This window comes from Silene latifolia, chromosome 3 (assembly GCF_048544455.1).
Source record: "Silene latifolia isolate original U9 population chromosome 3, ASM4854445v1, whole genome shotgun sequence".
Lineage (NCBI taxonomy): Eukaryota > Viridiplantae > Streptophyta > Magnoliopsida > Caryophyllales > Caryophyllaceae > Silene > Silene latifolia.
The window spans coordinates 50,635,230-50,707,318 of NC_133528.1; the positions used below are offsets into that span (position 1 = coordinate 50,635,230).

The window sequence follows — 72,089 nt, forward strand, 5'->3', positions numbered from 1 at the left end:
ATTAAATATGTTATTATTTGTAGCAGGTACAACGTAATACGTTCATTAGGGATTATGAGAATGTTAATGCATGATAAACGCGGTCTGTGTTTTTGTCTTCTGTACATGAGATATGTATGTTCTAGACATTTATTAATGTCTTATTCTTCTGTCATTATATATTGCTATTTTGTTCAGCATCAGATAAAAGTCCGAGTAATAATTAACATCAAACATCGTCGATATTTTTGACTTCGGTGATTTGACATATGTACTTTTCACGGTTGTAGTATAATTATATTATCTTACTTCACTATATTTTTCCATTTTATCATTGTGTTTTTGTTCACATAATAACACGAGCAAGATCGGCATTTGTGCCGTAGATCGAACTTGCTACTGTTGATGGATAATATATTCGTTAGGTGGAATTGTGGGATGAGTGAAGGGTAAGATTCGGACCTCAACTATGGTATTTTTCGAATCAAGTTAAGGACTTCAATCAATACTTTATAACTCTATTAAATACTCCGTGTATGACCAATCAGTTATGCCATTACCTTATCAGACACATGAAAACAAGCCGGCTGATTTCTTACCTCCATCATCAAAGAGAATCGTTCAGATATGTACGAACTAGTGTCTTCTATTAGTTAAAAGTCAAATCCCAAGTTATATTTTCTCCCTGATCCTCCACACCGCCATTTTTTTTACAGCGGTATGGCATCAAATTAAAGCAAAAGAGCAAAGTTCAAAACATATTAGCACATAGGCGCAAGACGACTATTCCGAGACCATAATCATAACCACCTAATTAAAGAAAACCTATACTATAACACCCCAAAACCAATATTGAATGTAAACCAATAAATAGAAACCAAAAAACCAACCTTTAATCAAATAAAGACTTATCACGGAGACAAACCCATATGATTCGTAAAATGTATCCCATCTTTTTTCTAAATAAGTGGAACATGAAAAGAGAAGTGCCTGCACGCTAAATTGCAATAAGTTCTAATTTGCTGCCACCTTGAAAATTTCTCTATGGCATCAAGATGGTGAAGCTTCACCGCTGCCAGTTGGATGTTTGAAGTATTTGCAGAGTAATAAATAAAGGTTGGAGTTCTGGGTTGTAATAGATAGAGAGGGGAAATGAAATTTGTCATGAAGTAAAATGAAATAGGTAAAACTAGGGTTGGCTTTTCATAAAAATAAAGAGGTTAAACCAAAACTATTGCAGTACTGATGGAAAGGCATTTTAAATCCTTAACTAGAAAGTTTAATAGTTTGGGTCCTTAAATGTAAAAACACTCGAAGTTTAGTCCCTTTTCTTGCCCCTAATTCTAGGGGGGATTTTGTGAGGTCTTTCTTTGTAGATTGTGTTCATACTGTTTGCAATGGGCTGCTCATTCTACTACTTCTACGTAGTGTAAGTAGAGGCCTGATCCTTCTGTGGTAGCTGTCCTGGGGGACTCACTGTTATTGTTGTCATGGGCTTGCTTAAAGGAATGTTCAGCCTTTATTCTCCTAATTCATACCAAGTGATCTGCTGTCCTTTTATTAAAAAAAATTCTATTTCTGAATTTATGGCCTATAATTTCTTTTAATGTTTAACATGTGATGGATAATCAGGATTTCCATCATTTGAATGTAATTGGGGATTTTCTTTTGGCGTCATAATTGTTTATATTTTAGATACTATTCTATTTATATAGAAGCTGTAGCAAATTATATTAATTTGCAGTACTAAACCAACTTCAATGATCTTGCAGGCAGTGAAAAAGGGGGATATGATCTTCATGGGTAAATACTTGTTCACCGGAAGTGAAACCACATCTGTTTGGCTAGAGGTATGTATATGTTCCTATGTGGCAATGCTACTCATAACTTTGTGGATGCTCTGGTTTCAACAGCTGAAGGTGTTGCTTTGGGATTCTGAGGAAATTAAGTGTGCTAGTATGCTAGAATCGCTTGTATTGCTCTTTTTTAAGCTACTTATGCCTTTCCTGTGCATGTATGGATTAGGTGTCTGAGTCGAAAGGGGACGATGTTGTTTGCGTGATCAAGAATTCCGCATCATTGGATGGAACACTGTTTACTTTGCACGCTTCTCAAGTTCATATCGATATGCCAACTCTCTCAGAGAAAGATAAGGAGGTAGGCGTACCAGTTAGTATTGGTTTTTGAACTTTCCTATTTAGCCAGTGTTGAATGGTCTTGCCCTTAACATTTTTTCGCAATTATTTATTGTGGTTGTCCAGGTCATAAGCTCCTGGGGGGTTCAAAATAAAATTGACTTCCTTTCACTATCATATACTCGTCACGCAGAGGATGTTCGTCAGGTTGATAATGTTCTATATTCTTTTGAAGTTAGGTTCTTGTTAATGTTGGTAAGTAGTAATTTCTGACTTTTAAACCTTCTTCATTTGCGCAGGCTCGGGAGCTTCTGTCAAGTTTAGGTGACCTAGGTCAGACACAAATATATGCAAAGATTGAAAATGTGGAGGTGAGGGCCCATTCCAAATGTTCTTCACCTACTATAAATTGCTTCAAGTAATTACGATGCATAGAAACATGTAAAGACGTGAGTTATTTAATCGTGTATTCTTATCCTACTGTTTTTGTAGGGTTTGACCCACTTTGAAGAGATACTTCAAGAGGCAGATGGCATCATTCTTTCTCGTGGAAATCTGGGCATTGATCTCGCACCTGAGAAGGTTGGTCTGCCATCTTATTCTTTATCATTACCCCTCTTTATTTTTTTATTTTTTATTTATTTTTGCAAACATAATCATTCCCTGCTTTTTAGGGAGAATACATGGCGTTAGTTGATATATGACTAGTTTCATCTGTTCCTTGAAGGTATTCTTGTTTCAAAAAGCTGCTTTGCATAGATGTAATATGGTTGGCAAACCAGCTGTCGTTACTCGTGTTGTTGACAGCATGACCAACAATCTCAGGCCTACTCGTGCCGAGGCGACTGATGTTGCTAATGCTGTGTTGGATGGTTAGTGACATTGCTACTGTTGGAATTTCATTGCCGTCTTTCCTGTTTTTCAATTTTTTTTCCTTTTTTCTTCAAAATATTTGATACAAGTGTCCCCACTGTGCTTTGCTCTACGTCTATGTATTCTCACAAAGAGGAATGCGAACTTTGGCTGTGATTTACTAATGTTTATACAAATTCATGACTGATCTTCTTGATTAATCTTGAACTGCAGGGAGTGATGCGATTCTCCTTGGAGCTGAGACATTCAGAGGCCTGTACCCTATTGAAACTGTGAAAACTGTTGATAGAATCTGTTTTGAGGTAATGAGATATACAAGGGATCCTAAGAAACTGTGAATTTTTCCACCGTTTTTTGAGCTCCGCAATTTATCCTATGCAGGCTGAAAAAGTGTTTAATCAAGATGCATACTTCAAAAAAACTGTTAAGTTTGTGGGCGAACCCATGACTCACCTGGAATCTATTGCTTCATCTGCTGTAAGCTCGTCTTGAAAACTTTGCATTCTTGAGTTTATGCGAAAGTCATGGATTCTTTTTATTGTATGTGATATATTACCTTTAACGTTCTTTGTAGGTGCGTGCCGCCTTAAAGGTGAAAGCATCTGTTATTATCTGCTTTACTTCCTCTGGAAGAGCTGCAAGGTATTCTCAAATTTGTATACGGGAATTATGTATCTACTCCGGTTATTTTCCATTGTAAGCTCCAAATATCAAAGACTAGAGAAAAAGAACAACCTGCAAGTTTTCTGGCGTAAAGTCATTTGTTGAATGAGGCTAGACGAGCCGCTAAAAAGGCCGTACGGGATGCGAGGGCAAAAGTTAACCAAGAAGTGTATGCCAGGTTGGACACGAGAGAAGGAGAGAAGGATATCTATAAACTGGCTCGCATAAGAGACCGAAAGACGAGAGATATTGGGAGAGTTAGGTGTGTGAAAGATATGGACGACAAGGTTCTGGTTCAGGATAACGAGATAAAGGCTAGATGGAGTTCCTACTTTGATAATTTATTCAATGGACATCAGGAACAAGGTTTTGGGGATGTAGAGGTAACACCAAGCATGGTTAACCGGGAATTTGTGCGTAGAATACAAAAGAGTGAAGTTAGAAAGGCGTTAAGGAAGATGGGGTCAAAGAAAGCAGAGGGACCGGATGGTATACCCATAGAAGTTTGGAGGTGCTTCGGGGAGAAAGGGATTGAATGGGTAACCATGCTCTTCAACAAGATTTGGAGGAGCAACAAGATGCCATCGGCTTGGAGGAAAAGCACTCTTGTCCCTTTGTACAAGAACAAAGGTGATGTCCAAGAGTGTTCCAATTATCGGGGAATTAAACTCATGAGTCATACAATGAAGTTATGGGAGCGGGTAATCGAGCAAAGGCTTAGGAGATATGTAGACATCTCGGAAAACCAATTTGGATTTATGCCCGGGAGATCGACTATGGATGCGATTTTTATCATGAGACAGTTGATGGAATACCATCGGGACAAGAAGAAGGATTTGCATATGGTTTTTATTGACTTGGAAAAGGCATATGATAGGGTACCAAGAGAAGTACTTTGGTGGGCTTTGGCGAGAAAGGGTGTGTCGCGAAAATATATTGACCTCATAAAGGACATGTATGAGGGGGCTAGTGCAAGTGTTCGCACTAATGTTGGGAGAACGGAAGAATTTCCTATTACCATCGGGGTGCATCAAGGTTCCGCACTTAGTCCTTTTCTCTTTGCTATAGTTATGGATGAGTTGACAAGGGATATTCAGGACGACATCCCTTGGTGTATGATGTTTGCTGATGATATTGTGTTGATTGATGAGACAAAAGAGGGGTGGAGAGAAAGTTGGAATTGTGGAGGCAGACTTTAGAGACTCGTGGGTTCAGCCGAGCGGGAGTAAGACCGAGTATTTGAGGTGTCGGTTCACTAAGGTGGCGGGGTTGAGATCGACAGAGGCGGGGAGTATTATTTTCGATGGGAATGTTGTTGAGGGTTCGGATTTCTTCAGATATCTAGGATCTATTATTCAAAAAGATGGGGAGTTAGACGGAGATGTGGCTCACAGAATTAAAGCGGGATGGTTGAAATGGAAGAGTGCTTCAGGGTTTCTTTGCGATAAAGATATGCCCCAAAGATTAAAGGGAAAATTTTATCGCACGGCAATTAGGCTCGCTTCTACTTTACGACTCCGAGTGTTGGGCGTGAAACATTGTCACATTCAAAAGATGAGTGTGGCGGAGATGCGCATGTTGAGGTGGATGTGCGGACATACAAGGAAAGATCGGTTAAGGAATGAGGTGATTAGGGAAAAGGTAAAAGTGGCGCCAATAGAGGACAAGATGATGGAAAACCGACTAAGATGGTTTGGCCATGTGAGAAGGAGACCTATGGACGCACTGGTTAGGAGGGCCGGAGACTTGGAGAACAGAAAAGGTTCCTAGAGGCAGAGGAAGACCGAGACAGACATGGTTGAGAGTGATAGAGCACGATATGAGAGTTCTAGGGCTTGAGGAGAGTATGGTGACGGAGAGGGCACAATGGAGGGAAAGGATACATGTGGATTTTTAGTATTTGATGTTTTTTTTGACAGATTTAGTGTTTTTATTTATTTAATTTAAAGAAATTAATTTATTTATTTTTCTCTCCTTTATTACACACTTTTCCAACAACCACTTTCTTATGGATTTTACATGGTTCATTCCGGATCCTTAACTCTATTTCGGTTTTTAAAAATCGTTTTAACCTTTTCTCTCAATTTAAATTTTAAGATTTTATAAAAGAAAGACGGAATTCGATTTTAAAACCCCTAAGTTCACCTTGACTTTCCATTACATTTTCGTTCTCCCTTTTGTTTTTTATCTTCCCTTTTTATTCGCATTTTGAGGCGTGCGTTCACCCATAGACGGTTCGTAAGGATGATTCATGTCAGCCGACCCCAAATCATTTTGGGATTAAGGCTCTGATGTTGTTGTTGTTGTAAAGTCATTTGTTGAATAGAATATTTAGAATTTATTAATCTGGTCAATTTCTGCTTGCCAGGATATCAACTTTTGTGTGTGGAAATAAGGATTTGTGAATATTTTGCTCATTCATTGCAGGTTAATTGCTAAATATAGGCCAACAATGCCAGTTCTCTCAGTTGTGATTCCTCGCCTTAAGACGGACCAACTAAAGTGGAGTTTTACTGGTGTCTTTGAGGTATATACACTTAAATTTGATTATATTCAAGGCTTTAGATAGTAATTGAGTCGGTAATAATTTGCCCTTTGCATGCAAAATTGATTATCCTTGTTTTACTCTGGTAATTATGTCCATGTTTATGATCCAATTGCAGTGAGTGTACTCTGTATTTTCCCCTAGACGTTAGAGTTGTTAGGCGGCCACTGTGTTGTTGGCGGTTTCTTGCGGCATAGATCAATTTTGGCTGTTTGTTGTGAATCTTGATTGTTAAGTATGCTCATCTAACAGGCTTATTTTTGCTTATATCTGGTAAATGTTTACATCTTTTTCAAAGCTCGAACTTTGAAGTATGAACTATGAAGAGTCCGGTACTTTACTTCTACTTTATGTATGCATTTAAAGTTTGTGATGCCTGTCAATCTTATTCAATTTGTTGTCTAAGGTCTTATTTGGTCTTACCATAATGGTCTATAACCTTTTCATTTAAGTGGGAGGTTTCGCCACAGTTTTTCAGCAGCAAGTTCTTTTCGTATTTGAACTTCATGCTCCAATGTTCTCGCATACTTTCCCTGATTTCCTATTCTTAGTCATTCATCATAATGCATGTTTAGGTGTTTCCTCTTTGTTTAATACCTTTTCTTGTCTTGTAAAAATTACCAGGCCAGGCAGTCATTAATAGTCCGAGGACTTTTCCCTATGCTTGCTGATCCCAGACACGCCGTAAGTCTTGCATTCTCAATCAATGCACGGTTTTTAATTGCAAGTACCAGTTCATAAGTTAGGATTTAAGAAGCTAGAAGTTTGTGATGCCCATGATTGATTGAACTAAACTTTTTTTGTGCAGGCGGAGTCAACTAGTGCAACGAATGAATCAGTGTTGAAGGTTGCCCTTGATCACGGTAAGGCATTAGGTATAATCAAATCACATGATCGAGTCGTGGTTTGCCAGAAAGTTGGTGACGATTCCGTGATCAAGATCATCGAGCTGGAAGATTAGATAAGATTTAATCTAACCCTGAATATTGTGCCCTAAAACGTTGGTTCTGGGGATAGTTCTGGAACTTGTTAATTGTCTACAAAGCCATTTTGGGTATGTTGATTGTAGCCGTTAATGCAATCAATGCAGAACATATAACATAAGTGAGGACATGCATGCTTGGAACATGTTTGTCATAAATAACGTCCTCAAAATTTTGACAATGTTCGATCACGCTTTGAATATTGTTTGTGCAACACTGTATCAAGCAATTTTGGTATGGAACATAATTTTCATCTGAAACATTACTGCTTCTGAGTTGTGATGCCTATTTTTATTGGAGTTGCAAATTACTGTAATTAACCTAGGTCTCGCGGTCAAGTTATTTTTTTTCACTTGTTACTCTGGGATCAGTTTTGCTGTAAATACCACTCCTAGGTTTCAAGGTTCGACCTTTGATGATGTCCTAATGTGATGAAAACGGAGTATTAGCATCTGAAGCACAATGCTTTTTGTTAATGCTAAACATCACTGACCTTAATTTGAATCGAATGTAAATAATAAAAATTATAATCAAATGGGAGTAGGAAAACTGAATTTGCTTGTGTTTGGTTTCTATTCCTGGCAGCCTCTACTCTTGCTTAGCAAAACATAGGTTGCTATGGCTTTTCTCTCGGTGAAGAATTTTTGCGTCGACAACACGTAAAGGGTACTGATATATAGTTTCTGTGAGATTATTTTACGACGACTGCATGCACTGTTGCGTCGACAGCACGTAAAAGGTACATGTAACGTTACATATAGAAATAAGATCGATATATTATTTTTACGACTCTTTTTACTATAAAAGCGAAAATTACACCTTACATTCCTTCACTGTCATTTTGTTACATCTAAATAAGAACTAGACAATTATCTTAACCTTAATAACTCTACTAAAAAGATATAAAAATACACCTCACTTTTACATGCAAGGCTGCTTCTTACATCTTTACATCACAAGACACCATTCCCTTAAAACCATACTGAAGCATACAGATTGCTGGTTGTACACAAATTCTCATTTTAGACGGCTTATTTTGTCTGAAGGCTTCATTCAGACAGAACATTCCGTCTGAAGTGAGACGTGCTGTTGTTGCAAGCCAATTAAACACTGATGCAAGATGGGTTGACAGCAGCAGTGTTGTTGTTGACAGGAGCAGGGTTTTGTTGCTGCTCAACAATCATAAATTCAATCTCTTTTTTCCTCAACAAAAGAACCATCCTTTCATTTTCAAGCCTTTTCCTTTCATTAGCAAGCTTCATCTTTTCCATTTCCCTTTCCTTTTTACTACTAAACTTCAACCATTTCAACCTCTCCTTCTCCAATTCCAATGCTTCCCTTTGATATTTCACTCCATTCTCTTCCAATTCCATCATTTGTGCCATCATCCATTGCTTCTTCTCCCTGGTACTCTTGCTCCCATCTTGTAGCATTCCCCTCACTTCTCCACTCCACTGATTCAAACCCCCTTGCATGGTCCTACCCCTCTTCCTAGGATTCCCCCCTTCCTCATTATCATCAGCATCATCATCCTCGTCATCATCATCATCGTCCTCATCCTCGTCGTCATCATCCTCATCCTCATTCCCCAAATTGTTGTTTTGGACCATTGAAGGATGCAATTGGGTCGAATGCAAGCATGCCGACACCTGACCCTGTGGCGCCGGTGTCTGGTTCTGCTGTGGTGGCACTTGTGCTGGCATCTGACCTTCACCAGCACCAACCACCACAGCAGTTTCACCCCCACCATTAACATTAGCATTAGTAGCAGTAACATGACCACAACTATTATGATAAGCACACATTTCCCTAAAAAACAAATGCTTAGAATTCAACAATTTCCTAACTTCTTCCTTCATTTTAGAAGAAATATCCATAGTTTCAAGCAAAGTTTGATTCTCCACAACTTTGCATGCAGTCCCTTTCCCTAAAATATCATTAACTCTCTTATATCTTTTATTCAAATCATTAAATTTATCCTCACATTGTTGTGGAGACACATAAAACCCTTTCTCCATCATCGCCCTCGAAACCGACTTCCATTTCCCTTTCTTCTGCATGGCTCCACCACCACCACCACCACCACCACCAAAACCCGGTTTCTTCTTATCGGATCCTAATTCAGGTCCTACTCCCACCACCTCATCTCCTATATAATAAACAGCCATAATTAGCAGTCTCACCATGTTATCAGTCCATTTCATCCTTTGCCATGGTGAAACAATAGTTCCACTTCCACCATTGTTGCTGTTTTCAGCTTTTCTCTTCAAACTGGATGATGAACTATTTTCCTGATCATTTGGTTCATCTTCATCACTGTTGGTCACTTGGGTTGCCTGAATTTTGCCATTCTGAGACGGGTTCGGGTTTGGGTTTGGGTTTGGGTTTGAGTTTGGATTAGGATTAAATGATGGGTAGTTTGGTTGCCTCATTGAAAGTTGAGTTTGTTGTTGATCAATTTGTTGTTGAAAACCCATAATTTGAGAGTGATTTTGGAGGTTGGATTGTGGATTTTGAGTCTGTAAGGGCATTCCTGCACCCATGTTTGGGTACATTCTTCCTGATAAACCTTTTCCTTCCATTTTTCAAACAAAAAACAATTAGAAATACTATTATTTTATTAAGATTAGTCAAATAAATAAAACAAAGATGCAAACTTTAAATATATTATGAGTACTAAAAATAAAAGATTTAAACTTTTTACTGAACAAACTACTGAAAAGCTCAGAAATCTATGCTACTGATCAAATATTTTGTTTCTTTTTTTTTTTGGGTATGAAGAGAAAAGAGGGTAAAAGAGAGGAATATTGGGTGGAAATAGCAGAAAATAGAGCGGAGTATATATTAAAATGGTGAATTAGTAACTGAAGGTTAATTCCCATAGTATTTAAGATTACTGGTTTTGGAAATACAGGGGCACAGTACACAGAATTCACTTAAGATTTGCTCCCCACTGTCCACTGTTTTTGTTTGCCTTCCTTCTTTTTAGTGAGCAAATTAGCTGTGCTGGAGTGTGTTTATCGTGAACTTTGCTAAAAAAGACAATTTTTTAGGGAAAAAGGAACGTGTAGTAGCGTACCTATCTTTGTACTTTGACTTGAATCTCCTTAAAATATGGAATCAGAGTCAATTGGGTGACAATGTCACTTGGGGGTCTTACTGTGTCGAAGGGTAAAATTATTTATGTTGGGGTTAATGAGGTAATTAGGAGTATGTAGATGGTGTAATCCGGGCTATTAGTGTCATTTATAGTAAAAAAAAATTATAAGAACGATACGAGGTGATTGTCATATCGTAATTTTCTCATGATTAGTAGAATCTAATGTATAACGAACGTATCTTTAAGAGGGTTTGTTAGTTACTAACAACGGGTTTTCGGCTGCAAAAAAAAGTAACGGGCTTTAAAATTGTCGTTATATTAGTTCCCTTCTTGATTTTTCATCCATTTTGTCGTATTCGCAAACGGAGCATGTCATACAATTAGCGCACGCACGTGGCAGCTTTAATTGGCTTGTCGTATTCGCAAATTGTCTTTTATTACTTGTGTAATTGAAACGTCTCTCAATCATTTGATGGTATCTTACGAGTCCTTTTTATTATTGATATTTACAAGCTCCCAAATAAAAATGATATCAATACCAAAGAAGTAAATTAAATATAACTGCTTTGGCTCCTAATAGCATGTCTACGAAAAGGTTTGTAGTATGCAGTTGCTTCAAACTTAAAGCGATGTTCTTCAAACTCAAAGCAATGTTTCTCGGTGGACCTAACAAAATAAACCTGAACCCGAAAAATCGATTGAATATATTTGAATTGACATCCAATCGAAGAGTTGACATGAGTAATCTAAATACTACCCGAAACCCGATTAAATTGTAATCGAACCGAATTTGATGTATCCCGAAAGTTACCGAACGTGAATACATCTCAACCAAGATTAACTGAACTAATTGACATGAATTAATGATATTTATTTTCTCATAAAACATTGTCACTTTAGATAAGGGGGATGTGCACATTAAGAAGCTGGGATCGCTCGTTGCGATGAGCGGGGCTTAGGTGGTACGGTTGCGGTCCCCACTGGCGGTGTGGGTTACCTGTTGCGATGAGTAACCTTGCAGAACTACACATTTTAGTGTGTAGTCAGTTATTGGTAACTGTTGGAATTTGAGTATTGGTAATTGTGTTGTTTATCATTGTTTCCGCTGCGTATACTCGATCTGGTTATACAATTGACTGACCCCGTCTTATGTTTTCAAAACTGTGGTGATCCATTCGGGGATGGTGAGCAGTTGACTTAGCATGTGATGAATGTTGAGATAGCTCGCGGGATATGGATTGGCGGAGTCATCACTTGTTGCGTCGCTAGCTGTAGCTGAGTTTAGCTATTATGACTTTTGGTTTTGGTTGTACCGTTTGGAGTTTTTGGACTTGTAACCTTTTTTCATTTAAAGTTGTTTTAATAAAGTTGTTCATTATGGTTTCTATGATGCGTACTAACTCGGGTAACCTAGATGGTAGCACCCTTATATGCTAAGGTAGTCCTTGGTAAGACACTTTGGTATATGGGAGTGTTACACATACCAAGAACGGAAATAAGATATGCCTTCTCAAAATCTTTTTCCTTACTCTCGTGAAGTAAAAAGTTATGTTATACATCCATTTCATGACGGAAATAAGCTATTGATGCTACCTTCTTTGTAATTATAAACTGACCCATCTATCACCATCTTTCAAGCTTACTTTTTGGCCTTTTTGAGACCTAACAAGCTTCAACAACCCCAGTGTAACCAAACCCAAATTATAAATTATTGCAGAAAGACACGAAAGACTGAAGTCCACTGCAGCTAGAATGTTTCTGTCTGTTGCATTGTTCCAAGAACTGAACAAGTCAAGAAAATAAGAAAAACTATGTAGGTACTGGATTTATTACATTAAACCCGAACAGTCACATGCTATATGATTATCTTTTTAGGGTTATATCAAATGAGTGACATCTTTAGGAAAATTGCAATGACAAAATTGTGAATTAGTTACCTGCTGATGTTGAGGAAGAGACTAAATGGTCTCTACTTCAGGGGATTTATATGTCTTCGACAAATTAAAGCAAATGCCATATGATGGATTTGTACCTGTGATACGAAAAGGTGAAGGTCATATCATTCCATAAGCAAGACGAACTTTGTTTGTAAGCCAAGGAATAACTAAGCATCCACAATAATGACAACTAAAAATGACTTTCTCCATATTAAAAATTAGAAAGTGCTTATCTAAAATGACTTAGATACAACGAGCTAATGAAGACTAACCGACAATTTGAATGCATAATCCTGTTGTATGGCAGAATGTTGCATTACACTACTGACTTCACAACAGTGATAACACGATAAGGGCAGCGAGCGATAGAAGGGTGCATTTGATCAAATAGTTCAGTCCCTTATCTTAGGTGAATTTGAATTATACACTACAGAAAATAGAGTGCGACGTCATAGTCAATGACTATTTGAGGACTTACAACATCTATCTCTCGAGAAACTAGAGCTGCTGGAATATTTTTTTGGTTAGAGGAAACTTCTTCAGCCGATGATATATTGACGTCACTGGCAGTTTCTTTCCTCTCGGATTCTAACACCTCAATCGCACTCCTGATTTAAAAAAAAAAAAACTGAGAATCATGCCTCAGATGTCTCATGGTTGGATACTTCAGTGACTTAATTACTTTTATGAACCCTAAACCTCTCTAAACCCTTCATAAACATCTTTTGAGAAAATTAAGCTTGGATTTGGGGATTTAGCATCTTCTTCAATCTTTCTTTGTCAATTTTCTATTGTAAGTCATAATATATGCTTTTAATCTATTGAATAGTTCTCTTAACCCTAGAATTTAGGGGAAAGTGAGATTTTGTAATAGGATCTTGTAATTGGAGATTTGGGCAACTAGTTGATTGTAGTAGAGGATTTCATCCATTACATTGTTGTAGGACATTGTTGTGATAGAAATTACTTGATTAATTGTAGGAGGATTTCAAGTTTGCTTTTGCCTAAAACTGTTTCTAGCCAAATTGATAGGATTTGCAAGAACGTTTTATGGGGTATTTCTGATGGGGAAAGGATGGAGGATAGTCTTCAAAAGCTGGAAACAAATTTCTTCTCCTAGATCAGCTGGAGGGCTTAATGTTAAAGAGTTGACTTCTTGGAACTACTCACTATTATGCAAATGGATCTGACAACTTTCTAGCTCTTGTACCAGTAAATGGACAGGATGGGTAACAAAACATATACTTAAGCAAGAGGATATATGGCATGTTAAGGCAAAAGATCACTTTTCCTTCAGTATAAAAGGGATCCTAGTAGCAAGAGATCAATTGGTCAGTCTTGGAGGTACAGTTCAGAATGCTCAGGGGTTTTTGCAGGGCTGGGTTGTGGGGTCAAAGCTCAGTCTGGAAAAAGCATATGTCTATTTCAGGAATGCTCCAGCTGTGGGTAGTTGGACTGATGGACTTGAACACTATAGCATTGTACCTTGCCATAGGGTTATTTGCTCTTTGGCTGCTCAACAACAGCTAGCAACTATTGATAATTTATAGTAGAGGGGCATTCCATATGCTAATAGATGTATACTTTGCCAATTTATTCTTTAATTGCACTGTCTCAAAGGAAATATGGAGGCTATTGCTCCTTTGGATGAGGATTAAAAGGCTTGGCTTGCATCTTCTTGAGAAACTGAACTATAAAAGGGGAGGTTCAAGGCATTGGCATCAGGTTTGGTTGGGTGTTGCATTGGTTGTCACAGTTCATCAAATTTGGACTTAACGTAATCAGAGAGTGTTTCGAGGGCAGCAGCCGCATGTTCATCAGATTGTCAGAAGGACTAAATTTCTGGTTGCAGTTCGAATGTTGATGGGGGAAAACAAATCCGGATTTTAAATGGATTGAGGAGAGCATATGCTCATAACTCATAAGCTTTAGATTGTATAACTTCTAGTAGATAGAATTTTGCAAACATTGTAATTTCTTTTCTAAATGAAATGAAATGATGATTTCTTGCACACAAAAAAAAATTGTAAGAGGTGACTTCATATGAGCTAGTGCTTGCTTGTGCTTGTTGGAGATTTATTTCGAGGTAGGGTTTCTCTACTCGTTTCTTGATAGTATAGATGATTGCATATGTGAATGTGATGCCGAGATGTGATACTTTGTGATATTTGGGTGAATTGCCATATGATACTTGTGATTCTTGGAGATTTGGCATAATTGGTATAATTGTATTGTGGTATTATGATACATGTGACATATGTGTGTTCTTATGGAGTGGTGGTGTTAGGGAGGAGGTTGCGGGAGACCGACCTCACGCCCAAGATCGCTCCTTGAGGGTCCCGCCTCAAAGAGGATGTGCACATTAAGGTTCTGGGTTATTGACTTCATGTTGTGATGCAAACCTGACTGTCGTATTTCAGGTTGCGATCCGAACACATAGTACTCCATGTTGCGATGCGGGTACCTTCGAGCTGCGATCCGGCTGTTGGTGGCGGTGTTGCGATGTCATCACCGGGTTGTGGAAGATGAGGAGTATGGGTTTGGAGTTGGAGATGTGGTGTGTGTGTGTGTGTGTGTGTGTGTGTGTGTGTGTGTGTGTGTGTGTGTGTGTGTGTGTGTGTGTGTGTGTGTGTGTGTGTGTGTGTGTGTGTGTGTGTGTGTGTGTGTGTGTGTGTGTGTGTGTGTGTGTGTGATGCATTTATGTAATTGTGACCATTTGTACTATTGAGATTAACCTTTAAGCTGTTTTCTAATTTACGGTGATCCATTTGATATTGTAACACCCCCGCACACCAGGACGCCTTACCAAGGACCGTTCCAGTGTATGGCGGTGTCACCATCTCGGTTTCCCGAGGAAGTAGATCAAATCAGACAATAAAAGAACAATTATAAAATATTAATGTACCTTATACAATACGACTCAATACAAACTACTTATACCAAAATAAAGACTACAACAACTCATGACACAGCTCTTCTAGACTGGTAGCGTGATGACTCGATCCCTCCAATCCTAGCAGCCACAATCAACGGTACCTGCTAAGCCAACTGCTCACCATCCCCGAATGGATCACCGCAGATACCACAAAACAACACGGGGTCAGTACCGACTAATCAAATGTAAAACAGGTAACAATGAAACCAGCTGATCATCCTCAAACCCAGTCTCCCGACCTCACACAGTAACCGACTACACACCGAAGTGTGTAGCCCTGCCAGATTACCCATCGCAACAGGTAACCCTCGCCGCCAGTGGGTGACCGCAGCCCATCCCACCTAGTCCAGCTCATCAGTGAGCGACTAACAATCCCTGTCCCTTAATGTGCACATCCCCTCCCGTGGCAGGTTCCACGGAGGGCGAACTAGGGTGTGAAGCCACTCCCGCAAGTGACTCCACCACAATCACAACACACACACAGCACCACAACCGTCCCAATACCTCCACACCAACATCGTCAAACAACGCCCGAACACCGATGATCAACAGATAACAAAAGATGTGCAACAATAACAATCACAATCAATTAACGGTACTGAGTAGGAAAACCTACCTCATCACAATCATGAGAGACATCTATATACAGCCAAGCAGGACTCCTGTATGCATTCTACAACGATAACCATATCCTATTACACAACTATCCTCAATGAACTACCCAAAAGAACACAAGGCAGAGACTTACCTAACAACACGCATCGACGGTGAGATAGACGACAACCACGCACGCCATCCCTCCTAAGCGAATCCCGTCCTTCCCATGATGAAGGTTTAGGCTATATTTATGAGGGTGTGTAGAAATGGGTGATAAAAGAGAGAGGTAGGCTAGGGTTAGAGAAAGCGGAACTGTCGAGGAAATGGGAAAAGAAATGAATCTCGCGAACTTGCATTTTATATGACGCGTCGACAGCAACCATACTCGGTCGAGTACTGGAGTACTCGGCCGAGTAGGCTCTACTCGGTCGAGTATAGGTGATACTCGGCCGAGTAGCCTCTGCTAGGTCGAGTAAACCACCCTATAAGGTTCATGTAATAAGTCTGATCCCTCACCCATTCATCCCTACAGTCTGTCTTGGTCAACAGGGTCGGTCAACAGAGTCCTTGAATATCCCGGGTATTATAGATATTTCTGGTAAATGGCGAGCAGTGCATTCTGACAGGTCTTGATTGTTGAGCTGGCTAGATAGGTCGGAGGTGCTTGGGACAATTCTTCACCTAGTTTAAAATTTTGAGACTTGGTTATAGTTGATATAGTTTTGATACATTTTTTGTTATATAATTTTGGTTTTCAGTTTTGGATTTTGGTTGAGATGTATTAGCATTTCTTAACAGTTGTTAAATAGATTACTAAATAAAATATAAACTTGTTTCACGATGGTTGGTTTGATGCATACTATCTCGGGCAACCGAGATGATGACCCTTTCATTTGCTAAGGAAAGTCTTGCTAAAAGCTCCTTGATGAATGAGGGTGTTACAAACTAAATTTATTATTTCACCTAACTCATAAATCTATTGTTATTAATATGAAAACTTAATTGTTTGATTGTTTAACGTTTTCATCTACTTAATCTTAATGATCAACCAAAATTAATACTAATAATTATACTACCTAGCATTAAAATCTTTATAATACAACTAAAAAAATGTAATATAAAACAATATATAGAGGGATAACACAAAACATTTTAAAGTTTGTATTCATATTTCATTCGCTTTATTATGAACCCTCCTTTGAATATTTTAAGAAGTGAATTTGGTGTTTGATGACTTTAACTTTTGTTCTAATTTTATCTTTTGCACACTCAGAGAACGTATGCGAAGTCAAATGTCAAGTCCACAATTTTTCATTTTTCAAGTATAATATTATATTTTAAATTTATAATATGTTATCAAATAAACATTACATTTATTTTTATTTATATGAATGGTTAAGTTCGACTCTAATTGTAATACCCCCAGTTAGGAAACACTCGGTCGAGTAAGGAAGTGTACTCCACCGAGTACTCCACACTCGACCGAGTGTGGTGGACCGAGTGCGTTCTGGGTTTAACCCTGGTCTTGACTAGGTGACACTCGACTGAATGCTCCGGTTCAGACCCAAAAATGCGAGTTTCGGTTCCGTGTTGCTATATATATATATATATATATATATATATATATATATATATATATATCCGTGAATAGTATTTTGCCTCTTTTTACGAACCCTAAAACACTCTCTAACTCCCTCAAACCCTCTCTAAACCTTACCTATCATCTTTCAAGGAGATTTAGCTAGGGATTTGAAAATTCAACATCATCCTTATCTTTCCTTTGCCTTTTTCATATTATGAGTCTTTATTTTTTATTTTAATCTTTTTTATTGTTACCTAGACCCTAGAAATTGAGGGAAATTGAGGGTTTTGCTAATTGGGTAAATTAATTCGGGATTTGAGTAATTAGATGATTATATGTATTATATTGTTGTAAAACATGATTGTGATAGAAATTACTTGGTTAATTATAGAAGGGACTTGATGGACTTGAAATTCTTACACGTTGTGCTTTATGGAAGGTTGCTAAAAGTTAGGGTTTTCCCTACTCGATTTCAATATTATGGATTTGTACATGTGTTATGATTGTTGAAATTGCATTATAACATGATAATGGGTAATTGTTGGCAATCTCATACCTATTCAAAAATGAATATTTATAATTTTATTTTTAGATACCTAAATTTATGAACTGTATAACGTACATACTTACAACCTAGTTCGTTGAAAATCATGGATCAAGGTTAGTTTTCTAATGTCCCTTCTAATTGTATTTGGGTTAACTTAATTCAAGTCTACATTGATTCTTGGTATTGATTTCATTATCGAAATCATTAAAGTAATCTTTCCTGAACCGAAATCGACCCTACCCACAATAAGCTAACCCAAACCTGTGTTCACCCGACACAACTCAAACTCGAGATAAAACCGTCCCGCTTTGATCGGATCCATAACCTATCTGAGTGACCCGATTGCCAACATACAGCAGAAGAATTTGATACATACTCAAAAAGAGAAAACGAGGGGTGACTGGTAGGCCTGAGGAGTGACGACCCCAGGTTTGCAACAAGCGTCAGGTAAAATTAACTTCTTTTAACAATGGTGCCTACTCATTTCAGTGTCAAATACTCTGCTTGTTACGTTTATGTGCACGGTTTTTGTAGTTTCTTATTTCGTCAATTGTAATTGTTTCTTTGATGTTAATCATAGTTGTAGGATTACTTTGACCTAATTTTTATAGTTTATTGTATTGTGAGTATTATTTTGTTTCATTAATTTGTTGTTGAATTTTGATGTAATGCTGTGAGTGCAGTGTCGTGTTGCATGAGTGTGAATAAGTGTGTTAAGCGTCGTCGGCTTTTCTTTCATGGTAAACACGATTTAGAGAGAAAGGAGGAAGGGGCAAAGTTGGAAATATGATGGAAAAAATACGGAGACGAAAACGATTTTGAGTGAAAGTGAGGGAGATAGGACGAAGGAGCAAAGTTTGAAATATTATGAAAAGGGCAACAATGTAAAAGAAAAGACGAATTCATTTAATAATTGGGTTTGTAGCTATGATCAATAAGAGGAGGGAAAATGTTTGTAATAAGGCTAATCAGATGATTAGTCACGCAGTGCTTGACGAATTGCTGAATCTGTAAGTTACGAATTAGATAATACTCATAATAACTAAGCAGGAAATTAGGAGAGCAATGTAGGTGCTTAACTTGTATGATCGAGATACAAAGTTAATTGCTTCATTTTTCAGAAGCGCCCAAGTTTATGGTTGAAAGTTATTTCAATACATTTTCGTGTGTCTAGTCATGGTTACCAGATTCACTCAGTAGTGTTAGTGTAATAGTGTCTCATCTTGGTTACCATATTCAGTCCCGTAGTGTTGGTTTCAAACTTTCATCATGGTTATCATGGTAGTTAGTAACTCACTACCCTATGATTCAGGAATTGATTTGCCTTTATTTGCAAATTCAGATGCCCAAATTCATGAATTCACTCAAATTTGTGTTAATTCGCCATAATTAGCAAATTAGGAGTGTTGTAACCGGTGAAAAATAGGGAACTTTGAGGTTTAATACTTTAATTGTGACTAAAAGTCATACTTGGAATGTTTAATACACAAACAAAGTAATAAAAAATTCATTTAGATATAGTAATACTTTAATTGGGGTAATGTTGTTATTGTTGTATGAAGATACTAAGTATTTCATTTTTATTTAAGATAACTTTTTTATATCAAAATAAATTGGCTCATAATCAGTTAGTTTATCATGATTTTCCTTGTAAAGATGTTTTCCTGAGTGTAATCTCTCATTTAATTCCTTAATCAATATCAAGCGTATTAACATTAAGAATTCACATTTTATGTTTATTTTAAATACTCCCAGTGTATTGAATAGTCTATCAAGGGCCTATTGCGATATTCGCAAGTATTCATATTGGGGATGTTACGAAATTGGTAAGAATACTGTCGTACTAGTTGATACGTTTGCGTTATTTGGTTAAGTTTGGTGGTGATTACTTTGGCCATGAGGAGATTAGATGATGGCGCTGCTTTTGCACTTATTAATGAGAAAATGAGAGAGATAGAGGCGCTAAGTGCTCAGGCTGTATATCTTGAAATGTTTACTTTAATATATTGAAAACAGATTTTCTGGCTCTTTTCTTTTTGTTTCGTGCCAAAGTGCATGACTAATCTACCCAGAGGCAACTGTGCAATTCAATAACGATATGTACTGGTGCAATGCTGTAACCTAGAAAGTAGAAAGTAGCTGACCAGGAAGAGTAGAAAAAAAATGGTGGCTAGTAGGGGAACAAGAGATGAGAGGGAGAACTGGAGGCGTTGACTGTGACGTTTTCAACCAAGTTCTAATTTTTTTATTGATAGTTTTTCTTCAGTCGTTTTTGCTTGTTGAACGTTGCATTCTTTAGCTTATTGAGGATTTGAAGCTTGCATTGTTTTTTCTAAGAAGTGGAGCTTACTTCTGCACTTGGGATTTACTGTGCCAGTTTTAATGAGCAAATGGGCTTAGTGGTTTACTCTACTGTTTCGGCTTTTGTTGATTAATTTTCGATATGTAAAATGCATTAGTGAGTGGTAATAATGAATAAATTTGGGGATCACAAGGTAAAGGTAATGCTTTGAACTTTCATTCTTTTGTTGTTGGTCTATCTCATTTGTTCTAATTTGTGTTTCTCTCAGCTAGAGTCATCTCATCTTTCTGTTTTTTTCCCCTTTTCACATCCATCCATATCCTGCTTTTCTTTTTCAATTGTAAGACTTTCTAAATCTATTTCCGTGCTCATTCCTTCTTTAGATCTCTGGTATGTCATTCTTATGATTCTACTTATGACGTTTATGTTCGTTGGTCGATCAATCGGTTAATCTGTTCTGTTTCATTTGTTTAATCTAAATAATTCAGCGGTATTTGGCGTTGGAAGTGCATTCGAGTGTGCAACATTATGTATAGGCTGCAATGGATGAGATAGCAATAATAAAACAAATGCATGGAGACCATGAGAATCAGAAGTGTGCTGTGATTTGTGAAGCTTTCCACATTCTCGTCCGAATGGGTAGCATGTTTGCGCGGTCTTGGAGTATTTGGATGACAATGTTTTGACATTATCAAAATACTGATCCTAAGTGAAGGAGATATGCTATTGTATCCTACTTGGCTTGGATTATTTGCATAAGGGTTGTCAATTATACAAACTGATTTGAAGCTGCAGAGTATTCTGCTATTGTCAAGGATACAGTTGTGTACGGACTAAGGACCCAAGAAAGTCTGGTGCTTCCCGTATTATTCCTAATCGTGGACAGTATAAAATTTGAGTCAGGGAGCAAAGATGGTAACCTCTTGAATGATAATTTGACGCAATAGTGGATGGCTAAACGTGCCACCAAATAGTTTACGTGAAAGAAGCTTCTGCAAAGTCAGCACAAGATCTTAAAGGGTCAAAAAACAAAGTGTATCTTTTATCGCGGTAAAAAGTAACTCCAAGTGAATGTTTCTAACATTGTGAATAGATCATCGGATCTAATATTGTGAAGGGGACTAGTGGGGGAACTTCAGTTCATAAAAGAGGTAGTTCTTGAAAGGTGAAAATTGTTGGAGTCTCTGGACTTCAAGCGCAAGTTGGTTGAACTTGGAAATGCTTTTTTGGACATACAAAAAGCTGAGAAACACTATTCAAACTAGGCATTGTTGGTGCCCTGGAGTGATTCCTGGATCAAAATATTCTACCTCTGCTCGCCAATGGTGATGTTCTCTGTGACCCTCATGATAGGGATGAGGTATATCTTTCATGCTTCATGGATTTCTATATAGGCTTAATGTTTTGCCGTAGTTAGAAATCTTGGGTTGGAGTTTATTTAGTCTATTCTTGCTTGATTTGATTGCTAATTTTACGATAGAGTACAAGGAAGAAAATTTGCCTCAGGTTCAGGTTGTCAGTAACTCCGCCTGTGAGTATTTTCGGGCATTCGCTGCCGGTCCCAAGCCTGGATAAAGGAGGAGGGTTGCGGTAGGTCTGTGGCAGCCAGCATAAAAACTTAGTCACATTTTATGGACATGAATCTGAATTTGAACATCGTTGGGGCGTCTCCTCAGAAGCGACGCGCTGCACTTCTTAGACCCGGGTGTAGTGATAAGTATGTGAGGGTTGCTAGGTCGTCGCCCGGAAGCGACGCGCCATCTTTACAACTGGGGGTGGTGTCAAATAGGCAAGGGTGCGCTACATCTTCTAGACCCGGGTGTAGTGAAAAATATGCAAGGGTTGTTAGGTCGTCGCCCAAAAGCGGCGCGCCACCTCGAAGTATGGGCGTGGTGTCAAATAGGTTTGGATCTAGGAAGCATGGTCAAAAGCGGGTAAAGAAATCAGGACATGACTTTAGGAAGGGTAGTAGGTTACGTTTTGGTACTTGGAAGGTTGGCTCTTTGACAGGGAGATTAGCTGAGGTAGGGGAGGTTATGAAAAGGAGGAGAGTGCATATAATGTGTCTACAAGAGACAAAGTGGGTCGGAGATAAAGCAAGGGTGATAGCGCCTTGGGGTTATAAGCTTTGGTACACGGGTAAAGACAAAAGTCGTAATGGAGTGGGTATTGTCATTGATAAAGATTACATTGATGATGTGGTAGAAGTATCGAGAAAGAGTGATAGGATTATGAGCATTAAGCTTGTAGTCGGGGATGAGGTGGTGACGGTTATAAGTGCTTACGCACTGCTTACGCACCTCAAGTAGGTTTGGATGCTTCTTTTCGACGAGCCTTCTGGGAAGATTTGGAAGATGTTGTAGAACGAGTCCTTATTGGAGAGAAATTGATCATTGGTGGTGACCTCAATGGGCATGTGGGTACTAGTCGAGTTGGCTTTGAGAACATTCATGGGGGTTTTGGGTTCGGGGAGAGAAATGAAGCAGGAAGTGACATATTGGATTTTGCTTTGGCATATGACTTGGGTATAATGAACACTTGGTTCGATAAAAGACATTCTCATTTGGTGACTTATAGAAATGGAGGTAATGCTAGTCAAATTGACTTCCTTTTGGTAAGGAATGTGTGGAGGAAAGTGCCGCAACACAACATAGACTAGTGGTTCTTGATTTTCGGGGTAAGAGAGACTTGAGGAAGAGAAAGATAATCGGTGAGGCACGAATCAAGTGGTGGAAGCTATAAGGGGGAAACCAACAAGCGTTTTTGGATAAGGTTGGAAGTAGCGATATTTGGTCGGATTGCGAGGAGAAAGATATTGATGCAACGTGGGATAAATTGGAGCATGTTGTAAAGGATTTGGCGAGGGAGGTGTTAGGGGAATCTAAAGGGAATAGACCATCAAGTAAGGACACATCTTGGTGGAACGACGTGGTGAGACAAGCGATAAAGACTAAACGTGAATGCTATAAGGTTCTGGGGAAATGCATGAGTGATGAGAACTTTGAAAAGTACAAGGAGGCTAGACGAGCCGTTAAAAAGGCCGTACGGGATGCGAGGGCAAAAGTTAACCAAGAAGTGTATACCAGGTTTGGCACGAGAGAAGGAGAGAAGGATATCTATAAACTTGCTCGCATAAGAGACCGAAAGACGAGAGATATTGGGAGAGTTTGGTGTGTGAAAGATATGGACGACAAGGTTCTGGTTCAGGATAACGAAATAAAGGCTAGATGGAGTTCTTACTTTGATAATTTATTCAATGGACATCAGGAACAAGGTTTTGGGGATGTAGAGGTAACACCAAGCATGGTTAATCGGGAATTTGTGCGTAGAATACAAAAGAGTGAAGTTAGAAAGGCGTTAAGGAAGATGGGGTCAAAGAAAGCAGAGGGACCGGATGGTATACCCATAGAAGTGTGGAGGTGCTTCGGGGAGAAAGGGATCGAATGGGTAACCATGCTCTTCAACAAGATTTGGAGGAGCAACAAGATGCCATCGGCTTGGAGGAGAAGCACTCTTGTCCCTTTGTACAAGAATAAAGGTGATGTTCAAGAGTGTTCCAATTATCGGGGAATTAAATTTATGAGTCATACGATGAAGTTATGGGAGCGGGTAATCGAGCAGAGGCTTAGGAGATGTGTAGACATCTCGGAAAACTAATTTGGATTTATGCCCGGGAGATCGACTATGGATGCGATTTTTATCATGAGACAGTTGATGGAATACCATCGGGACAAGAAGAAGGACTTACATATGGTTTTTATTGACTTGGAAAAGGCATATGATAGAGTACCAAGAGAAGTACTTTGGTGGGCTTTGGCGAGAAATGGTGTGTCGCGAAAATATATTGACCTCATAAAGGACATGTATGAGGGGGCTAGTGCAAGTGTTCACACTAATGTTGGGAGAACGGAAGAATTTCCTATTACCATCGGGGTGCATCAAGGTTCCGCTCTTAGTCCTTTTCTCTTTGCTATAGTTATGGATGAGTTGACAAGGGATATTCAGGACGACATCCCTTGGTGTATGATGTTTGCTGATGATATTGTGCTGATTGATGAGACAAAAGAGGGGGTGGAGAGAAAGTTGGAATTGTGGAGGCAGACTTTAGAGACTCGTGGGTTCAGGCTCAGCAGGAGTAAGACTGAGTATTTGAGGTTTCAGTTCACTAAGGTGGCGGGGTTGAGATCGACAGAGGCAGGGGGTATTATTTTCGATGGGAATGTTGTTGAGGGTTCTGATTTCTTCAGATATCTAGGATCTATTATTCAAAAAAATGGGGAGTTAGACGGAGATGTGGCTCACATAATTAAAGCGGGATGGTTGAAATGGAAGAGTGCTTCAGGGTTTCTATGCGATAAAGATATGCCCCAAAGATTAAAGGGAAAATTTTATCGCACGGCAATTAGGCCTGCCCTACTTTACGGCTCCGAGTGTTGGGTCGTGAAGCATTGTCATATTCAAAAGATGAGCGTGGCGGAGATGCGCATGTTGAGGTGGATGTGCGGACATACAAGGAAAGATCGGTTAAGGAATGAGGTGATTAGGGAAAAGGTAAAAGTGGCGCCAATAGAGGACAAGATGATGGAAAACCGACTAAGATGGTTTGGCCATGTGAGAAGGAGACCTATGGACGCACCAGTTAGGAGGCTGGAGACTTGGAGAACAGAAAAGGTCCCTAGAGGCAGAGGAAGACCGAGACAGACATGGTTGAGAGTGATAAAGCACGATATGAGAGTTCTGGGGCTTGAGGAGAGTATGGTGACGGAGAGGGCACAATGGAGGGAAAGGATACATGTGGATTTTTAGTATTTGATGTTTTTTGACAGACTTAGTGTTTTTTTATTTAATTTAAAGAAATTAATTTATTTATTTTTCTCCTCTTTATTACACTTTTTCACCAACCACTTTCTTATAGATTTTATCTGGTTCATTCCGGATCCTTAATTATGTTTCGGTTTTTAAAAATCGTTTTAATCTTTTCTCTCGATTTAAATTTTAAGTTTTTATAAAAGAAAGACGGAATTCGATTTTAAAACCCCTAAGTTCACCTTGACTTTCCATTACATTTTCGTTCTTCCTTTTTGTTTTTCATCTTCCCTTTTTTTATTCGCATTTTGAGGCGTGCGTTCACCCATGGACGGTTCGAAAAGATGATTCATGTCAGCCGACCCCAAATCATTTTGGGACTAAGGCTTTGATGTTGTTGTTGTTGTTGTTGTTGTTCAGGTTGTCAGTAAACTCCATTGCGTCAATACAATAAGAAATGGAAGGGAGAGAGGAAATATATATTGTTACTGTATCTTACGGAGTATTACTTATGCAACTTCATGATGTGTCGTGTGGATTCCATTTCTGAGTAAAATAACTGATGGGGCATATTCTGCACCGCTGACCAAGTCAACATATTGAGCAAGGTCAAAGATATCCACAGCAAGTCAACGACTTAGATAGCCTAGCCGATGCAGCCCATCGGCCGGTCAGCCTGGGTCTCGGCATGACAACCTGCCAGCCGGGACACATACCCGCGTACTCATATCCAAGACCCCTCGGCGGTGAGTCAACAGGGCCCGCCGGCCTGCCATAGAAACCTCGGCCGAGGGGTAGATCAGTCTTTCCACCTGCTAGCCACTTGGCCACTTGGCCACTACGTGACAAAAGGTGAAAGCCTATAAATACTCCTCAAACTTCATTGAGGAAAGGATCCAACAAATACACAACTAAACCTAAATACACTATTCATCTGGTAATATCTTCCTTATCTCTCTACAATATACATTCAGCCAAGTAACAACTTATCCTTTAAGTTTACTGACTTGAGCGTCGGAGTGAGTACGCTTGGCACAAAGCCAAGCCCTCAGTTCGTTCATTGTTGCAGGAGAGGCCGAGAGGAACGATTAAGACCAAAGGAGAATCCAACTCAAGACATCATTCAACAAGCCACGGGTGGTAATTATACTTGCTCTGGAATTACACCCAGAACAATTGGCGCCGTCTGTGGGGAAAGATACTAGAAGCTAGTCACATTCATTCCAAAAAAAAAAAAAAAAAAAAAAAAAAAAAAAAAAAAAACAACAAAAACCCACCCAAAAAGCTAAGAAGATGTCAAAACAACAAGACGCAGTCGTGACCGACGAAACCGCATTCTACCACGATGATACTTTCAACAATTCTGGAGTCGTGCAGCCCTCCACCGGCGGAGTAATCCAACCGGAGTTCGGGATGCCAATAATGCCGGACACGCCGCGCCCGCCAACCAACTGTGTCACCATCATGGGACATGTGGTTGACATAGCAAAACTGAAAATGGTCCTGGACCTAATTAGTAATACGCCTGCTCACACTGTCACGCCGACAAGAGCGGCGGAAACCGCCCAGGAGACCAGAGCCCAAAACGTGACTCCGAGAAATTTGAACGGAGCACTGGGAGAAGCCGACCCGGCCAAGTCGCGGGGAGCCCAAAGTGGGCGTGGTAGACCTAAGTCCTTCCCGCACTCATGGGAGGACAGCGTCCCCGCAACACGAACGAGGCTTACCCCAAAGGAACCGGAGGAGTCCGACTCAAAGATAGTTGGAGAAGAAGTCCGAGTCGAAGAAGAAGTCCTTCCCGCTACGAGGAGAGGAGCCGGATTAGGAATGCGAGGAGCCGATCGCCGCGTGTCGTTCGACACGTGGTCAGACAGCCCCTCAACGCCTACGTCCTAGAAGTCCAGGTGCCAACTAAGCTCAAGTTGCCACCCCTATCATACAAAGGAGATAGTGATCCAGCCGACCACGCTGAGGCTTTCGAGTCTTACATGTCGGTATGGGAGCAGCCCGATGAGGTCTGGTGCCGAGTCTTCCCAACAACTTTGCATGGGATGGCTCAAAGTTGGTACAAAGGGCTTCCCGACGGCTCGGTATACTACTACGCCGACCTAAGAGACGCCTTTCTAGCCCAAAGACTCTTGCAACAAGAGAAGGGCCGTGGAGACATCGGACCTCCTAACTATCAAACGGGAAGGGGGCGAGTCTCTACGAAGCTATGTGAAGAGGTTCGATGGAAAGGTCCAGCAGATTCGAGAAATTAATCCCGAATTGGCGGCCTTCACGGCGATGAAGGGCCTCCCAAGGGGAGACTTAAAAATGAGCTCATCAAGTGCGGAGGCCTAAGCTTGGATGCCGCCAGGAGGATGGCCGACCAGGCCATCAAGGTAGAAGACTATCACAAGACATGGGTCGGCCCCCGGCGAGGCCGAGCCCTCCGAAAAAGAAGAGCCACCGGGAGGACAACCCGGATGAAAGACGCCGTGACAACAACGGGTCACGGTCCGATGAAAGACGCCGTGAGAATAATAGGTCACGGTCGGACAAGTCTGCCAGGAAACAAGACTCGACAGGCGCCGGGTGGAGTTCGGGAACGTACCACCAGAGGCGGTATAGTGATAAAACCCCTCTCGTCGTATCAGCCGCCGAGGTCTTCGCCCTGAGCAAAAACGAGGGCCAGAAGTGGGAGAGACCCCCCAAGCCAAAAAGTGACGGTGACACGAGCCAAGATCGTGAGTACCACGGCCACACCGCCATCTAACCAACGATCGCCGCATCTCGAAGAATGCCATTGAAGAGCTGATCCGGAAGGGGAGCCTCGGCAAGTACGTTGCCAAAGGCCAAAAGACTGACGCCGACAGTTCAGGTAAGAAATCCGTCTTCGAACGGATAGGAGTGATCCATGTTGTCATCGGGGGCAACGAGAACGGAGGGTCCGCTCATGGGCACAAACGGCACCTGAACGAGCTATATCAGGCCATCAACTTTGTGCCCAACACAGCGATCCCTGCTTCCAACATCCCCGATATAACCATTATAAGGAAGGACTACGAAGGAGTCATCGCTCCTCACAGGGACCCACTTGTAGTCAATTTGGACATATCCAACCACCTAGTCAAGAGGTGCCTGATTGACACAGCGCATACACGAACATCATGTTGGGAGTGCTTCCTCGGCCTCTACCGAAAGTCAAGGACTTGAGCCCCGCACCAACCCACTATACGACTTCTCCGGGGCCGGCCTGGTACCACTAGGATCAATCGACTCCGGTGACATTCGGCGAAAAGAATGCGGCTAAAAATGTCCTAGCTGAGTTCGTGGTCATTGACGGCTCGTCCGCCTATAACGTTCTCATAGGCCGAGTCACCCTGAGTGAGGCTGACGCAGTGATGTCCATCCGGGCCCTAACACTGATGTATGTCTCGGACCGGGGGGAAGCGCATAAGCTCGTCTCCAAAGACGAGAATGACGAGGTGGTCAACGTCCGGATAGCCGCCGAGGATGCAACATGCAATCCCTCAAAGTGGCAAAGAAATCGGAAAAAGGGAAAAGCCTATCCTTACAACAGAGGACGACCTCATGGATGTAACTAGCGGCCGACTAGGACGGTGTGCCTTTGATAGGCCATTAGACGCCGGTAATCTCGGGAATACTCTATGTAGCGGCGGAGGTGTCCAAAACAGTTGTGGGCACCCCGGCGCATGTTTTTACCTAATGAAAAATCGTCCAAGTCTTCCATCAAAATGTTCATTTTCCCCTAGTCACTAGGAAAAAGCAGACGCCACCACATCGTCATACCGACAAGAGCGGTAGTCTTTATCGAAGCGATGTCGGCTCACACCGTCATACCGACAAGAGCTAGCGGTCTCCATGAAGAAATAGCGCGCCGTCGCATCACCCCAAGTAGTAGACGCCACGGCAGTCACCCCAAGAGGTTTGACGCCGTCGCAGACACTCCAAGTGGTAGACGCCACGGCAGTCTCCATGAAGAAATAGGCGCCGTCGCAGATCACCCAAGTAGTAGACGCCACAGCGATCACCCCAAGAGGTTTGACGCCGTCGCAGTCACTCCAAGTGGTAGACGCCACGGCAGTCTACATGAAGAAATAGGCGCCGTCGCAGTCACCCCAAGTAGTAGACGCCACGACAGTCACCCCAAGAGGTTTGACGCCGTCGCAGTCACTCCAAGTGGTAGACGCCACGGCAGTCTCCATGAAGAAATAGGCGCCGTCGCAGTCACCCCAAGTAGTAGACGCCACGGCGATACCCAAGAGGTTTGACGCCGTCGCAGTCACTCCAAGTGGTAGACGCCACGGCAGTCTCCATGAAGAAATAGGCGCCGTCGCAGTCACTCCAAGTAGTAGACGCCACGACAGTCACCCCAAGAGGTTTGACGCCGTCGTAGTCACTCCAAGTGGTGGACGCCACGGCAGTCAATAACAAGAAGCAGATGCTGGCTCACACTGTCACACACCGACAAGAGCGGCAATCACCACCAGGAAGCAGACACCTCGATGGTAACGACCAGCGCAGGTGATACTCGCAAAGCGTTCAAAATGCCTCAGAAGCGTTAACACGATTGAGATACGCACTCTAGACCGCCTCGGCCAAGCCGAGGCGGAAACAAAAGAGACACTCAATTAATAACGTAATGAGACAACCCAGACGAAGACATAGACGCTAAAGTACAATTGAGACGCTCAAATACTAGCGCAAGAAAAAGAAATGAGGTAAAAACCTCGGCCAGGCCGGAGGCAGAAGAAACGAACTCTTATTAAAAATGTTCAACGAATTACAAGAAATTACAAGGATAAGCCAAAAGACAAAAGGCTACAGATACCATCTCCCTATGTCCGTTGTTGCTCGCCATCAGCAGCGGCAGCGGCACCTTCTTCGATGGGCAACCCAGCAGTTCCCTTAGCAGCCTCAGCTTCAGCGGCCTCAGCCTTAGCCTCGGCAGCCTCAGCTGTCCTTGCCCGATCGGCTTCCTCCTTAGCCGCTTTAGCCTTCTCAGCAAGAGCTGCCTTCTCCGCGGCCGCCTCCTTCTCTATCTTCGCCCTCACCGCCTCCTTGGCCTTCTCCGCCACGGCTTTCTCCTTGGCTTCAAGCTTGTCATCAAGCAGCTCGTCATATCTGCCCCACGGAAAGGAACCATCAAGAGGGAAGAGCTCCCCAATCACTTCCCTAGCAGCTCCTTCGGCCAAATCCCAATTCAAAGACACATGTTAGGGAGCATGACGGTTTGGAGCATCTCAATGTCCTTCTCCTTTTGCCTGGTGACGGCCTCTTTGCTCCGAATCACCTCCGCCCGGGCCTTAAATAGGTCCCCGGATTCGTTCCTCTCGCTGGAGGTAGAGGTCGGCGTGCCTCCGAACAAGTTTACACTTCTCCAAAGCCTTCGCAGCCTTCGCACTTCGTGCGCCGCGGCCTCGGCCTTGGCTCTCAAAGAAGGACCTCCTTTTCAGCGTCCCGCCTCGAGTTTTCTTTTCACCAAGAGCGCCTTCTCAAAGATCTCCCTAAGCCTCTCGCTCATTGAGAAGATCCGGCTTCGCCTTCGCGGCCACCTTCTTAGTGGCATTAAGCTCAAAAGCGGATTGAGCCACGACTTTCTCCCGCTCCGTGATACGAGCACCGGAAGATCGTTCCACCTCGCCAGCCTCCTTGATCGCTCCGTGCCTTCCTCTATAAGTCGGGAGACGGAAACCTTTCGGGATGAGGGAACAAAGTGGTGACATTTTGATCACCGGCTGTAGGCGGGAGAGGGAAGCCTTCTGGGATGAAGAGACAGTGGTGACATTTTGATCACCAGCCTGTAGCTGGGAGAGGGAAGCCTTCTGGGATGAAGAGTTCACGGTGACGTCTTGATCACCAGCCCGCACAGAATTCCCCTCCGCTTGCTGCCCAACAAGAGCGGCGGACGACTGCGGCTGATCTACAAAATTTAAAGTAAGCATCAGTATCAACATACACAGACATGCCGGAGAGCCTGTCACCGGCAGCGCTTAAGGAACCGGCTAAGTCTGAGCCACAGGATAGATCAATACCGTGCTTGGCCTTCTTGGCCGAAGGGCGCATTTCCTCGTCGTGGCGGCAACGGCAGCAGAAAGGCCGTCCTTTCTTTTTTTTACGGACAAGGGGCGACCCCTCCTCTTCATCGGAGTCATCCCCATTGGAGATATAAACGATCTCCACCGTCTCCTTCTGAACAGGGGGGATGGAAGGCGGAGCCGATGTCGACGCCATCACCGCCGAAGGCTTTGTTTTTCGCGTGCGGCGCGGCATGTTACTTACAACCCTCGCCTGGGCCTCCACCACATTCAAGCTTTTCAGCTGCTGATCCATAAGATCATTCGGCGACGTCCTGCGGTCATGGGCTAGAGCCTTGGGATGCAAGTTGGCAACAGTTTTATCTTTGTGCAGCCCCATTCTCCGGAGGATATCCTCAGACAGGTCCGGTCCAAAGTGGCCTGCGAAAGAGACAAAGCAAGAGTTAAGTAGAAGAAATAAATCAAAGTTCGAGACACAATGAGAACGGTGATGGGCCTCACACCGACCCCACTCACCCTGCGCTAGGGCCGGTATGAGGCCGACATGGCAAAGCGGCTCATCCTGAAGAATGATCTGCGTTGGGGGGATCCATCTTTTCGGCAGCCCACTCTTGTCCAACTCAAAAGCCTCATCGCGCCTTCTCGTCCTCCTTAAGAAGGACCTTGCTGGCATCCATTTTAAGCTTCTTCCGGCTGACCCATCTGTCATGCTCCGCCTTAGTCTCACACCGCAAATTCACTTGGTGCTGAAAGGAGAGGGGCAGCGGATAGTCATCCGGCACCTTAACATACACCCACCGATTTCTCCAGTCTTTGCAAGAAGTAAGTTTGTCAACAGAGACATAACCTTTCTCCGTGTGCACATTGTACCAACCGACGCGGCCAGAGATTGATTACCGGAGATAATGAAGCCGGCGGAATAAATTTACCGTCGGGGCCTCCCCCTTGAAGAGACAAAGCCACACAAAGCCGACTATCGTCCTCATGGCCAACGGATGCAGTTGGGCCACAGCGACGTTCATAGCTTTAATGATGGCCATGACGTACTCATTCAGCGGAAACCGGAGCCCGTACTCCAAATGTCGCATGTATACGCCGGTATGGCCCGGCGGAGGGCAACAGACGGCCTGGCCCTCCTCAGGGATAACAATCTTGTATCCCCTGCCAAAGAAGAAGTGACCCTCGAAAAATTTCTCACCAGAACAACTGGCAAACTTATGTGTCCAAGCTCGGTCAACGCGTATCTTGCAGACGTCACCGTGATCCATAACGTACCGCCTCACCTCTTTGGGACGAGCCTCTTCAGCATCATCACCAAAATCGTCTGCGTCATCATCGACATCAGAGTCATCCTCCCATTCCTCCAAAATTCGAGGATCGACTTCAGGAGAAGGAGACCTAGGGCCCCTGTGCCTTATCGGAGGGCGTCCAACTTCTCCTCCTCATCAAGGCGCGACGGGGAACCCCCCCGCGTCGGTTTGCTAGGCCCGGCATCAGCAGAAGACATGTTTACAATAATAATTTACAGAGTTAAGAAATTGGAAAGTTTGTTTACCTTGAAGAAAAACACCACGTGAGTAACAACTCGAAAATTAGAAGACAATGAAACCCTTGAAAGTTTAGAGAAAATTTTGGAGAATGAAATTGGTGGCCAATTTCACGGGATAACTGCCCTATTTATAGGGAAAAGCCCATAAAGAAGGACCAATAAGCGAACAACCCATGAGGCGTCAACCAATCAGCATGCAGACACGTGTCGGGCATGCAATTACGGAATGTCAATCGTCGCAACAGTTAGACGTCAATCAATGCAACAGTAACCAAGCGTCTTCAACACGCCTATTCATATCTCCTTGCCTATTCACCTTCCTCAACAAATTCCCAAGCATCTGTTCTCCGCCGGCCACATGGTCAACCAAGCTAAGTAGCGCCGACCGGGGGCAATCAAAAACAATCGGCACACTCAATCCTGGTCTCGGCCAGCGTCACTTTCTTTTCCACATCGGATGCCCTTTACACATCCATGTGGAGGGGGGATATGGTACGGCCTAAGAAAGACCAGGCCGAGGTAAAAGAAGCCGCCGCAGAAGAAGCCGATGCAGAAATTTTCCGCAAATTACTTACGCAGAATATACGCTCAAACGTACATCGGAGCCCATACCACGGCATAGACTACGCTGGGGCAAATTGATGGGGCATATTCGCACCACGACCAAGTCAACATATTGAGCAAGGTCAAAGATATCCACAAACAAGTCAACGACTTAGATAGCCTAGCCGATGCGGCCCATCGGCCGGTCACCGGGTCTCGGATGACAACCCGCCAAATGGGACACATACCCGCGTACTCATATCCAAGACCCCTCGGCGGTGAGTCAACAGGCCCGCCGACCGCCATAGAAACCTCGGCCGAGGGGTAGATCGTCTTTCCACCGCTAGCCACTTGGCCACTTGGCACCACGTGACAAAAGGTGAAAGCCTATAAATACTCCTCAAACTTCATTGAGGAAAGGATCCAACAAATACACAACTAAACCTAAATACACTATTCATCTGGTAATATCTTCCTTATCTCTCTACAATATACATTCAGCCAAGTAACAACTTATCCTTTAAGTTTACTGACTTGAGCGTCGGAGTGAGTACGCTTGGCACAAAGCCAAGCCCTCAGTTCGTTCATTGTTGCAGGAGAGGCCGAGAGGAACGATTAAGACCAAAGAAGAATCCAACTCAAGACATCATTCAACAAGCCACGGGTGGTAACTATACTTGCTCTGGAATTACACCCGGAACAATAACAAAACCTAATTATTTTGTGCTCCTCGCATAATTTTATTCAGTACATTATTGTTCTAAAATCGAGTAATTACCATGAGCGTAATTGTTCTAAATCAAATACTGAGTATTAATCACGATCCTTAATCAACTCCATAATGTTTCCTAGTTTAGTTGGCTAATACTCGTATCTTTTTCTATTAGAATAATATTGAGTTGCTGTTATTACTTGTGTACGTTTAGGGCCGTGTATTCAGGTTAAAGTGGAACGCCACTATCGATAAATTGTTGACTGGGTTGCAGCCTAACATATTTTAGCAAGTGAATATTTCTGTGGTTCGGTTGAGGAGCATACTAGTAGCCTAGTAGGAGTAGGGACCAATTCAACCTCAAAATAACAGGATAGGGGACTAATAGAGAGAAACATGCAAAAAGATGGAGATGTGTAGGTGATGTTCTGGTTCGATAATATCATCGACGTAAGCCAGTAAATAGAATAGGGCAACATTGTTAATGTCAAGTGGTGCACATCCATGGGAGACTACTTACTTATTGGTTCTAAGTTCTTACCTTAGAACATTATATAGTTTCTGACCAATAAACATTACTCAACTTAGTTTTGGGTGGCAATCTTCAGAGTCAAGATTCGCATTCTCGCTTTTAACTCTTGTATCATTCATTTTATGACTGTAATGATTGTTGGGTTCCTTATATTGATGATAACATGCCCATTTGATTTGTGTTATCTTAGTTTACCTTTTCAGGATTAATGATTAATTCAAGCATGGATTAAGAAGTGTTGAAGTTGTTAATCATCCCTTGTATTGAGTCTTAGTGTCATCTAATGTACAAGCGAGAAAGTAGAGTATCTTAGAGTAATAGAAACAGTCAAGTCGACTGTTGCTTTCATTAGTAAACAGCTGCTTGGATTGTTGCCACAATTCGTAAAACTTGAAGCCCTTTTTATCTTTCAAAAACCTTCACGTGTCTCTTGTTTTTCAAAGATAAAACTTCAGATTTTATTAGGAGTAGGTCTTCAATAAAGAGTGGTTTGAATTATTATTAATTTCAAAATATTTCCTCTTTATGCAAATTCAATCCTTTGGTCTTTTAGAAAACAAGAAATGCTTTTTGCCATATTTGTGTTAACTTGTCATCATGTGACTTGTCTTACATCCTTTGTTTTCTGAATTTGCATGAGCTTTTAAGGATATCTTTCAAACACTCTTTCTCTATTCTTGCCTTTGCAAAAGAGTCCTCTTTGGTCCAATTTTTGGGTGGTTGCAAATGCCCTTCACATGTGTGGTCTTTGACCCTTCAAAACCCTAGCAACCCCTTCACTCATCTTCTCTATATAAGACGTGCCTCTCCTTCATAAAATCGCAAGACTTTTCTGAAATAATTTTCCAACTTTGCAAATTGTTTTTAAAGCTTAAAAATCGTGTGTCTTTGCAAAAACGTTTAAAAGTTTCAAGTTGTTACAGTCGTGGCTACTGTTACTTTATAATACTAAACTCTCTTGCTTAAGAATTGTTGATCTTGTAAAAGTTGTCCATCTCTATTCTTTGCTAAGAATATGTTAGTGGAAACTTGATCCTATAACATTCTAAGTGTGTTAGTAGAGTTTAGGACGGAGTAGTCTTTAACTCTTGGCAACCGGAGTAGGTTGCGAGTTAGCTTGTCATAAGAACGGAGTAGTTCTTGTACTAGCTTTACAACCGGAGTAGGTTGGTGTCTTTTATTGTAAGGGTCTTTTAGTAGTCGGAGTAGATCACTAAAAGAAAGCAATAAAAAGGTAGATTGGACGTAGGCACTTGAGTTTCTTGCCGAACCAATTCAAAAATCTCGTGTTCAATTGTTTTACTTTATTTCCGCTGCAATTTACTTTGTTTGTTTGTTTTGCTTTGCTTAACCTTAGAAAGAATAGATTCATCATATCGTCACATTTGGTCCGAATCCGTATTCCATAAACCGAGACAAATAGCTACAATGTAATCAAACGAGTTATTCTTTCATACTTCATAAACATTCATCTTGATATTCGTTTAGTCTTTCAATATTATTCAAGTATCTCTAATCTCTTTTGTTCTCATAACTCACTTTAAATCAATAAAGTTGAAGTTAAAATTTTTAACTAAGACCTAATTCACCCTCCCCTCTTAGGTACTCGAATCCATAAACTCAACAATGATGTTGGAATGTCTGTTGGTTTTGTCCATCTGCCCTGAACGCTCATTTGTAACTCGTCTCTTACAGGATTCCTTGGGCCTTGATGATAACTCGTCCCCACACCTGTTGAAGAAATGTCTTGAATGCCACCTAATCTTAGAGTGATTGATGACAATTTATAGCTTACAAGAAAATGAGATTATTTGCATGGTATCATCCCATGGACGCTTTGGGTTCAGATAAAAAGATGAGAGATATGTCGTGGAGAAAGGAATGAAGCATTGCTATTAGCCTATAGTACAGACTCAAAACTGGCGAACAATTTACATGTTCGCCTAAATCATCATAAACGAGTTAATTAATCCATCCATCCATTCAATTCTAACCCTGAAATATCTTTTTCTCTGCTTAGTATATTCCGAAATTTGTCTACTGCTCGATCTGATGTTTTGTGGGGCTGTGTGTGGGCTTGATGCTGTTTCGTGCATATAGCATACCTTGTTGCTTCCGGTAAAAAGTCTCCACTCCACACTGTTTTCCTATAAAATTAATGTATTGATTACATTATTGTTACCTTTGATTAGCTTTCGATTTGAACACATGGTTATCCTTGTATTGTAGGAAGTTATTACATATCGTTATCAGAATTACACTGTTTAGTGGAGCATGAACAGCAGTTATGGGGCAACTTTCCTTGCTAATTTGGAGCTTGGTTGTTGATGCCTAAGTAAGAACTGAACGGCCAAGAATGATCCTCCAGGAATCTTGGGACCAGCAGCAATATTGCCTCTTCTTTTTCATTTCCGTATTCATGAAAAAATGGCTTCATTTGGTGTGATCTCTTGTTTCCTTTGTTGGCATCGTCGTTCAGTTGCCATCGGAGCATGTAATCATTAAGAGGATGTTAATTTTTTCCTTGTATTATTGAGCCACAAAGCTAATACAAAACCGGGGACAAGGATTTAAACATGCGATTTGTGATAAACGTTTACAGGTAGGTCCCAATCAGTACCATTAGGTCATTAAAACTTTAAATGTAGGAGGATGGCTGAGTATAGTTTCATCTTGATATCATTTATAGGATTCTGCAGCATTCATTCACTTGCATAATTGGCATGAAAAATTTGTAAGATGTACGGACAGTATATTACTAGTAATTTAATTTGTAACGTTTTAGGTAGTGCAGTGAAAACATAATTTTCCATATATTTAATTTCCTAATTCCGATGATCTTTCTCTAGCAAAGGTAATTTGGTACGGAGTATTAATTAACATAGTAGTAGTAAATGTAGTAAAACAAGGAAGAGAAGAAAACACCTTGAATAATTTTCATTAAAATAAAGAATCGATTGTAAAGAACTCTAACTATAAGATATAAATAGGTAATTTTACAACAATTTTTTGAGTTAAAATACGAGTGACCCAGTCCAACTCGAAATGACCTGAAATCCTGAATATATGAGAGAATCAAACAAATAATTCCTAACTAACCCGTTTCGGAGCTGTTTGCAGGACCTAGTGTTATAGAAAGTGAGATGAGGTTGGAATTTTGTACCCCCATTGGCGAGGACTTACCTGACTTCCAAACTACAAGTTGTGTAGTGTAGGGACTAGGGAGGGGAGGTAGCCGGTAGGTATCTGCAAATAATGGATGCATGTGTTATTGATTTTACTGGAGAATCTGAATCTCCCATGTGATGAATCTTGTAGACGCACACTGCTAAGTGCTACTACCACACACTGATTTGAGCAGTAGGACTAGGACATCATCCTCAGTCTCACTTGGTTTTTTCATCTTTACCTTACCTAACAACAATGTAAACATGCTTACAAAAACATCAATCACATTTCCACCAATGAAAAACCAAGAACTGAATTGAAGGCTTCCTTCTTGACATCCCTACTCTTTTCTAAACGAGTAACTATTTTAACTAATCTTAATCTATACTAGTATATGGTGTTAGCCGTACCGGCGTAGCTAACACTTAAATAAACGAGAATTTAATTTCTTCTGAATACTATACTTTGTTTCCTAAACCAAAGTAGATGTGGAGAATTGGTCAGCAAGGCATTGACCATCAATATGTTATCCTTTGTTTTCCGAGATCATTGGTTCGAACAGAAGTCTAGAAAACCCATGAATTCATGATCGTTTATCATCTGAATGCTCTTTTCAATCCCAATTACACCTGATGAAAAACAACTCCTTAAATTTTCACGAGGTTGTCGATAAAGAAAAACTGCAGGTTGAAAGAGAATGACAAGTTACCCATTGTTAAAGCACTAGCAAAGATGACAGCGGAAAGGATGAACACTATGATGGAAGCTCTCTTAAGAAATGCAACCAGTTTTCGAACAAAGTATTGTCCCTAGAAACCAGCCAGAAGTGAAATTGACATAAGGTATAATGCTGCATTCAAAATAATACGATTAAACCATTAAACCTAACAGTTAGGCTGTCGCTCATAAATAAATTATGGGACAAAAAATTTAAAAAGGAGGTTGGCTCAACTTTAAAGGTATTCCGTATTATATAACTTAATCATAAGGCAACTTTCGACTAAAACTGACACATATTGTCGCATTTTATCATTTCAAATCAGTACGGAGTATTAATTTTCCTTTGTGCAAGATTAGTCTGAATTCAGTACCAGCTGCATTCTGTCGTTTTCATTTTCAAATCTATGGCAAATTTCTATGTTATTAATTGCCAAAAATGAAGTTACTTTCATAAATTGTGGTACAACACAGACTCATTCGTTAGAACATATAAACGGGAATCAAAGGAGGACCTACCATGAGGAATTGGGAACCTTCTGAGAAAGTAGAATTCGACCACAGACAAGGATGATGAGAACAACATAACAAAAGTCGCTGTTGCACTCGCCACCTGTTACATAGTATATACTGAATTAACTAAGCGCGAAAAAACAAGAAAAAAAAAAAAAAAGAACAGACAACAATTAACTACTCACTAACTCGACTACAATTTTAGAGTTTTAAGTCAACGACAAAAACTACCCTTGTACCTCAAGGCTCCCTAGGTGCCGTCGATGTCGGGTTAAGAGGGTGTTAGATATGTACAGACTTTGTAGTTTTCAGATGAGATATAGTGAAGATTCCTTTAAGAGTTGTGCATATCAGTGGTGCTTCACAGTGTAAGAAGTCGTACGAAATATTTAGTTAATTGTTATGCATCATTCCGTTTGGGTTCACTGGAAATGGAAATTGTTTTGGTGTTTGAAAAGTGCTGAAAAACAAGAGTCAATCTATTTCTAGATTAGGTTGTTCCTTACAAATCTCATTAAAAGTTTCATATATCTAGCAAAATTTGTAGGAGAATTTGGAGAAATGCTTATATGGGGCACACCTTAAAAAGACCACAATCAAATACAGTTATCATAATGCAAAGCGTTAAGAGTGCAGGAAAAATACTGTTTTTCAGAGACAAAATGGTGTGGTTGAAAGGATGAATAGAACCCTTGAAGGAATGGCTAGAACAATGTTATTATCTAGTAAGTTGCCTAAGAACTTTTGGCCCGAAGCGGTAAATACCGCTTGCTACATTCATAATCGTGTCATGATAAGGAGTATATTGAATAAAACTCCCTATGAATCGCTACGTGGAAGAAAACCCAACATTTCTTATTTTAGATGTTTTGGAAGCAAATGTTTTGTTCATAACAATGGTAAAAACAACTTGGGTAAGTTCGATCCACGTAGTGATGAAGGAGTATTTATTGGGTACTCCGATCATAGCAAGGCCTATAAAGTTTACAATAAACGAACCTTGTTAATTGAAGAAAGCATTCATGTCATTTTTGATGAATCTAGTGTGCTTGGACAGGTACAAAATGTGAATGACGATGATGATAGTGATGACGATGAGTTCGAGATTGGCCTTGTTCGAAAGGACTTCGTGTTCGAGGATGAAGAAGCTCCCAAAGACCGACTTGACAATGCATGAACCAGACTGTCACCTTCAAAGGAGATCAAAGAACTCGGGGGGGGAACACGTAGCACCTCAAGCATCGTTTTTCTTCTCGGAAGCAACAGACCAACGATCGTTGCCTCCACCTCCGTAATCGAGGCAATCCAAAACAGTGAAGATGAAGATCCTTCCAGGCCAAAAGAAACAGTCACTGTGACTGATGCTGTTGAGGGGGAACAAGAAATCATTGTCCCAAAAAGGTGGAAACATCAAAGCTCTCATCCACTCACTAATCTCACAAGTGATCTCAACTCGGGAATTCGAACAAGATCATCTCTCAACAATCTCGCTCATCTCAATGAGTATTGTGCCCACAATGCCTTCCTTTCTCAAATTGAACCTTCAAATGTAATAGTCGCCTTGATCGATGCAGATCGGTTGCTTGCTATGCAAGAAGATCTCAATCAATTCAAAAGAAACGAGGTATGGCACTTAGTCCCTAGACCGCCTAATCGTACCGTCATTGGTACTAGGTGGGTCTTTCGCAATAAGCTTGATGACTCGGGAGAAATTGTAAGGAACAAGGCTAGACTAGTGGTGCAAGGTTATAACCAACAAGAGGGTATTGATTACGATGAAACCTATGCACCGGTAGCTAGACTTGAGGCCATACGATTGCTTATAGCTTTTGCGGCTCACAAAGGCATTAAACTCTTCCAAATGGATGTTAAAACCGCTTTCTTAAATGGATATTTGGAAGAAGATGTCTTTGTAGAGCAACCACCGGGTTTTGAGAACAATGACTTGCCTAACCATGTTTTCAAATTATACAAAGCTCTTTATGGTTTAAAACAAGCACCTAGGTGTTGGTATGATAGATTGTCCAAATTTCTTATTGAAAATGGTTTTAAAAGAGGCTCCGTTGACAAAACATTGTTCTTAAAGCAACAGTCCAGTGAACTGTTGGTTGTACAAGTATATGTTGATGATATTATATTTGGTGCAACAAATGAACTCCTTTACTTATATTTTTCGGAACTAATGAAATCGGAGTTTGAAATGAGCATGATGGGTGAGCTAGGATTTTTCCTTGGGCTCCAAATTAAGCAATCAAAGGATGGAATCATGATTCATCAACAAAAGTATATTAAGGAAATGCTTAAGAAATTTGGGATGACTAATGGTAAGTCTCATGATACACCTATGGTAGCCGGGTCCAAATTGGACAAAGATGAACTCGGTAAGAATGTTAGTGATAAGGTGTATAGAGGTATGATAGGCTCACTTTTCTACTTGACCGCAAGTCGTCCCGACATTCTCTTTAGTGTTTGTTTATGTGCTAGGTTCCAAGAAAATCCGAAAGAATCACATTTTAAAGCCGTTAAACGAATTCTTCGGTATTTGATTGGAACACAAAATCTTTACTTGTGGTATCCCTTACATTGTCCTTTTGATCTCATAGGCTTTTCGGATGCGGACTATGCGGGGTGCACGGTTGATAGAAAGAGCACCTCCGGAATTGCAACATTCTTGGGTCCATGTTTAATCTCTTGGGGCTCAAAGAAACAAAATACGGTAGCTCTTTCAACGGCCGAAAGTGAGTACGTTAGTGCCGCACATTGTTGTTCTCAATTACTTTGGGTAAGACAACAAGTCTTGGATTTTGGTATTATTTTTGACTCCGTTCCCATAATGTGTAATAATACGAGTGCAATAAATATTTCCAAAAATCCTATTCAACACTCTAAAACCAAACATATTGATATTCGTCACCATTTTATTCGTGATCATGTGGAGAAAGGACATGTTAAACTTATCTTTTGCAAGACCGAAAATCAAATTGCCGATATTTTCACTAAGCCACTTGCAAGAGAACATTTTGAGAAATTTAGACTAGAAATTGGGTTAATTAATTGCTTGTGATTTTTAGTGTGAGTTTTACAAATTTCCTTAATTGATTAAATTAAAATTGGATATATGTCATTTTGTATTCTAAGTGCATTGACATCATGTTTAGACCAAAAATTGACACCGTATTTGTGAGTCGGTAATCACTCAACCTCATATCTAAATTTACGTTTATTATATGTTACCTTGCGTTTTTATTTCGAGTAATTAAATGTGTTTAGTTGGGCCAACTACCTCACCTCCCTCATTTATTGGGCCATTTACTCCATTCAACCCACCTTCTATCCCTATACCCGTCCAAACTTACTAATCCACCAAAATCCTACAACCCGTCTATCCCTTCATCTCCCCAAATCCTACCATCTCACCTACCCACTAACCTACTTTAACCCACCATGGTAAAAACATCTTTCAACACAACAATACCCATCAAACCCACAAGAATGACCTCACCACCCGTCACATCTGACCCACCAACATCAACAACTCAAACCATGCCTTCACCCAAAATCTCCCATGCGTTTCCTCCACAAACCTCAAACACGATTCCTTCACCTAACCCAGATCCACCAAACCCACATCCATCACCGCTCTCCACTGTTCCATCATCACCAAACGACATCCCCATTTCCACCATGGTAGGACGTCGCACTCGAGGAGGTCGGAAGAAGAGCACTGCTGTCCCAAGCTCTTCCTCTGAACCGGTTACGGTGAATGTCGAGAATATTGAAGAAACTGAGTTCGATTTGAATGAAAATCCAACCAAGTCCGCCGAGTCTGATCCGATTCCGGCAAAGAAAAACAACAAAAGGAAAGAAAAAGCCTCTTCATCCCAATTGCCCCCCATTTCTGAAAGTATCGAGCAAAGTAACATTGAAAACCCTACTGTTAATCCTCCTGTTGAAACACCCAGTGAACCACCTTTGAAAAAATCGAAACCTTTAAAGAAGAAACTTGTGTACCCTTCTCCCTCAGATCCGGTTTCCCTAACCTCTAAATGGGATTTGGCTCTTGTTTGGGATCACCTTGAAAGCATAGATCTCCCTACCTCCATCTACAAAAATTGTGAGAGGTTGATGAATCCCAAAGCTATCCATTCTCCTCGGGTTTACAACCAAACTTGGTTCGAGCCTCCTGCTTTTCATACTGTCCGTGACATGATATTGGTTCAAGGTTGGGAAAAATTGTTAGCAATGCGTGAACCGGTCTTTGTGAGTGAGGTGATTCAATTCTTTGCATCCGTCCGAGTTGACAAATCGGGTGAATTCCTCACAGCTAAGGTGAATGGTAAGCCTCTGAAACTTACTCTCAATCTGATTTTGCTACCGCCCTTGATATCTCTCCCGGAGGTTATGATAAACTCCCCTCCAAAACTTGGGTTGCTTTACCTTACGCCTCACCTCTTAATGTCGCTCAAGTCTTGTGTCCCAAAGCTGTCACGTGTGGTCCAGTGAGTAATACCCAGATACCCCCTCCTCTTCGAATCATTTTTAACATGTTGTGTCGATCAATTTATCCCTCGGGTGATCGGGGAAAACTCACCATAGCCCAACAATATTTAATCTATCATATTGCAACTCACAAAAAGGTGAACTTAGTTGGGTTAATGTTTAAGCGTTTTCATCTTATTTCGACCAAACTTCGTAGACCCTCTTCTAGCATGCTTCACTTGCCCTATGGAATGTGGTTGTCGGTTGTGCTCAAGGCACAAGGGGTTTTAGTGAGTACTAGCTTGGGTTCTTTAGACATGTGTGATATTATGAGTGATGGTCAAATGGGGAAAATGCTTATCAAAGTGGAAAATGATGAACTAATCTCGGTTAAAATTAAGAAGGATCCGGAGGGTGGGTCATCTAGTCAAGTGAATACGGGAAGTATGCGGGAAGTTCTTCATGCCGTGGCTGAGTTGAGTGCTTGGATGAAGCAAGATGCTCATCAAAAGGATTTGGCCATCTCCGCCCTTGCTTCCACCGTGGACCTCATCCGTGGTGAGGTGGATATCATCTCAACTCTCGTGTCAACAAAGGACAATGGTGATGATGCTCTTGTGGATGATGATCCTTTGGGTAGTGGTTCGGATGGTGAACAAGCTTCCTCCCCTTAGCCTATCCCTTTTTACTCTCGGCCCCCTTAACTTTTATCCTTGCCTTCTCTTTTGTCCCACCATGTTTGTGCCCTTCTAAGACATTATTTTCTTACTCGTTATTTTGATGATTGGTGGTGTATCTTAAACTTTATTTAGCCATGGTGAACTATGGTTAACTTATGTTTAATCCGTATGTTTATGTTGACTTTGTTACCTTGTCACGCTTACATGTGTCTTTTTGCGTTTTCTTGTGACTATTTGCACTCTAATGCCTTTGACATCCCTATCCTTTTTGATGATGTCAAGAGGGGGAAAAGGTAAACTCATGCTCTTAATCTCTTTGCATATTGATTAACTAATGTCTAGGCCTAACCTTCTTAGCTTTGAATCTTGTTTTGGGGCAATGTAAAATTGTCATGGTAGTTTGATTCTAGCTTTTGTCTTAGGTAAGGTAATATTGTCCCTTCTCTCATTTGATCTTGCTTGTTTAAAATCTTGAATCAAGGTGTTTACATTGCTCATACATTCGTTTAGGGCTTGTCATCATCAAAGGGGGAATTTGTTGGGTTCCTTATATTGGTGATAACATGCCCATTTGATTTGTGTTATCTTAGTTTACCTTTTCAGGATTAATGATTAATTCAAGCATGGATTAAGAAGTGTTGAAGTTGTTAATCATCCCTTGTATTGAGTCTTAGTGTCATCTAATGTACAAGCGAGAAAGTAGAGTATCTTAGAGTAATAGAAACAGTCAAGTCGACTGTTGCTTTCATTAGTAAACAGCTGCTTGGATTGTTGCCACAATTCGTAAAACTTGAAGCCCTTTTTATCTTTCAAAAACCTTCACGTGTCTCTTGTTTTTCAAAGATAAAACTTCAGATTTTATTAGGAGTAGGTCTTCAATAAAGAGTGGTTTGAATTATTATTAATTTCAAAATATTTCCTCTTTATGCAAATTCAATCCTTTGGTCTTTTAGAAAACAAGAAATGTTTTTTGCCATATTTGTGTTAACTTGTCATCATGTGACTTGTCTCACATCCTTTGTTTTCTGAATTTGCATGAGCTTTTAAGGATATCTTTCAAACACTCTTTCTCTATTCTTGCCTTTGCAAAAGAGTCCTCTTTGGTGCAAGTTTTGGGTGGTTGCAAATGCCTTTCACATGTGTGGTCTTTGACCCTTCAAAACCCTAGCAACCCCTTCACTCACCTTCTCTATATAAGACGTGCCTCTCTTTCATAAAATCGCAAGACTTTTCTGAAATAATTTTCCAACTTTGCAAATTGTTTTTAAAGCTTAAAAATCGTGTGTCTTTGCAAAAACCTTTAAAAGTCTTCAAGTTGTTGTTACGATGTGGCTCTTTGTTACTTTATAATACTAAACTCTCTTGCTTAAGAATTGTTGATCTTGTAAAAGTTGTCCATCTCTATTCTTTGCTAAGAATATGTTAGTGGAAACTTGATCCTATAACATTCTAAGTGTGTTAGTAGAGTTTAGGACGGAGTAGTCTTTAACTCTTGGCAACCGGAGTAGGTTGCGAGTTAGCTTGTCATAAGAACGGAGTAGTTCTTGTACTAGCTTTACAACCGGAGTAGGTTGGTGTCTTTTATTGTAAGGGTCTTTTAGTAGTCGGAGTAGATCACTAAAAGAAAGCAATAAAAAGGTAGATTGGACGTAGGCACTTGAGTTTCTTGCCGAACCAATTCAAAAATCTCGTGTTCAATTGTTTTACTTTATTTCCGCTGCAATTTACTTTGTTTGTTTGTTTTGCTTTGCTTAACCTTAGAAGTAGAGCTGATCAAAAGCGGGCTTGGGCCGGACATGGGCCGGGCCTAGCTGCTAAAAACGTGTCCGGTGGGCCGTATTTTATAGCCCGAGCCCGCTAAGCGGACTATTTTCCACTGTCCGTACCCGCCCACTTCAAGAGAGCGGGCCGGCCTGTGGGCCTGACTAAAATAAAATACAAATTAGTTTACTAGATTTTGGAAAAAAATATAAGTTTGGCTATGTTCTACTACAAACATCAAAAGTTCATTTTTGCCTCGTTATTTGCGCGACACCGTTAGCGATTACATACACTCTCGTGTAAATACTTGAAAGGTACTATCTTTATATGAAAATCCTGTTAGCATGTACAATCTCGGAAAATTTTTATATGACAAGTGTAAATACCGACAATCTCCCACTTATACGTAAGGTAGAAGTATTCATTTGCGCTACCTAATTGATTTAGAGTGTAAAAATTGCAAATGAAATGAGTAGAGAACGTGTGAGAAATGAGGGGTTAAGGACTTTTATGAGATTACTATTAATAGCGGGCCTAGCGGGCCGCCCATGGACAATTTTGTTTAGTCCAAGCCCGTCCATTTATTTTAGCGGGCCTATTTTTCTTGTCCGTCACCCGTTTAATTTTTTATTTTTCTTGTCCAAGCCCACTATTTTAGCGGGCCGAACGGGCTGGGCCAAACGGGTCGGCCCGCACTTGATCAGCTCTACTTAGAAGTAACAGTTCATCATACTGTCACATTTGGTCTGCAGTCCGTATTCCATAAACTGAGACAAATAAATACAAATGAAACAGTTATTCTTTCATACTTCAAAGAAACATTCATCTTGATATTCGTTTAGTCTTTCAATATTATTCGAAGTATCCTCTAATCTCTTTTGTTCTCATAACTCACTTTAAATCAATAAAGTTGAAGTTAAAATTTTTAACTAGTACTTAATTCACCCCCTCCCCCTCTTAGGTACTCGAATCCATAAACTCAACAATGATGTTGGAATGTCTGTTGGTTTTGTCCATCTGCCCTGAACGCTCATTTGTAACTCGTCTCTTACAGGATTCCTTGGGCCTTGATGATAACTCGTCCCCACACCTGTTGAAGAAATGTCTTGAATGCCACCTAATCTTAGAGTGATTGATGACAATTTATAGCTTACAAGAAAATGAGATTATTTGCATGGTATCATCCCATGGACGCTTTGGGTTCAGATAAAAAGATGAGAGATATGTCGTGGAGAAAGGAATGAAGCATTGCTATTAGCCTATAGTACAGACTCAAAACTGGCGAACAATTTACATGTTCGCCTAAATCATCATAAACGAGTTAATTAATCCATCCATCCATTCAATTCTAACCCTGAAATATCTTTTTCTCTGCTTAGTATATTCCGAAATTTGTCTACTGCTCGATCTGATGTTTTGTGGGGCTGTGTGTGGGCTTGATGCTGTTTCGTGCATATAGCATACCTTGTTGCTTCCGGTAAAAAGTCTCCACTCCACACTGTTTTCCTATAAAATTAATGTATTGATTACATTATTGTTACCTTTGATTAGCTTTCGATTTGAACACATGGTTATCCTTGTATTGTAGGAAGTTATTACATATCGTTATCAGAATTACACTGTTTAGTGGAGCATGAACAGCAGTTATGGGGCAACTTTCCTTGCTAATTTGGAGCTTGGTTGTTGATGCCTAAGTAAGAACTGAACGGCCAAGAATGATCCTCCAGGAATCTTGGGACCAGCAGCAATATTGCCTCTTCTTTTTCATTTCCGTATTCATGAAAAAATGGCTTCATTTGGTGTGATCTCTTGTTTCCTTTGTTGGCATCGTCGTTCAGTTGCCATCGGAGCATGTAATCATTAAGAGGATGTTAATTTTTTCCTTGTATTATTGAGCCACAAAGCTAATACAAAACCGGGGACAAGGATTTAAACATGCGATTTGTGATAAACGTTTACAGGTAGGTCCCAATCAGTACCATTAGGTCATTAAAACTTTAAATGTAGGAGGATGGCTGAGTATAGTTTCATCTTGATATCATTTATAGGATTCTGCAGCATTCATTCACTTGCATAATTGGCATGAAAAATTTGTAAGATGTACGGACAGTATATTACTAGTAATTTAATTTGTAACGTTTTAGGTAGTGCAGTGAAAACATAATTTTCCATATATTTAATTTCCTAATTCCGATGATCTTTCTCTAGCAAAGGTAATTTGGTACGGAGTATTAATTAACATAGTAGTAGTAAATGTAGTAAAACAAGGAAGAGAAGAAAACACCTTGAATAATTTTCATTAAAATAAAGAATCGATTGTAAAGAACTCTAACTATAAGATATAAATAGGTAATTTTACAACAATTTTTTGAGTTAAAATACGAGTGACCCAGTCCAACTCGAAATGACCTGAAATCCTGAATATATGAGAGAATCAAACAAATAATTCCTAACTAACCCGTTTCGGAGCTGTTTGCAGGACCTAGTGTTATAGAAAGTGAGATGAGGTTGGAATTTTGTACCCCCATTGGCGAGGACTTACCTGACTTCCAAACTACAAGTTGTGTAGTGTAGGGACTAGGGAGGGGAGGTAGCCGGTAGGTATCTGCAAATAATGGATGCATGTGTTATTGATTTTACTGGAGAATCTGAATCTCCCATGTGATGAATCTTGTAGACGCACACTGCTAAGTGCTACTACCACACACTGATTTGAGCAGTAGGACTAGGACATCATCCTCAGTCTCACTTGGTTTTTTCATCTTTACCTTACCTAACAACAATGTAAACATGCTTACAAAAACATCAATCACATTTCCACCAATGAAAAACCAAGAACTGAATTGAAGGCTTCCTTCTTGACATCCCTACTCTTTTCTAAACGAGTAACTATTTTAACTAATCTTAATCTATACTAGTATATGGTGTTAGCCGTACCGGCGTAGCTAACACTTAAATAAACGAGAATTTAATTTCTTCTGAATACTATACTTTGTTTCCTAAACCAAAGTAGATGTGGAGAATTGGTCAGCAAGGCATTGACCATCAATATGTTATCCTTTGTTTTCCGAGATCATTGGTTCGAACAGAAGTCTAGAAAACCCATGAATTCATGATCGTTTATCATCTGAATGCTCTTTTCAATCCCAATTACACCTGATGAAAAACAACTCCTTAAATTTTCACGAGGTTGTCGATAAAGAAAAACTGCAGGTTGAAAGAGAATGACAAGTTACCCATTGTTAAAGCACTAGCAAAGATGACAGCGGAGAGGATGAACACTATGATGGAAGCTCTCTTAAGAAACGCAACCAGTTTTCGAACAAAGTATTGTCCCCAGAAACCAGCCAGAAGTGAGATTGACATAAGGTATAATGCTGCATTCAAAATAATACGATTAAACCATTAAACCTAACAGTTAGGCTGTCGCTCATAAATAAACTATGGGACAAAAAATTTAAAAAGGAGGTTGGCTCAACTTTAAAGGTATTCCGTATTATATAACTTAATCATAAGGCAACTTTCGACTAAAACTGACACATATTGTCGCATTTTATCATTTCAAATCAGTACGGAGTATTAATTTTCCTTTGTGCAAGATTAGTCTGAATTCAGTACCAGCTGCATTCTGTCGTTTTCATTTTCAAATCTATGGCAAATTTCTTATGTTATTAATTGCCAAAAATGAAGTTACTTTCATAAATTGTGGTACAACACAGACTCATTCGTTAGAACATATAAACGGGAATCGAAGGAGGACCTACCATGAGGAATTGGGAACCTTCTGAGAAAGTAGAATTCGACCACAGACAAGGATGATGAGAACAACATAACAAAAGTCGCTGTTGCACTCGCCACCTGTTACATAGTATATACTGAATTAACTAAGCGCGAAAAAACAAGAAAAAAAAAAAAAAAAAAAAAAAAAAAAAAAAAAGAACAGACAACAATTAACTACTCACTAACTCGACTACAATTTTAGAGTTTTAAGTCAACGACAAAAACTACCCTTGTACCTCAAGGCTCCCTAGGTGCCGTCGATGTCGGGTTAAGAGGGTGTTAGATATGTACAGACTTTGTAGTTTTCAGATGAGATATAGTGAAGATTCCTTTAAGAGTTGTGCATATCAGTGGTGCTTCACAGTGTAAGAAGTCGTACGAAATATTTAGTTAATTGTTATGCATCATTCCGTTTGGGTTCACTGGAAATGGAAATTGTTTTGGTGTTTGAAAAGTGCTGAAAAACAAGAGTCAATCTATTTCTAGATTAGGTTGTTCCTTACAAATCTCATTAAAAGTTTCATATATCTAGCAAAATTTGTAGGAGAATTTGGAGAAATGCTTATATGGGGCACACCTTAAAAAGACCACAATCAAATACAGTTATCATAATGCAAAGCGTTAAGAGTGCAGGAAAAATACTGTTTTTCAGAGACAAATAGCAATCAAATTGCAAATTAACTTTAGGGTAACAGAAAAACATATAAAAACCCGGAACATGCCCTCATAGTCATTTGTTCTTTTGGGACTTTGGCATATATTGAACAACCTACTACATCACATCAAACAGCTATCTAAAAGCAACGCTCGTATATTGTCATGAAGCAATAAATGGGTGTTTCCTTTTCAGTGAAGGGAGGATCGGAAACGGCCTTTTGTTATTGTGTGGTAAAGGCTAGGATTGAGATTCTCTTTAGAGGTGGTGACAATGATGATGATGATGATGATGATGATTTGCTAACATATTCCTGCATTCCACTATAATACATTAATACTCACATGGCTGTCGTGAGGCCGAAGGGAATCAAATGTGCAAAAAATACAACACTTACATCCCACCAATGTTATACCGAGTTAGATGCAAATGTTAGAGGCAATACATGTTGAAGTGTGGTGCGGAGTGTTAGACACACTGCTATTATGTGAAGTTTCGTGCTTTCAGCCTAAAATGAAATTTTGAAGTGTGTCGGACTGCTAGACGTGTACACGGGTCACTCCACCAAAGAGAATGTTGAAGTAACGTAGCACAAACAACCATGCTAAATGATTAAAGATACTAATGGTATTACCTGAGGAATTACACCAATCTCAAGAAGCAGGGGTCCAAGAATAAATCCACCACCGGATCCCAAAAGACCGCCAACAGTGCCCCCTAGAAGACCACAAAGTGCACAAAATGAAATGGTGATAGGAGTAAATTCGATTGAAGCGCCACAAACTGACTCGGTGTTCCCACATATCTTTCTCTTCTTGCCTTCTTTGTACAACTTTATTGCTTCATACCCAAAAACTCCAAAAGCCACCGGAAACTGAACAAGTAAAAAAACAAAGAGCGCAAAACAAATAATTATTTATAGAACTAACTAGCCATCTTTAACGACACAATTTTGGGTTTTAAACAGTGATGTGTGAAAAGTACATCAAATATTCAAATGTAACCTTGAATACAGGTTAAGTGATTACCTGAACAAGATTAAGCACCCAATACCACATACTACAGGCTGCAGCATTATTCTGTAGATGTAGAATTTAAAAACAGTAAACATATGAAAGATTATATGAAAGAAAAAGAAGGTGAAAATAGACGTTTTGCAATCAAAATTGCTAAAGCTGTGAAGTTACTTGCCTTGAGGACTTGAAGCAGGACGAAAACAACCCAGACGATTACCAAGAGTAACAGTCTTTTCCAGTTTAGGTTGAAGCAAATAATATCCTGGACAGATTCAAAAAGGGTCCAACATCAAATGCACATATAAAATCGACAACAATTGCGTTATTGAAGTGGAAAATGAAAAAGTTTAATGGCACAAATACAACACAAAAAAGCAATAAGGCAAGCGTAGTTTGCTGAAATACTCACAAATGCTGTTTTCTCTACTTTAGGATTTAAAGGCTCATAATCTGCATCTATAAGGACTGCAAATGATTGAATCAACAAAAGGAAATTACATGGTATCTCAAGATTAGAAATTTGAGCTAGGAATCTAATGGACTAATACTACTTCTTTAGTTACTTACGTTCACCCCTTGAATCAACAAAAGTATCCCGTTGCTTTTCCAGCTCGTTCTGCAAAATAAACCACCTAAATTTACTACTACTGTAAAGCATAAAATAATTTGAAATAAACTAATCACAAGTAGAGCAATGTTCTTTTCAATGGAAATTAAACTGAGTTGAATTGAATTTGCTGAACTGAAACAAAATGGAACTTTTTGAACAGAGCTGCATTGCACATGACTGGAAATGTCGGACACGACTGTTTTGTGTTAAAATTTCATGCTTTTGGATTAGAATTAGGTGTTGCTGTGTCATGCTGGAAGCTCAAGGTGTCGGATGTACAACACATAAATTGTATGTTAAAGCTAATTTTAGAGTGAGATAGTCTCTTAGAAGAACAACAGTTAGTCGATATTTTCCATCTTTCCGACTACTAATCTAGCCATTATCTGTCCTATTGTACACCAGAATTCTGAGTCTGACTACTAATTTTCTGATTACTTAACTAAAACAAAAGTTTTGGAGGGTGTAAGTTAACCTTTTAAATAGTGGAATTTACATCAGCGGAATGACATAGATTAGCTAACATAGACCAGAATCCCGTTATTTTAATCGTAACAATAACGGAGTACTATATTAAGTTATTAACTACGTATAAATATGGCTAACACAAGGGCCTTAGCCTGGTGAAACCTACATAATTACCTTCAAAATTGTTTCTTCTTTCCACATAACAACCCCCTTACTAAAGGACCTACTTGATGTGCCTGAAAAGTGAATGTATCATACAATTACTCCATTAATATGTTGATCAACAAATGGACATAATAATCATAAACATCAAACTAAACTTCAACATAAAGATTTAATTAAACAACTATTTTTATCCGTACCATATTCAAAAGGCCTATAATATATAACTTAATTGAGACGGAGGGAGTATTAATTCGAGAATGAATTTCTGACAAATGGGAAAGAGTTTGCTTACCAACCTAAGAAGAGAATAATGATGAGAACAGTAATGAGCCAGTAAGGGAAGACAACTGAAAAAGCAACTCCAATGGTGATACCAAGCATAAGCATGGGCTGAAACAAGAGTGCTAAATCATAATCTAAAATCGGAACATCCTTTGATGGATGTTGCACTCTTAGATTATACCATACTGATGCTGCTGATGCTGCCATTATCATACCTACCCACAAAAATTAAAAACAAACACATTTTAAACCAACATCTCACATTTGGTGTTATCATAAACATGCAATTTTAGATATAACACCGTAATTCTTCTATAAGACCGTCTTTTGAATGACCAAAGTTTGAATCTTTTGAATGCAGGAACTTACATTTAGAGATAGCAGCAGCAGATTTGGTATCAAACCCAACAATCAAAGTAAGCATAGGAACAAAAATGCCGCCACCACCAACACCACCAACTGTTCCAAATGCTGATCCTAAGAATCCAATTATCGTGGCAACCGCCATTCTCCATCCTAATTCTAATTTCTGTTACAAACCCACATCAAATTAACACTCAAAATCACAACTTTAATGCTTAATCATGAAATACACAAAAAAAAAACAGAGGAAGATGAACATACAGGCCAAACTTTCTGGTTGTTTGAAAGACTAGAATTAAGTGAAGATTGTTGAAGTTTTAGTTGGTAATTTGTAATGAAAACAACTGAAAGAAGAGCAATAGAAGAAGAAGATAGTATATATAAAACCATGGATTTAGTTGTTGCCATGGTTATTATGGTTTAGTGAAGCAGTGATGGCGTGTTATTGTTACTTGGTGCTGAAACTAGAGAGAGAGGCAGAAAGAAGAAGCAAATTTGTTGGTAGTTCCAAAATACGGGCGTTACGTACCCCTTATATTGTCATTTGTGGGGGTTTATATATATGGTAACGGATCATTTACTGATTGTGTTTAATATATTTTCTTAATAAGTTTCTAAGAGAGATAGGGATGAAAGATGCTACGGTTACACTTAGTGTATAGAAGATTCTATACACTACCAATCGAATTTCGACATATGGAGGAATCTATTATTAAGGAAAATTTGTTAATTTTAGAATTATACTAATAATTATATTTTCCATAATTAAACATTATGTATTTTAACATAATCACGTCCATATCTTGTAAAATTTTCTAAACTGAAAATTGATCATAAAAATTTTATACTGTTACTTGGGTAAAAAAAACCCTAAAATTTTCTAAACTGACAATTTATTACAAAAAGTCTAATTCTTAAAAAGTAAAATTTTTTACCTACAAAAGGTAGTTTATGAATTAGGCACAACGATATTATTAACGTCCATGACTCGATTTGATTTTGTTACATACGAACCAATAACATTGAAATATTAATAACGTCAATTATTCGGTTTGCTTTGCTTTAATAGCGTCATTGATAGATTCAATTACTCGATTAGGTTGTTGGAGGGATAACGGTTTGGGTAGTGGTTGGCACGGCCAGGGCGGCGCACAAGGAGGATGAAGAGGTAGTTGACGGCGTGAAGTGATGGTGTATAAGTGTTACATGGTGGTCGCAACAACTTGGTGGTGGTGTACGTTAAATCGATCTCAAATATATATCTGAAGTATGAGTTCACGATGGTGTCAGACTCGTTCGCCACCGTGAGAGGTTTGCCTGCGCCGGCAACTGAGTTAATTGGCCGGGAAAGAAACCGTAGTTGTGGTGTGGTGGTACGTAGGGATTGGCAGTAAGGGAAAACACGTAAAAGATGGAAAATTAAATTACAATATCTTAGCAAATATAAAAAATTTAAAGAAATAATTAATATTTTCGGAAAACTTTTAAAATTTGATTTGTTTATATTTTAGGTTCTAAAATATTACAAAATTACTTAAAAAAAGATTCTATCTTATACCCCACCATTGCCACATGTCAATATGGTACTCGCAGTGTATAGAAGATTCTATACACCGAGTGTAACCGTAGCTTTTTCGGATAGGGATATAGAGCCAATTCCCTAACTTAACAAAGATTGCAATTTCTTTTCAAATTTGTTTAGATTTACTATATATGTATTGTATGCGACATTTTCGGTGTAATTGTAAGTTCAATCGTTGTACGTATCGAATTGGATATCTGAATGACCGTTTTATAATTTAAAGAGCATAAGTTATTCTATTAAATGCGCAAGTGTACAATAACGAATAAAGGAAGAACAAAAATTAAACATTATGTTGTAATATATTAACGTGAGACTCTCTCGTAAAAATATGTATTGTGATATGTATTAATGTACATACAAGCTTTTAGAAGAAATCTTGCAATTTTTTCCATAATCTTTTAAACATCTTGATTCTTGCACATGAATTAAAAGACAAAATTAAAATGAATCTTGTAAATATCTTGAAATCTTACTTGAAGGAAAATTTCTAAATTGGGTGCCTAAACTTTGGCTAATTTTAATTTCACAAATTCTCATTATAGACTGATACTATCCGTCTATAATAAAAGACGGACCAAATACAATACCACTTTTTTAATAGGACAAACAACAAGTGAGACAGTGGGGGCAAAAAATGTCACAACTTTCATTGTATTTGACTCGTCTATAATAATAGACGGATATACCCGTCTATAGCAAGACTAATTGTTTTTAATTCAAGTGTCTGAGATTTGAGTAACTTCAATTGTGTGCCTCAAGTATAAGTAAACCTGTCAAATGAGTCAATCGGTTCAATTTCGGGTCTGGTCACTTCGGATTTGGGTTCTTCGGGTTTGCGAAAATTGGGTTAGATTGTGTCTGGCGGAGTCATTTTGTTCGGGTCATTTTCGGGTGGGTTGTTATCAAGTTATTTGGAAATAGCGGTCAATATACAATAATAACTTTTAAGTTTGTTTAATTATATATAAATATATTTTTGAATAAATATTATAAAAATAAAAAGGTACCCAAAATGTTTATAAATCTTAGGCACTCTACGTGAAACTAACCAAACCTTGGTTACTGTAATTAAAAAATGTGCCTTCACCTGAGGTATCAAAATTCAAAACTGAAAATACTCAAATCTCAAACACTTCACTAAAAGTTAAACCAAATTTTAAGTAACTACCTTGGAAAAATTCCTACCTTCAGTATCTTGAAAAAATTAACTCCTTTATATATGAATAATTTAAAAAAAACATATTAATTACCGTAAATTAATTAAAAACAAAATATAAATAAGAAAAAATTACAATTGTTTAAATAGTCTTGCATAACATGTTTAATGTAGACCTGACAAAACGGGTCAACATGTCAAGTTCGGGTCAGGCCAATTCGGATCGGGTCAGTTCGGGTCTCTCATTGAATTCGGGTTAATTCGGGTCGGGACGGGTCTTTTCGGGTTTTGAGTCTGTTTCGGGTTTTGGTCGTGATCCCTCGTGAGGGTTTAGTTTTCAGTACTTGTCGTTAGGAGCACCTAGACCAAAACACAATTTATAACTTCGCCAACAACTCTACAATTAGTAAATAGGCAAGTAAAGTCGGATCCCAATGGACGAGAATTGAGATGAGATTTTCTATTGCAACTAGTGGTGTCTAAGGGTGTCACAATTGGGGTTTGAAGTAGAAGATCACTAAACTAAATAGCAATGAAAGTAAACAAGCAAGATGAATTAAAAGGGATGTAAACAATTGATAAAAAGCACTAGGGTGTCATGGGGTCATAGGGGATTCATGGGAATTGATCATACAAACATATTCTCAAATTATAAGCAAGCAATTATTGTTGTGATGGATCGAGTTGATTTATATCTTACAATCCTAGGAAAGTTTGGGTCCCGGAGCCGAATCGATTAGATTGTACAACACCTACAAGTCGACTTAATCTTCCCTACTCAACTATATGCATGGTCTAATGAGACTCGAGTTGGTTTATGTCTTACAAGTCTCATTGAAAAGATAGGTGATGGGTAAAAAATGCAAGGATTCACAGGCTCGCATTTCATCAAACATAACATGTGCATAAGTTGAGATCACAACAAGCAAGCAAATAAACTCTGAAAATATATTAGATTAAGCATGAATCATTCCCCATATTGGTTTCCCCTAATTGCCCATTAACCCTAGCTAAGGAAACTACTCACTCATTATCATGTTGAACATGCTAGCAAGGTTGTCAATCATACCAACAAAGTGAAACATGATGAATAAATGAAAGTGATTAACAATAATTAAAAAGGGATTAAGAGAATTATACCTACTAATGATTCCAATAATAAAGCAAAGAATAAAAGAAGTACTTGATGCTTGATTGGAAGGTTGTCAATCTCCCAATAATAACCCAAATAATCTTCAATTACCCAAAATAAAGGATGAACAAGAGAGAGATTAAGGAAATAAAACTTGTATTAAAACTTGATTAAATGTTGATTACAAGATTAAAGAGAGATTTGATTGATATTAACTACACTAAAGATTGCTAAGAAGAACATGCTCTTCTAATTAGACTAATGGGGTATTTATAGTGGGGATTAGGTACATAAATTAGGGTTTACTAAGGGCTTAAATGACGATTAAGTTCTCGAGGAATCGCCGGTCTCTTTTTCGCCGGTCTTAGAAAAAGATGTGCATCCTTCCTTGAATCTTGTAGAAGACGAAAGTATTGTCTGGGAATCCGGGCGTTTTTGGCACGGGACGGGCGGATTTGGGAGCTTCTGGACGGGCGTCCAGAGGGGGAAGACGGGCGTCTTGTGGAGGTTTTGCCCGGGCGTCCAGCTGAGGAAGACGCTCGGATTGTGGGTGGTGGACGGGCGTCTTCAGGGCAATCCGCACGGATTGTCAAACAGTTTCATTCCTTCTTCTTTTCTTCCATTTTCTTCATAAAATCCTTGAGGATTTCCTCGGGGATGCAAGGATCTTTTCTCATCATTCCCCATTTACTATAGTATGTACAAAGGCCTTCTAATCTTGTCTCTCCTTGATGCTTGGCCATTGAATTCAATCAATTTAGCCTCATTTTGCCATGAAAATGGAAGGTTTGCACTCTTTTCCTACCAAGGACACAAAGCCTCAAAGAATATGCAAAACAAAGAACTAAAGACAATAAATGACCCAAATATGCACTAAAAAGCATGGGAACAAGGCTAATTCGGGGGCTAAATATGCTCTAATTATGGTCACATCAAATATCCCCAAACCGAACCTTTACTCGTCCCGAGTAAAGAGGTGACAAAGACTAGGACCATTATTTAAACTAACCTAATAACATAGCCGATATGGGAAATTAGCGGGTCTCACTCCGCCCCTTCAACTCACAACAAGACAACCATGAGGTAGGATGCCTTCTTGCAAGGCAAGGTGTGTCTTGCCAAAATGGCGACACATCCAAACATTAAACACACAAAATCAAGTAATGGATGCATCTACAAAAGAATAGCCACTTTCCTCATCTAAGTGGCGGAAATTATTTACAAGGGAAGCAATTCAAGGGTACACATTCCTTCATAGATGCAATTTCTTCAAACTACTAAGCCTAGAAGAATACCAATAAATCACCTTCAAGTTGTGTCAAGCTAGGGTACCTTTGTCCTCAATCGTTAAATGCTTTTGTCAAGAATATACTCCCTATGGTGTTAGAAACACTGGAGGATCGCGGAATTCCCCCTCTTGCCTAGACAAGAAGAAGGGTCGTCCCCTCTCTACCATGCACAAAAATGGATACGATGGATAAAGGGATCGATAGATATTTGAGTTTCATTTGGGAGTTTGCTTTGTTTTTCCCCCCAATTTCTTGTGGCATATAACATTTGAGAACACTTTCTTGCCATTTCTTTTGATTTTTGGCTTTTCAACACTTGACAACTTTTCAACGTTTTGCATTTTCTCTTTTGAACATTTTCAAAGTCACCCCATATGTAGTGAGGGTGCCTTATATTTGAAGCATTAGGAGTCTATTTTTGCTCCTCTTTTCATTTGATGCATTTTGCAAACTTTCTTTCACTTTTCATTTCATTGAACTCAAATTGATTTCTTTTTGTGCCTATTCCCTTTGATGACAAAAATGTGGTAGAACATGGATGATGGATGGATGCATGGTTTCAAAGGTCACCTTGGAATAAACGGTAGCCAAGGAGTTATCACACCACAAGGTACTCTTCACTAGGCCTTAATCCGTGGGTCAAAGGATACTAGTATTGGCAAGGCGGAACTCGATGTTTTCTCTAGTCTCTACCTTAGTTACTTTCAAAGAACTCAAGAATTTCAATGTAAGGGAGGGGTATGTCAATTCTCTTGTAGCAAACAATTTTCCCAACCCCATGGCTTCAAAGAAGGCTTTTGTTTGTTCAAGGACACCCAATTTGTTCAAGGCATCTTCACATATGAATTTGGTGGGTAGAAAGGATTTCCTAGCATACTTGGCAAATGTATCCCTATGGGAGTTAGAAATGAAAATTAACTCCGGATAGTTTGATAATTGAGTAATTTCCGGAGTTGTTGATGTTGTTGCTTCCAAGGGGGGATTTTGTTATTGTTGAACTTCCAAGTTTGAACTAGCTACCACCATAGCCAATGAGGCTTTCTTCGCTTGAAGACATTGTTGTCTTGTTGAGAGTGCCTTTGCCTTAGGTGCCTTTGTTGATCCTTTTGTTCTTGCCATTGATGAAAATACCAAGAAAAGAGTGAAAATCTTCAATCTCCAAGTATACCCAAATCGATTTTAAGATGAAAGGCTTTGCCTTTGTAATTTCAAAAATCGACTCAAAAGTTGAAAATTTTGGTGCTTGGTTTGACTTTTGTTGGAAGAGGAGTGATTAATTGTTGTTAAAAGGAAGTTTGGATTTGATTTTGTTGAATTTGGTTGAGGAAATCTTGTTTTTGTGATGGAGAGGATGAGGGTTTTGAGTTTTGGGGTTTATGGGTAGTGTTTTGAATGAATGAATGAAGAAATGAATGTGGGATGGGGTATTTAAAATTGTGGGATTTATCTGTATGCATCCCTTTAACTTTAGGATTATAACGAAATTTATAATGATGAAACTAGTCATAAAATAAATTGCATAAACAAAATCGTAAAGGATTAAGAAATAACCTTCGGTCCTAGCTTTTATGGCCTATGAAAAATATCGCAATGATATTCTCCTATCAGTTGCACCCAAGACGATATGAGATATGCCCTTGTTCTTTTGCTAGAATCGATCCCCCAAATTAACTGATTAACTTTAGGTTTTTTTGTGTTTTTCTTTGATGAGAGGAGGTTAGGTTAGAATAGAATTAGGTTAAGAAAATGAATCCCCTCTCCCCTTATAATTACCGAAAAATAAGAGGAGAAAATGGGAATATTTTTTTTCCCTCTTCACTCGGTTTTGACCGAGATATCCACAACAAATATGGAGAAAAATCTCCTTATATTAAGTTGTTATCTAAAATGTATAATAATGTGTATTATTATAAATTGTCATTTATATTCTTCCGTATTAATAATTCTACATACAACAGCTTTGCAAATCGATATATTAATGCCGGTCTGTAATAATTTATAATGACAATATCGTATAATATATACTTCAATTATAAATATCGCATATTTACAATTAGCTAATTAAATATAACCGATTACATTTAATTACGAATTAACATATTAATTCGTCCAAGCTAACATTATATACATTAATTAAATATAACTTATTATATTCAATTTACGAATTGACAGTTAATTCGTCTCAGCTAATATTATTTAACCGGCATTAAATAATCGTCTTATCAACACATTGACTAACTGTTTAGTCATAAGGCATCAATGTGATTACATATCCATAACCACATCTCTCAAACACATCCTTTAGGTGTGACTTTTAGGGACCAGTTGATCACCGCCATCTGTATGATAATAACGTCAAACTTTCTAGCAAGTCAACCGTTATTAGGTAATCGTTAATCAACTGATAAAATAAGAAGTATACCCTTGTGAACCTGTAAGAGATTTACAAATGTTATCACACTAATTTGTGGAGGACACAAGCTCCAACAAACTCCCACTTGTCCTCACAAGTGTATGTGCGATAACCGATTCTCATATCCTAAAATTCTCCCACTCAATGTAAAACAATTTGCAAAATCTGTATTCACAAAGGTCGTATTTTACAAGTGATCTATATCAAGAGTGGTTTCCCCGACTAGAGAGTAACTTAACTGATAAACGAATCATCATTCGAGCATGGCCATGCATTTTAGTTACAACTCCTCGAGTGGCCCTGAGAAATAACTATACCTGATAAGGGTTGGATATTTTCCTCAACTCGAATCCTGCAGATGTAAGCACAGTATGAAATGACCCAGAAAAAATCTACTTAGCCTCCAGTTACGGCAGACCGTGAGAAAGAAACCAAAGTCACCCAAAAACTACCTTAATCTCAAGAGACAGTCGATAGTCAAAAGAATCGACTCTAGGAACACAATGGATGTCCTATCCACGACCTGGCACCGAATGTTTTTAAACATTTAGGACTCCATTACGTTGTCACAAAAATTTGTCCTACGAGGTATCGTTATAATCTCGCATCTGTGATCGATCAGTGAACCGTTTGACTTATGGCTCGTTGAACCCACCATCAATCGACTGCACAATATAATAGCCAGAGTTATCAGCTCTTGTAGGCGATTACAGACCAAAACAAATATAATGTAATTCAGTTCACTTTGTGGCGTTCAATGTTGTCAGTACAATCCACATGAAAAACAAAATATTATAATAAAACGATGAAGTTATAAATAGTATATGAAAAAGATAATGTATCAAATCCATAATCAACTACTACAACTCGGGAACACGTTTAATTCCTATGGAAATAGCGTGCCCTACATGCTTATCATAATTCAACGATTCAGTAGTAGAATCTGCTACAACACTCTGTCTGGAACTCTTCCAGCTGACCTTAGCACCATTAAGAGTGAAGACGAACCCGGACTGAGATTTTGAATCATCTCGATCCGTTTGGAAGCTAGCATCTATGTAACCGATTGCGCATAGCTTAGTATCGCCTCCATAAGTCAATACCCTATCCTTAGTCCTCCGTAGGTACATGGATTATTTTGGTATCGACTCGTCATACTCAATGCATATGCCACGTCTGGACGTGTGCATATCATGGCATACATGATTGATTCTATTGCAGATGCATAAGTGTGGACAGCGGGGGGCCCACAGGGGCGCTTGGGACAGAAGAGAAACAAGCGTTTGCATTTTTGTTGGAGTCGCCACCAATTTTTATGGGAAATTGGAACCGTTCGAATACCTCGCGTCATGTCAAGACACAAAGTAGAGACATGAACACTAAGCAATCGTTACCCTTAGCATTCTATGTCTAGAATGACTCTCGCGGATGCCAATGAACACGGGTGTTCACGGAGATCTGGAGTAAGGGGTGAGGGTACGTATTAGGAAGCTCTTTTGATCGAACACCTAATCCCGCCCGCCTCGATAGCGGCCTCTACTAATGATTAGGGAAGTTATTCGTACTCGATATATCGTCGATTGTATGCATGCAATGCAACATCCAAGTTTTAATCCTAGCATGTGAGAATTAATACTAAGTCGGTGAACACGTAATTTAGCATACAATTGGGTCAAAGTAGGATTTAATGCTCAATTACATGTGAAAACATACAAATGATACAAGAAACACAATAATTATAAATTACAATAATGAAAATTACAATGATTACAATGGATTAGACGATTTATGTCGAAAATACCTTTAAAACGGAAAATTTGAGAAAAAAAAGAATAAAAGAATTACGAACCGATCAGTAGGCGATAATACGAATAATAGTTAGTTATACGTAAGCTAATTAAACTAAGTCAAGGCAGAAAACGGAGTTCAGGGACAGAATTCAACCCGGAACAGGCGCAGCAGAGCTGCATCCTTTGGAATAGGCGCAGCAGACGCTGCGTCTGTTCCTGACCTGAATTCTGGCTGTGAAGCCGGAATTGCGCGTTGTTAATACTTTTGGTGAATTTAACGATGGATTAAATTATTTACTCGGGTGAAAGTGATTAATAGGTTATTTACATGCGATTAATGTTCATGAAAACGATAAAACATGGATGAGACGGATGCAAACGAATTATTTACATGAACGAATGATTAATTAGCGAATTAAAACTAACTAAACAAATTAATTAGACTAAACATGATGAGTTAATGACGAACATATGACAATGAACAACAGATGCAAATATGTCAACGACGAATTCCAGAAACTCAATATGAACAAATTGAATTTCTACAACCGGATTGAATTTAATGACGAAAACCCGCAAATATTGGTTATAAGAGATTTAAGTCGGATTTAATGACGAATTAAACATGTTAATGATGATGAATAATATACATGTGAATTATTAGACTATTGTGACGAAGAATTAAAGAAAATAAACGAAACAAATAAACTTTGACGAATTACAGAGGACGAAGGAAGAAGAAAGGAAGCAGGAACTGCGGCAGCCTCACGAAGAGGCGCAGCAGGTACTGCGCTCCTTCGAAGAGGCGCAGCAGTTGCTGCGTCCTTTCTCGACGGTTAGTCTTCTGGAAATCCGTAAAAAGAGGGTTTTAAAGCACGGTTTTATAAATCAGTTTTAAGAGGTATTTTCGACATAAACCTTACAATTGTGATGCAATAATTAAAATACAATAAATAAAAGAGATATTATACACCCTCAGACTTACATGTTTGACGAAACGAGAAGGACTAAGATATCGATTAGTGATGCTCGACGCGAATGCAAAGAAAGTGCCCTCGTAAAAGGAAAACGATTAGATTAATTAAGTTGATTGATGTGTAGTTGGTCAAATTGGTCGGTCATGCAAACGAGGCTGGTACTCAGAAGGATCCGAGCTTACGTGGTCGAAAGATCAAGCACGTAGACGCCAAAAAGTAAGAACAAAAGTCTAGAATGCAAAGGGAGAAGAGAAGGGCGGACACTCGCGTGAGAAATATGAGGAGCGAAGGCTCTTATTTATACTAATCACGTGGAGGAAATAGGGTTTCAGAGACTCTTTGGAAGTGAATCTCGGAAAGATATGAAAAAAGATACGAAAAACACGCAGAATAGGACCTGGGAAGAGGCGCAGCAAGCACTGCGTCTCTTGGAAGAGGCGCAGCATCTGCTGCGTCTGTTCCCAAGTGGTTTCCTCCTGTGGAAGAAAGATTTCCGTGTTTTAGTTATGGTAGGACGGAATAATTTGGTTTTCCTTAATATTTTATATGAATATTACGGGAAATTATTTGCCAAAAGATTAAGATTGTGAAATATTTATAAAATATGGAATAGAAATATCCGGAACATTCCAGAACATTCCGACTCGGGATTGAACGATTATCAGAAAATGGAGACGGTTTTAGACTCAGACTCCAAATGTACTCTAATTACTGTCAAAACGACCGTATCGGCACGTAGATGACAACTAAGAGGTAGACATTAATATTTGAGCAATCACTTTGACGATAAACTTATGAATTGTCACAAATCGTTCCGCGTACCAAACATGCGGCCCAATCATCACCGGGTGGTTTGCGAGAGGTGCAGAAACGAGGTGTCTACAGAGCCCCCACTTTGACTGAGGCTTGGACAAGGCGAAAGTCAAAGTATAGCCATCAGGTCAATCGAAGATTACAACCTGACGACTATGGCGGTGCGAGGCGGCTCAAGGGGTCCGAGCCAAGGACCTGTCGTCGGGAACATTTTAGAGTCTGTCGACTATCGGGGAGGGTCGTTTAAAGTCCATTAGACTACGTAAGGAGGCTCGCCAGCCATAAGAAGAGACCATACCTGAGACTTCTTCTCGAAATGCTTCCGGAGGTGCATGGGAGCTAAGGAGCGAAGGTCAAGCGTGAAGGTTAAAATAAAGTGAGTAGCAGGACACAGACGGGAACTGCTGAAAGAAGACTGCTTGGGTAGTCTTTGAGAAAAAAAGGGTAAAGAGCAGGACACAGGCGGGAACTGCTGAGGAGAAATCTGCTTGGGTAGACGTTAATCTCCATATCGTGAGAGGGAAAGTATATCCGCTTACTCTCGTGAAGGTGTGTCGAAACACCTGTGAAGGAATAAATGCTCGCTGCGGCGAGCAAAGGTCTTGGAAGCAATAAATAACGTGTAACAGTCTGTTGCTGGCTTGGTAAATGCGGGCCGGAACGAAAGATAATCGTCAAACGGACCAAAAGTATAAAATAGCATCGGCGAAGAGGCGCACCAAAGATGGGCCCACAAATAACGAACTCATAACGAACTTTTGAAAATTCGTATGGAGGGAACACAAGGAAGAGGCGCAGCAAGGGCTGCGTCTCTTGGAAGAGGCGCAGCGCCTGCTGCGTCTATTCCCCAAAGTGTATTTTCTGCGTAAAAACGCGATAATCAGAAGGTTCATTTCATTATTTCGAAATACAAATCCTTCAATTTCCCTCTCAAAAATCAATCATTTCCGCCAAGGTTTGATCCAAAAGCTTGCATTAATCATGACTAATCGAGGTATGTGTCTCATTCTTGTATTAATCTTCTGTATTTGTCGAATTTTGGATCGAAAAATTAGGGTTCATGACCCAATTGATCGAAAATTTGGGGCTTTTCCCCCAAATGCATTTGCTTTGTCAAATTGACACTAGAAATGGATAATTGGTAGTATAAGGAACATAACCATGTACTTATCTCAAATTTTCATTGAGTTTTTGAGCCTTTGAGTGAAATTTGAGACGGTTTCACAGCTGAACCGTAAATTGCTTCGAAAATAGTCTTAGGATTGCCCATTTGCGATGAAACTTGATATTTGGGACCCTTGGATGATGGGTAAAATTTCTATCATCTCGGAATTTTGGTTTGTGACGGCTTTTTCAGAACACTTTCTAAGGCATAATCGCCATTATAACGAAATGCTGCCGAAATTTCGACTCGAACCCGGAACTAGGCTTCAAATTAGGCTTGACTTGACCCAAATTACCACATGAGTGATCGGGTTGGTGAGAGTCTGGCCAAAGACGGCGAGAAAAGAACGGTTTCAGAGCTTCCAAAGGCTCGAAAATCCCTTAACCAAGGCTTGTCGTCATGCGACGCGGCCTAAATTTGCTTTAACGTCACAGGTGATGTGGCTTCTACTTCTGGGAGAGCTCCCATGGAGATAGACACTGCTCTTTGTCGAGGAGGCTCTAGAGCAGGCCTTCACCGCCGCGGTGATGGGGCTGGAGACGAGGTCCACGAGGAGGAGGTGGCGAGGAGGAGGAGGCCCCGAGACAGGCCAACGTTGGACGAGGAGGTCGTCACCGAGAGGAGCTCCTGCGTGGGCTGAGACTTGGGAGAGTAGGCACCTGCTGTGGGCTGCCGAGGGTCACCTGTCCTACAGGACGGTGAAGAGTTTGGTAAATAGGAATTCATCTTCTTTCATTTCATTTGCTCATATCTTTTCCAATTTTCATTCGAAACTAAAGATAGCTTTTGTTTCAAATCACAATAGGAGGCCGGGAACATCAGGTCGTTCTCGGGCTACAGGACAGCGATGGAGTGCTACGAGCGGCTGTCGGCAGAGGAGCGCGCCATGATCGAGCGCGGAGCGTTCGGTTCTTTGGTGCAGGCCTGGAGGGATATCGCGAAGAGGAAGCTGCGGGCTAACCTTAGCCTGGTCCGCGCTTTCTTGGACCGATTCTGGGATACGACTTCCATGTTTCACATGCCTTTTGGTGAGGTGGGAGTCACTCTGGAGGACTACGGCATGATTTCTGGTCTGTCGTGTGGGACCGAGGAGGTGGAGTGGCCAGAAACTGCCATGAGGGCGGACTCGGCCGAGGCGAGGAGACTGATCGGCTGGAACTTGTCGCCGAAGGCCGTCACAGTGCCGGGCTTGGTGCCCAGCTCCTACGTTCGAGACTACTTTGCGGGAAAGATCCCGGCGCTGGTGATGATTGACGGGAGGGAGACGGCTCCTTCTCCCTGTACAGCTGAGCAGAGGGCTCATTTGTGGATCTGGTGGTTTCTGTCTTCGATTTACCTCGGAGACAAGGGAGAGAGGCTGTCGACGAAGCTTATTCCCTTCCTTTATGACCTTAGCTCCCTAGGGCGTTGGGACTGGGTCACTGCTGGCTTTGCGGTCCTCATTCGCTTCATGAGGGCCATGGTTCGTCCGGAGTTGATGGAGAAGGGGACTTCTCCTTGTCTTTGTCGGACCGGACTCTCGCCGGAGGTATGAACCTTCATTGAGACTTGAAATGAATTCCTTTCTTTATCAAATCACGAATGATCGTTATTGACTATCTTGTTTCACAGGCGTGGGTGTACTCCTACTTCCCGGGCCTCGCGCCCAAGAGGACGGAGCCGTTGGAGAAGGCCTATCCCGTTGTGAGGGATTGGGTGATGTGTAGGACGAGGAGCAAGCGTTCCTCTCACGGCGTTTACCGGCGGGACGTGAACGCTCTTCAGCTGGACAGCGTAAGCATCTCACTTATATTTATTTGCTTCTTCATTGTTTTTAATCGATCATAGGAATGATCCTTGTTTGTCTTATCACAGTGGGTGCCCAGACCTTGGGCGGAGTACGCCGGAGCGCCCCCTTTTGTGGCTGAGGTCCTTCGACGCAGGAGCTCGAGCCGGCTGCTGCTGAGGACGTCGATGGGTCCTGTGTGGTACTTGGGCGAGCGCTTGGCTTGTCAGTGCTCTCGGGACGTGTTGACGGTTCCCATCGATCCTCCTAGGACGATGTTCAGGGAGCCTTCTGAGGCAGAGAGGGAGGCTGACTTGGCTGGCGTCGGTGGTGACGCCCTCCTTCTTCCTGGCGAGGACTACTCGGCGTTCCTCTACGGGAGGTTGGTGTACTGGCCGGTAGTGGTGAGCATCTTTACTCTTCTTCTTTACTTGATTTTTTTTGAGAACTTATGATGAAAGATCATCGATTAATGAGAAATAATAGTTTGAATGCCCGTGCGTTGCAACGGGGTAATTAACTTATTTATAATGCAAAAAAAAACATAAGGGTTTTATGTTTACATTCTATGTCTAATGATTTGTTTACATATTATTAAAATATCTCTTTCAAAAAAAATAAAAGATTAATATATACGGGGGTTAATTACTTAATTCTTATTTATAATCATATAATCACCGCCATCTTATACTAATCTTTCGATGTGGGACAATTTTACTATTTATAAGTAATATATTCACCAAACTTGGATTATTTTTCTGATGTGGGACAATTCTACCATTTATACGTAGTATATCATCAAACTTGCATTGTTTTTTAATGTGGGACAAATAACATACTCAGAATTACACCATGTTTTTTACACTTAGTTCGACATTCAACCAGATCCCGAATACCGAATACAGTTAATTGTTATTCATTATATCTAATAGTTATATTTAAATTTGATAATATGATCAAGTACTCTCCATTAATATTTGTCGTTGTTTTTCTTCAGTTTTTTTTTATCATAATTGAGATACGGAAATTTTCTGTGGTACCCCTTAATTTTGTCATATTTTCCATGTTGCCTCTACTTTTAAGAATCTGCCTATAGTATCCTTGAGGTTCCATTTTTTTGCCCATGGTACCCCCTAATATAAAGGTTGTTAAATGGACGTTAAGTTTGATGGCGCAACAATAAAATAATAATTAAAAAATAATACCCCCTTTATTGTTTTATTGGTACGGATATCTCTCTCTTTTAAATGAAAATTTAATTAACTATATCATTATAAATTTATAATATTGGAAATTTCTCATGGTAAGCTTGAACTTTGATAGATTACACATTATACCCCTAAGTTTAAGTTTCTACAAATGGTACCCCCGTGTTCACCTTTTTCTTTCCCAGAATACCATTTGACAACTTCCGTCATAATGTCATTACTCCTATGACTTTTGACGTCTTTTTCTTTTGTTATTGTCTATTACACAAACACTTCATCATGTAATATTTAAATCCATATTTTATTTAATAAACTAACATTTAATACATAAATAACAAAACACAAATAACATGGCATGCTCAATTACGCATCTAGTTACTCATAGGAGTAACAACGTTATGAAAAAAAGTAAACACAAGGCTTTTATATGTACAAACTTAAAATTAGGGGTATTTTGTGTAATCTAACAAAATTCGAGGGTAACATGAAAAATTCCGTTATAATATTAACCATTTTATCGATCTTTCTCCCACCTAAAAAAATGTTGCAACTTTAAAAATTAAACATTTAATTCAAGATTATGTTTAAAGTCTCTTATATAATAAATATACTTTGAGAGATTTAATATATTTGGGGTGATACCTAAGTTCCAAGGATAAATCCTATTTATAATCATAGGATTACTTCACCTATGATAATCTTATGGTGTGGGACAATTCAACTTTTTATACGTAGTATATACTTATCACACCTACATTATTTTTCAATGTGAGATGAATAACATATTTAAAAGTACACCATATTTTTTGAACCTAATTCGACGTCCAACCCGATTTAATAATAAGCAAATACATCTATTAATATTCATACGTTTTTTTATCATAATTAAAGTATGTGCAAATGATATGAACCTATACTCTAATGATATAATTTTTTCAACACAACTTTAATTATATTATTTAAACGTAGTATATTTACCACACCTACATTATTTTTTTTAACACAATTCTAATTATATTATTTAAACGTACTATATTTACCACACCTACATTATTTTTCAATGTAAGACATATAAAATCTATAGGTAGAAAATATAATGATATAAACTTTTAAGAGCTCTCCAAGACAATACTTAAGAGACTCAAAAGATTTTGGGTTGATGCATAAGTTCCAAGTATGCCTCCTATTTATAATTATAGAATCACCCACCTTATACTAATCTTTCAATGTGGGACAATTCTACTATTTATATGTAGTATGTTCACCACACTTACTTATTTTCCAATGTGGGACAAATCATACTAAAAAGTACACGATTTTACATATTAAGAAGTACAACATCTTTAATATGTGCAAATAATATGAAATTTATACTCTAATGATAGCATTTTTTACCACAAAACTAATTATATTATTTTCATAATTTTTTTAACGATATTTTTTTTGACAAATGAAATGTAAAAGTTTGATATAAAATTGGAAATATCACTTGAATATAATTTAGGAAATATACATATTATAATAATTAAAAGATTTTTCACTTTATTTTTTACATCAAAAATTGTACTTTCCTAAATTTATTTTTGATGATGTGGACGCTCTCAGATTGCTCGAAAAAACTCTCTTTTATATATATATATATAGATTTGGCTTCAAAGGAGGTTGAGGCGGCGGGCATCGAGCCCCCAGAGTACCCCGAGACCCTCGAGTACACTGACGCGACCGGGAGGACGACGATCTCCGAGCTGCGTGACTTTAACGTGGCTGTGACGGATGCTGGCCTGGACGACTGGCAGCATCTGATTCGGAGGGTGAGCCTCCGACTTGTATAATTTTTTGTGTAAGAACACGTTTGATTGAACTTTATTAAATTTATTGAGAACTTCTTTTTGAAAATGCAGGTTGCGCCGTCTCGGTTCGTGGCGCTATGGAGGGTGGCCAACCAGGCCGCGAGCTCGCCGTCGAGGCACTTGTCGGCGGTCGAGGTCGTCATGTATGAACCTTATGCTTATTTCATTTTTGATTTTTAATTCCTTTGTAATTGCTTGGACTGATTTGACACGATTGACATGAGCCAATTTTGTTGTTGTTTACAGGAGGACCGCGAGCTGGAGCGAGAGTTGACCCAGTCTCGGGAGGAGACAACTCGCTTGTTGAGGGAGCTCGAGGTTCGGGACGCCGAGATTGCCGCTCTTGCGGCAAGAGTTGCGGAACTGGAGGGCGACCAACAGTAGCTTTGCTTTGTTTTTGTAGACTTGCACATTTGTACATTTTGGAGCTTGATTTTGAACATTTTTTGGACTTTTGTTTGGGGCGAGAGCCCCCAGTTTGTTGTACATTTCCTTGTTTGGTGTATATAAGATGGCCTGAGAGCCTTTGCTGCTGGGTTGTGTTGCTTGTATCTGCAGGTTAGCTTTGAACAGGTTTGGTAGATGACGGTTTACGCCGTCATGCTGCCGAAATTTACATAGAAATCACGCAAAACATTCATTTGTATATACATATGGCCTTAATTAGCGCGAAATGAAAGACTCGAAAGAAATGCAAAAAATGCAAAAATTTTGCTGGAAATGACCGGACGGTAGGGAGGGTTACCCCTAAAAAAAAAAAAAATAGAAATCTATAAGTTAGAAATGTAGAAATGGAATTAAGAAATAGAAATTAATATATAAATGTTGAAATTTCGTAAATTGAAAATTATTTTCTAAAATAAATGAATTAAATGAGAAATGTAAATGAATTAAAACAAAAATTATTTCCTAAAATGAAAATGAAAATTATTTCCTAAAATGAAAATGTGCACGTGTGGTAAAATGGCGAACATGTCGATGTCGCTTCGAAATTCGTGCCCGCGGAATTAGGAAACCTGAAACATGGTAATTTTCACGTATTTACCAAAATAATAACCCGTAGGAATAAGTAATTATTCGTCATGGAATTAGGAAAGATCCAACGCGGAAAATCACAGAAGTGAAGCTGAGGAAGAGGCGCAACATGAGCTGCGTCCCTTTGAAGAGGCGCAGCGGGTGCTGCGCCTGTTCCCAAGGTGTTCTGCTCTGGCAGATTTTCGGAAACAGAAATTAGTATAAATAAAAACGCGGATAGAGCTTTTATTCACATAATTCTTCCATCTCTTCTTCGCCTTATTACATAAAATTCTCAAAAGAAACTTTTCATCATGAATACTTTGGAGATTCGTTTGAAGGAATGGACTAACGAATTTTCGAACATGGAAAAATATGATATGGGTGCCTATAACCTTGGATCATTGTTGAGTTTGAGGCTAATCAAGGTTGTTAAACCGTTCTTGGATGCTTGTCTTGATTATTGGGACCCGAATTATCACGTTTTTGCGTTCCCTGGAGGTGGCATTTGCCCATTTCCTGAAGAAATTGCTGCGGTTGGTGGGTGGGATCCCGAACACTTGCCTGCCATTCCTTCTACTTCGCAAGGGTACAAGAGCAAATTTAGAGATTTTCTTGGGTTGACTAGACTTGAGGTAGACCGTCTAGTTACCTCGAAAGGAGTGAGAATGCTGGACTTCATAGACCGATTCATAAATAGGGCCGACCCCACCGTTTCTTATGTTGCTAGGCGGAGGGCATTTGGGTTTTGCCTTTTGCATGCGTATGTCTTCCAAGGGCGTGTTGATGAAGACTTGAGAGGTGATCCCCGTCTTCTGGTCCTTGTTGAGCAAATAGAGCTGCGCAGGAGCCCAGCTTGTTTGTGCTTAGGAGAGATCTTGTTGGGCTTGGATAATAGGAAATCCAACCGC

The 72,089-nt window shown here is 39.7% G+C and overlaps 3 protein-coding genes and 2 long non-coding RNA genes across 5 annotated transcripts in view; 2 read left to right on the forward strand and 3 right to left on the reverse strand.

Annotated features, from left to right (window-relative positions):
• LOC141647631 (pyruvate kinase 1, cytosolic-like) overlaps positions 1 to 7,438 on the forward strand; it is a 9,461-nt gene extending 2,023 nt beyond the window's left edge. Inside the window, exons 5-16 of the mRNA XM_074455903.1 lie at positions 1,752 to 1,829; positions 2,005 to 2,136; positions 2,241 to 2,321; positions 2,414 to 2,485; positions 2,607 to 2,696; positions 2,842 to 2,986; positions 3,201 to 3,289; positions 3,369 to 3,464; positions 3,562 to 3,629; positions 6,078 to 6,177; positions 6,820 to 6,879; positions 7,004 to 7,438. Coding sequence (XP_074312004.1) covers positions 1,752 to 1,829; positions 2,005 to 2,136; positions 2,241 to 2,321; positions 2,414 to 2,485; positions 2,607 to 2,696; positions 2,842 to 2,986; positions 3,201 to 3,289; positions 3,369 to 3,464; positions 3,562 to 3,629; positions 6,078 to 6,177; positions 6,820 to 6,879; positions 7,004 to 7,156 — 1,164 coding nt within the window. The 3' untranslated portion in view covers positions 7,157 to 7,438. The remainder of the gene's footprint in view (positions 1 to 1,751; positions 1,830 to 2,004; positions 2,137 to 2,240; positions 2,322 to 2,413; positions 2,486 to 2,606; positions 2,697 to 2,841; positions 2,987 to 3,200; positions 3,290 to 3,368; positions 3,465 to 3,561; positions 3,630 to 6,077; positions 6,178 to 6,819; positions 6,880 to 7,003) is intronic.
• A 496-nt stretch (positions 7,439 to 7,934) lies between these two features.
• Positions 7,935 to 10,144, reverse strand: LOC141647632 (uncharacterized). The gene has a single exon (XM_074455904.1). The coding sequence runs from the start codon at positions 9,758 to 9,760 to the stop codon at positions 8,282 to 8,284; it is 1,479 nt and encodes a 492-aa protein (XP_074312005.1). The 5' UTR covers positions 9,761 to 10,144; the 3' UTR covers positions 7,935 to 8,281.
• Positions 10,145 to 18,619: 8,475 nt separating this feature from the next.
• On the forward strand, positions 18,620 to 37,268 carry LOC141647634 (uncharacterized). Its single transcript, XR_012545783.1, has 3 exons — positions 18,620 to 21,538; positions 36,060 to 36,482; positions 36,594 to 37,268. It is a non-coding gene; the product is annotated as an uncharacterized LOC141647634 (long non-coding RNA).
• Positions 37,269 to 37,844: 576 nt separating this feature from the next.
• On the reverse strand, positions 37,845 to 38,884 carry LOC141647633 (uncharacterized). Its single transcript, XR_012545782.1, has 3 exons — positions 38,769 to 38,884; positions 38,242 to 38,382; positions 37,845 to 38,161 (listed from the first exon to the last, which is right to left on the reverse strand). It is a non-coding gene; the product is annotated as an uncharacterized LOC141647633 (long non-coding RNA).
• A 9,637-nt stretch (positions 38,885 to 48,521) lies between these two features.
• LOC141647635 (sulfite exporter TauE/SafE family protein 4-like) lies at positions 48,522 to 53,548 on the reverse strand. Its single transcript, XM_074455905.1, has 12 exons — positions 53,283 to 53,548; positions 53,028 to 53,187; positions 52,673 to 52,873; positions 52,386 to 52,447; positions 51,701 to 51,749; positions 51,543 to 51,598; positions 51,309 to 51,395; positions 51,146 to 51,196; positions 50,752 to 50,991; positions 49,447 to 49,540; positions 48,919 to 49,059; positions 48,522 to 48,838 (listed from the first exon to the last, which is right to left on the reverse strand). Exons 1-12 carry the CDS (start codon positions 53,427 to 53,429, stop codon positions 48,756 to 48,758), a joined length of 1,371 nt encoding a protein of 456 aa, XP_074312006.1. The 5' UTR covers positions 53,430 to 53,548; the 3' UTR covers positions 48,522 to 48,755.
• Between the last annotated feature and the right edge of the window lie 18,541 nt (positions 53,549 to 72,089).

What these genes read in the sequence shown, in the direction of transcription:
- LOC141647632 (XM_074455904.1), bottom strand. Translation starts at nt 9,760, where the DNA reads ATGGAAGGAAAAGGTTTATCAGGAAGAATGTACCCAAACATGGGTGCA.
- LOC141647635 (XM_074455905.1), bottom strand. Translation starts at nt 53,429, where the DNA reads ATGGCAACAACTAAATCCATGGTTTTATATATACTATCTTCTTCTTCT. An exon ending in AAGAAGAAACAATTTTGAAG is followed by an intron (nt 51,750 to 52,385) that starts GTAATTATGTAG and finishes TTTATTTTGCAG; the next exon opens with AACGAGCTGGAAAAGCAACG. An exon ending in AGATTGGTGTAATTCCTCAG is followed by an intron (nt 49,541 to 50,751) that starts GTAATACCATTA and finishes ACTATGTAACAG; the next exon opens with GTGGCGAGTGCAACAGCGAC.